General features: G+C 34.1%; 1 protein-coding gene across 1 annotated transcript; it reads left to right on the top strand.

The window, feature by feature from the left end:
* The first annotated feature begins 32,871 nt into the window (after positions 1-32,871).
* On the top strand, positions 32,872-43,877 carry LOC149798528 (uncharacterized). The gene is made up of 2 exons (XM_089956935.1): positions 32,872-33,055; positions 41,918-43,877. Exons 1-2 carry the CDS (start codon positions 33,033-33,035, stop codon positions 42,966-42,968), a joined length of 1,074 nt encoding a protein of 357 aa, XP_089813061.1. The 5' UTR covers positions 32,872-33,032; the 3' UTR covers positions 42,969-43,877.
* Positions 43,878-72,089: the final 28,212 nt, after the last annotated feature.

Consider the following 72,089-nt stretch of genomic DNA (forward strand, 5'->3'; position numbering starts at 1 on the left):
GTATTGATTTATTTGAGGTATTTTAAGTGTTTTGGCGGTGCTTTTGTCTTTCTAGTAATGAAATGGCAAGTAGAAACATGTAAGGATCACATTTTAAATGCAGCAAATGGCAGCACAGGACAATCTAAAATGGAGGAGAAGTTTACTGTGTGAGGCAGTTGTACAATGTGTCCGTTATTGACAACTACTCTAGAGCTTTGTATTAGTTTCGTACAACATGTTTTAGGTATTTTTGTGGTAAATCAGCATGTAATAATATTGTTTTAAATATCAATCAACATTGTAATAATATTGATAATTTTATTCAACTTTCTCATTGTAATTAGCTGAATTTGGGGTTAGAAGAAAGTTATCCGCACCCAAATATGTTGACCGTACTGTGTATTATTTAAGCACACAATGATTACTTTGCATGAAAGGGTATAGTTGCGTGCAACAAAAATGTTAGAACATCAAATTTTAAAATTCTACGAATTTCAGAGTAAGCTGTAAACTTTGATTAAGGTACGTAGTAATGATTGAATCAAATTACCTTTTTAAATTAGCTATTCATTCGACCGTTGGCTTTCACCAATCCTCTTCGCCCTGCTATCTTCACAGGAATCTGGTACTAATTAAATAGACAAATGGAAATCAGTCAGAAATGGGTGACAAAAGGAGTAAATATCAGTTTGGAAAGTTATGATTGGTTGATAATTAAAAGTGAAACTTTAGTAAAAAGAATCTTTTGAGAGTTTATCCTCCTTGTAACTTGACAAACAGAAACTGATTTTATACATGGAATATCAGTCCTTTTACAGTCGTGACTATGGAACACTCATTAACGAAATTAGCACCTGATTCTTTAGGTGCAAATTTGAAAACACAAATAGATCAAAACAACATACGAATATACGAGGTAAATGTGATATTAATAAATATGTTTTCTTCCATCCATATTGATCGCATAAATAAAAAAAATATACTATTTTGTCAATTCATGCTAGCATTGCAACTTTAATGAACCATTTGTTTTTTAATGTCTTTTAAAAAATTCAAATAATGAACCACCATCGTTTAAATAACTTATGTTCCCTTTGCTGCTCCTACATTAATGTTCCACCCATGTGTGAAACACAGTAGGAGGGCAGAGCACGACGAGCATGAATACTAATGGGTTATACAGGATGACACCGAGCCTGTGATTAGTTCCCTCATGGATAGAAGTAGATCGTTGAGAAAACATGTGTGAGTCTCATCAAGAATATAACTACAACCAAACGCTAAACAGCCGTCAACCAATGCCGCACTTTTTGAATGAAAATTTGTGCAATTATAAATGTTGACTCAGAGCCCTGCTGGGATTTTGAGTTTAAACTCTAATATTTGATCGGTCTTCTGCAGCAAGAGTGTATTTAACTCCCTGGGAGGGGGAAAGCCAATAAAGTTTCATTCCTTCAAATATGATTTCCAACTCAGTATTAATATCAGGAACAGCAGGTCGCCTAAGTAACCGATCGCCTCTTTGTTTGTGACAAGGAACAGGCGGCGGAAACATAGAGTTTTGGTTATTTTAATTAGCTCACAATTGTCTGCATCTGCAGCGTAGTTCTAAAAAAAAAATAAGGTTTCAGGTTCTACAGAAGGATTCTTCATTACGGTTTACGTGTTCGACTGGATGGTCTTTAAATTTGGTTATTGCTTGAAGTGATACATTTTAATCTGTTTTTTTTTTGTTTATGACCTTTTGAATGTAAATACTTTCCCCCAGTTAAAAACAATCTTTTGTTCTAGAATCACGTGTCCCACTCAGTGGACATGTCGTAGAAATTGTTGTGATGTGAGAAGAAAGCAAAATAAATAGGAATATTAACATTATACAAAATAAGTAATGAACGTGCGAAACGTATATACGATGCAGTAATGCGACTCTTTGTCTGCCAGTGAAGTACTCAGCTTTGGTAACGTACTTATACAGATTTGCCAAACCCCGAAATAAACCAAATCGTTTAATCAATGTGAACAAAATCATGTTAAGAATTCTAACTTTATTTTCTTTTATTGATAGCTCTTTTAGTTTATTTCCCCAAATGTCAGGCAATATGCGCTGAGAAAGATACGAAAGGAAATTATTCTTTCTCTTGACGTAAACACACACACACACACATACACACACATACACAAGTGTGTATTTGTAATTTGATTACAGAAAATATTTTATTTTGTTAACAATGTGATGCAAAAAAATAATGCTGCAAATCAAATTCACCAAGAATAATAGTGACCAAAGTGGTTAGAGCATCCGACTCGGATGCAGGAGGTCAGAGGTTCGAACCATGGCCGAGTCATACCAAAGGCTTATAAAAATAGTACTAGCAGCTACCTAGCTTGGCGCTCAGCATTAAGAGGCTAGTGCTAGGATAGCTTGGCTTGGTGTCAGGATAATGTGACTGGGAGGGATATAATGCTACATGTCTGCTGCATGATGCCATAGTGTTTGACTTCACTATAAGCTGCCACATTGACATTCAGTAAAACTTTGTCATTTCTCAAAATTCTGACCTTTCTGCTGGAATTTTCATATGATACCCCGATGCATATTAATGAGGTATATGTTGGCAGGATCGAGGCGTTGCCGTGCTCACGGTGGATAAATAGACTCGTCCATATGCATCGGTGTAGGATACGAAAATTTCAGCAAAAAGTCAGAATTATGCGAAATAACAAGACGTTTTGCCGAATGTCTGACACATTTTATGACCCCGAGGGCAGACATTTTCTGTTGAACATTAATATACAGTGAAGAATATTTTTCTCACAATCCCGAATGAAAAAGGAGCTTAAAATGAAAATGGCAGATTGTGAATTCTGATGTATCTTTAAAGCAGCAAAACAAATTTTCGCACCATAAGATAAATCGCACTGAGTTTGGTTGACGCTCAAAGAATCGGTGTAAATTTTAAATTATGCTAAACTCATTTCATCATTCAAAACAGTGGTCGAGATCGTCAACACACGGCGTCGGAATGAAGGTCGAGATAACGGCAACACACAACGTCAGAACGAAGGTGGAGATAACGGCAACACACGACGTCGGAATGAAGGTCGAGATAATGGCAACACACGGCGTCGGAATGAAGGTCGAGATAACTAATATAGTTCTCGATTCAACTTAGATTATGATATGCAAGCAATATTAAGATTATGAGTTGATTTTCATTTCATAAATAATAATAATAATAATAATAATAATAATATTAATAATAATAATTTTCGAAAAATGCTTTTACTACAGCTACGTTTTCGACTCGAAACCAGACTACAGGAAATATACCCGAGGATAGGTTGACCATTATAAAAGTCCTGTCTGCAGGACACTAACTTCGACCTTTGTACGTTTTGGGATTTTAATGTATAGCAATTTAATATTCACATTAAAAAGACAATAACTTCTGCCTCACGCGGTGGAATTCGATACATTCGACAAATATGTTTTCCATAGTCGTTGGAAGTTAGCAAGTTACGTACCCTGGTCGAGCTTCATGCTTCTCGAGGTAAGCATGAGTATGGTATGTGTGTCTTAAACGGCATCAGCACAATGCTACATCGTCTCTTCCTTTTCTTCCTTTGACGGGATTGATGCTTTCAGACTTGTCTGTGGCATTTTCTGAACCTATACGTATATATTTATACAACATTTGAAGTCAGTATATGGACTATTCCATTGATAAGCGGGCGACTGCCAGGAAGCTTTGGCTCCCGTATCTACCCTTTTGCTAACATTAAAACAAAGGTGCCAGAATTATGTGCAAATCATGGATTTTTTGGTGTGTTTTAATATAACATTGGTGATGTTAACAAGCTGCCAACTTTAAGCTTGTGTAGTGTTTCCACTGTAAAACAGACTTGTTTTTTTATTTTACTTATTTTGTGATCACCGTTGAATATTAATGGGCAAGACAACAGTCGGTGTGAAGGCTGCACAACCTAAACTTTATGTCACAAGTCTTTTTAATACGCCGCTTAAGACTAGTTATTTCCGGAGACTAGCAACACAATACGAGTGTGGCTTTGCATTTATTACATATACCTTCTTAAAAACTGTCTAAATATTTTATCGTGAACGAGATTATTTAGTTTGATCACGTGCATCTTACGTCATCATCGCTCGGATGTTATAGAAAATAGTTCCAATCTGTGTTATAAAGAAATACGGATTGAAAATCTGTATCGAAAGGTAATGCAGCCATGCATTAGGTAATAGGCATGTATTTTTTCAGTAAACTTTTCCTTTCAAATGATTCTATGGAAAGTATTCAAACTAATTTTTACTCTGTGTAACCATTAGAATTGAGTTGATGATATTTTTGAGATATATTTTATAAAGTAGACTAAAACGGTTAAAATAGTCTTGATATCAGGAATTTGAAGGTATTAATGATATCTCATTGTTTTAAATGTTTTACCAACTTCGCCGTCGCTGGCAAATGTCTTAACTTTAAACAGAGGCTTCACCATGAACGTTTTCAAATTTTAAATACCTAGATTCTTATCTCCTAACTTTACGTTTATAGTTAACCTCGATTTTGACTTTGTTAGTAATGAAAACCTCGATTTTGACTTTGTTAGTAATGAAAACCTCCATTTTGACTTTGTTAGTAATGAAAACCTCCATTTTGACTTTGTTAGTAATGAAAACCTCCATTTTGACTTTGATAAGACACAGTACTAATAAGTCAAGATTACAACAGTTCTCAACATCAAACGTTATGTATTTGTTTTATTCCTAGTGTATGGTTCCTCTGTACTCATTGCTTGAATGTTCCTTTTTAATCGTCTCTTCGCGATTCAACTCGATCCCAAGGTTTCAAAATGAAATCCCTTCCTTTGAATCTCTAACACTGTCACAAAAGGTTGTACTTAGAATATGTACTACCATGTCCTGAGTAAAAAAACCCATACATTCCAAAATATTAATGAATTAATTGAAAGGGACTTTAAACGGGAAATTTTGTACGGCTCTAACAGTTCAGTCCTTTACCATGGTATTGGGGTAAAATATAAAACCAAAGACTTATTAACAGCTGCCTCACTTGGCGCCCAGAATTAAGAGGTTAGTGGTAGGACTGGTCGTCCTGATATCAGGATAATGTGACTGGGTGGGAAATCATGATACATTCTGCGGCATGATGCTCCAGTGCTAGACATCACTATAAACTGCTACACTGCAGACATCATAGCGATATGACTGAAAAATTGTTAAAGTTACGTTAAAAATCCAAATCACACACAGACACACACAGACACACACACACACACACATCAAAGAAAATACTGAGTGTTGCTCTAAAACAAGTTATATTCTCCAAATATGTCATGCCTTAAAACCTAACTTTATAATTTATAATGAAAACAGAGAATCAATGTAAAACGTCAGTTCAAACATCTAAAACTTTTTAAATTGTGAATAGCTTTAAAATTGAAGTACTTGTTATAAGCTCAGCTGATTTCACGCTTAGGTGGAAGTATATTTCATGTGGTGTTCTTTCGGTGGAGTGCGGTAATACACCTGGAAGGGAGTGGGGACTCTATTGATATAAGGGAAGATTACACTATGGACCAATGGAAACTATAACTTTAGGACCACAATAGCTATTAGAGATTTAACGTTGCTGAATTTTGAAAGTCGCAAGGGACATTTTACATGGGAGACTGGACCATGATTCAGTTTTACTGACCACACCTAGTCTAACTGACCAAGACTCTTTTTTACTAACCATCATCCTTCTTTTACTGAACAGCACAAATCTTAACTAACACCTATATTTTACTGACCAACACACTTCTTTACTGACCAACACCTGGTATACTTTTCCAATACCCATTTTTCTTTACCAACATGTATATTTTATCGACCAAGAAGCTGTTTTCCGGATCAAAACAACTGAGTGATACACATTCTAAATGACGAAGATTCACTTGTATTGTTCAACATCATACGTATAAACGTGTGTGTTCTAGAGGGAGAGGGTAAAGTAGGAGATATAGAGATGAGAGCAACATCTATTTATAATCCAACACCACACCATAATTTCAATTGCATCAGTTCATAAATGTTCTACGGAAGATTTCCATTGGTCAGACCATAACCATGTGATCAAGCCCAATTGCCTTTATTTCTATGCAAACTGTACGGATAACTACTTTATAATAACTCTCTAGATATAATCACCTGCAGCGTAACTAATGTAAATACTGAATCGGAAGGCATACACATTGCATGAATTTAAAACGAAATAAAAACGGTGGAGTTATATTTTTTTTTAAAAATTTAATAAATTAATTTGACAGAATCAAATAATAAATCGTTGTTGTTTTTCTGAAGGTAAATAATTCTTTCTTTTATTAGATTTTAGAAAAAAGACAGACAAATCAAAATTCACCCAGATGAACATATTGTTACGTTGTAAGTTGGCAAATGCCGCGATAATATAGAGGTGCTTCCCTATGGTGCGCCTATCTGGGTCAGCCGCCATGAGCGGTTTTACTTACATTTAAGCGATTTCATTGACAGAGATTTCTTAAACAAGGAGTATATACAGGGAAAGACATGGAAACTTTAAAAATTGTAACAGTACAGCAATTTAATTCTATAGGTGAATTATTATAGGGAATGAGAGGTGGGGGTTCAAAGACTAACATTATAAGAATTCGACTCGCGGTCCTACAGTGTCAGACGCTGGCCATGATAGTTACCATGTGGAGTGGGTGGGAGAAAAATCCCGCTACTCCCTCATCGTAACTGTCAGGCTTGATGTCTTGCACTGTTTGATTATTGGAACATTATCACTATAACTATTTACTGATAGTCTAAATTTCATTTATCAGTAGCTCTTGTAGGCAGCTTAAACATTTAATGAGCACGAAAATAGATTTAAAGAGAAAAAATTAGTTACTCACGTGTTGGGACAATAATGTAACGATTCGGCCTAGTCACAATGAACTCACGAGAGCATCAAATCTAAGAGTCCTTCGTATGTCAAACAGAACAACACATCCTTTGCTTTGAATATTGGACATCTACTCAGATCACAAATGCAAATTTAGATAAAAGATTGAGACCATGCTGTGGAATGTTCAAAAACCTTAGATCGCCTACCATTCGTAGAATTATTTGTTTTGATGTTGACGTAGATAGACAGTCCTCTACTCTATAAATAGCCACATAGCAGATAGGAAATAACTTTGAAAAATAACACCGAATAATAAATAAAATTATAAAGAATTAAAATTATGAGCTTAATGTTGGTTTCTTCTTCTAAATTTGTCGTGGTCTCGTGATCTAAATTTATCATGGTCTAAATTTATCGTGTTGCAAATTTATCTTGGTCTAAATTTATCGTGGTCTAAATTTATCGTGGTGTAAATGTATCGTGGTCTAAATGGATCGTGTTGTAAGCTGTCAGTTGCCGACTCACTTAGCTTACATAATGCCCTTCTGGCGTTATTTGCTGTGTGATTCGGCGACTGAGAGATTATTCAACGATAAACTCAGGAAAAGCAATATTAAACTCTCAAATGACCATCCAACATCCACACATGCTAACTAAGCATAATAGGGATAATTCAGATATGTAATAATAACTCACACATTTATGGATTACTATATAAAGTAAACCTAAACTTTATCATCATGCATATATCGAGGTCTTACATGAACCACATCACAAATGAAGAAGTGCGTAACACCATCAGGCGCGAAGCTGGCCGATATGAGGACCTCCTCACCACCGTCAAAAAGAGAAAGCTGAAATGGTATGGCCATGTCACTAGAGCCAACAGTCTATCCACAACAGTCCTGCAGGGCAGCGTCCAGGGTGGCAGAAGGAGAGGTAGAGAGAGAAAAAAGTGGACTGACAACATCACAGAATCGACCAGGAAAAGTTTTGCGGAGACACAGGCATTGGCACATGATCGAAACAAGTGGAGGGAACTGGTCAGATGTTCAGCAGCTCAGTGCCTCAACGACCACACTAGGTCATGAGACTGATGATGATGATGATGATGATATATCGAGGAAGGAAAACGGAAGAGTTTTCACACACCTAGAAAAAATGCTGTATTGTACATGAACATGAGGCATTGGTCAGTCTGGATGTTTTTCTAAAGCTTTTCGTCCTCCACGAGTATTTAACTATGGTAGAACAAGGGATGGAATCTGAATACATTGTCTGAAGACTGGATAGTCCAGAATCTCTGAACTAAAACTTTGCCGTGGGAATGCGCAAAAATTTAATATCATTCAGATATATTTCTATATTTCCTATCAAATAGTACAAATAATTAACACATATATAAACAAAACTACATACGTGTTTTGTTCTGAGTGCGCAGAAATAACGAGTTTGATACGGCCTTAGGAATATGTCGAGGCCCCCAGGTAGAAACATACGTTTCTACGCCGTATCATACGATTTTTTTCGCTCGACTCGGAACAGAGCACTTATGCAGTTTTGTGTTTGTTACATATCCCTTTTTATTCACATATTTTCAATTTTTAATGAACACATTTACAAAAATGAATTAGGCGTTTTGCGTTTTGTGAAGATATTGTAAAACCCTCTGAAAAATCCCGATGTATGTAACCTAGTCTAGTTCAAGATATATACTTTGTATCTGTGTCATAGGTCTGTCTGTATTGCATGTAATCTTTATTTGCACTTAGTTTTGAATTTTAAAAAAATGTTGTATGGGACGTATGAAAGGATTTAAATGCAGTCATAGGCAGTGCATTTTTTCCTTACTTCTCAAATGGAACATAGGTTTAGCACCAGTAAGTGACCCTATTTTTACACCCGACTGAACACACACACACACACACACACACACACACACACACACAACTTCCAGGCAAATATATGGACAAAATTTTAGACTGACAGTAATTAAATGCATTCAGTTCTATGCAGAAAACTGATTCATTTAAGTGCTTTTAATCTGTCCATTTTTATTTTTCCTCTTTATACAATAAATTACTGAAGCTTTGAACTTAAAGGTTATAACTGAAGCATATATATTTTAAGATAACGAAGTTTAGGTCTCTTTCTAACAGGCGGCCTGTATTTTTTATAATTTATTTGGTTATCTTGTGACAAAAAAATTCTAAAAAATATTGTTCTGTTTTCTTCTCTTTATTTTGTGCAGTCGCAACAATTTAAGATGGTAGCCAATATACACTTCCCTTCATAGGCCCTAGTCTCAACAACATTGTAACAAAATATAATTCTTTAAAATTTGTATTTTTCTTTTCCTTCTCTCTCTATCTCCTCTAGTCTTTTTGGGTGATCAACCGTCTTATTTGCAGACCGTGCCCTTTTCCACTGTGCAGTACTGGTATGGAACTATTTTTTCCTTTGTGAATTTTCAAGACCTCGCTCGCTTATCATCAGAGAATCCCCTCTGTCTCTTCTCTGGATCCAAGTCTCAAATGTCCCAGACCTCATGTACCCTGAATAATGTATTTAATGAGAGAAATTACTTATTAATTTTCATAGGAGCTAAATTCTGCCATCCCTCAGAAATTTGACTGTCTAATTTCGCGAGGGAGATTTACTTAAATCCTTGAATTCCGTCTGGACGCGCCCCCCCCCCCCATTAGCTTACCTAATTTAGATTGCTTTCTCTGAACAGGCCATATATATACATTATCCTGTAATAATACTGTAAAGACTAAACAGCCATACAATATTTCCAATTCTAAGCATATGATGACAGCAGCAACAAAACAGAGATGATCATTAAATAAAGTTTCGACTGAAATATATAACAAAAACTATGGAGCTAGCAGGAACGACTTGATTTTTACGCATAATTTTAACCTTGTTCCTAGATGTTACCATAACAGTTCTGATGAAATGCTTCTGGATGCTGTACAGGTATACAATTCTGAACCGTATTGTATATGCTCAGTCATGAAATTTATCTGGAGTTTTTTTATGTTCCTTCTTCGTGCCATCTGATCCATCAACAATTCATACCTGATTACACTGATTCCACCTTAGATCATAACGATCTACTGCACGTTTTGAATGAACAGACCACCATGATTTACTGTCCAATCTGGTATAACCACATACCTCATAATTAAAGTGGTAACAAAGTGCAAATCAAAAGTGTCCATGCAAGGCAGTTAATTGTGTCTCATGGGTACATTGAAGATTTGTTATCACAATTAAATTGAAGCATAAACAATTCCTTATAATGTACAATATGTTACCTTTTGAAAACTGTGGATCTTAAGTAATATTTTGTCAAATAAATAGCACGTCCTTCAGTATTATCTGATTTCACGCAAGAAGGAGATGGAGTCCAGCAAAAGTCTTATGTGTAAAAATCGAGAAACACATGTTTAGTTAATAAAATAGGTACCATTGTATTCTGATCATGTCAATCGACCGCCATAGTTTACATGGAAAAATGGTTTTTCAATGAATAAAGAAATAATAACAAAAAATCCAACAAAACAAAGCAACAACAACAATATTTATATAAAAAAAACAAGAGAGACCAAAGAAAGAAAAAAAAAAAAAAACACTGGCAACACTATGTGTCTAATGAGCAATATGCGTCCAATTCCAAAACAATAATAAATGTTGTGTAGCTTTATATACAACCAGAAAACATGAGGAAAGGCGGCGGAGCGATTCGCCAGAATGAACGAGGAAAAGAGAGGGATCGGTTAGCCAGAACACACAAGAAAAGGGGATGGAACGGTTTGCCTAAATATGCGAGAAAAGGTGAGGGAACAGTTATCCGGAAAGCACGAAAAAAGGCAACGCAGCGATAAGCCTGAATAGACCACAAAAGACGAGGGAGCGACTGAAAACGTTTACAATATCGGGATATTAATGCCATGTAAAGTTTTGTATTTACTAGAATTGTTTTTTTTTTTTTATATACACTGTAGTACAGTAAGTATTGATCGTACATATAACACAAACCACGTACAAGTAGGTAGCAACAACAAAAAGCATTGATACAAATCTGCCGTAGCATAATGCGCCGGTATATCTGGATCGATGTAGCTTGCTACTAGTAATTAGTAGAAGAAACAATATAGACCCTGACCCGCTGCGGAAGATTGAGGTCTATGTTTTTTTCAGTTGGACCTGACTTATGAGCGAGCAGAGACGGTATTTGTATTTGTTTATACACAATCATCATTAGTCTTTCTATAGGCAGAATCGATATCTGGCTACACACATGACAATGTTCTTTTGCTTGATGGGTCTTTCCTCCAGAATGTTGTACTCCAACTGTCATATTTGTCAGCCTGTCTTGACCAAAGTTTATGAGGCACGAAAAGTCATTTCGCTGGCACATTTGGTGACAGGAAAACAATAGCAATAATTCTTCGACATAGAAAGTCAGTAAAATTTAAGTTATTAGAATATTTTGTTCATGTTACGAACTTGAACTGCGTTTCTTTTATCTTTCATAAGTTAAAAAAAATAAACTGTCCAGTTTCAAATTTAATTTTCCAACTAAATCATATTACAAAAAAATTAAGATGGTATTTTAAAACATATCAAACAAGTGCGAGAATATTTTCTCTGCGGAAAGATGTATGCATGAAATGTATATTTTTTCTATCGATTTAGTATATTGTTTATTTGTTTTTAAGAATAAAATTGGAAATTCTACTTTGCCTCATTTCACCTGCAAAAAAGTGATCTAATTCCATTAGATGGAAAACATGATAAAAATACATTTTAAGGTCAATGCTAAAATTAGAATCTGGTCATGCATTTCTTATTAAAGCATTGTCTCAAACGTGACTAAAATAGAAATATGACAGAAAAGAGAATATCGTCCAAAAGAGAAACAAAACAAAACAAAACAAAAAAACAAAACAAAAAACAAACAAAAAACAAACAAGAAAAACTCAACAAAATAACCAAGAGAGATACTGCGTAATGCTATTGATTACTATAGAAAAGGGATATCTGGAATTACTGCGTAATGCTATTGATTACTATAGTAAATGGATATATGGAAGATACTGCGTAATACTATTAATTATTATAGTAAATGGATATCTGGAAGATACTACGTAATGCTATTGATTACTATAGTAAACTGATATCTCGAAGATACTGTGCAATGCTATTGATTACTATAGTAAAGGGATATCTGGAAGATACTGCGTAATGCTATTGATTACTATAGTAAAGGGATATCTGGAAGATACTGCGTAATGATATTGATAAAGGCATGAAGAGGATAACAGAAACATAATATGCATTGGCATCAATGCAGATATTAAGAGGATAGCGGAAAGATATTGCGTTATGCGATTAATTAAGGCAAACGACGATAAAACAAAGATAACATAATATGTAATGCTATCAATTAATATTTTAAGAAGAAAATATAAATATTCTGCATAATTCTGTCAAGGTATTAAGAGGATAACAATTACACATCATAATGTTATCAGTTAAAGTGATAAGAGGATAAAAAAGATAACGTGCAATACTCTTAATTAATGATTAAAAAGATAACAGAAAGATACCTCGTAATGCTAGTAATTAAGGTATTACGAGGATAACAGAAAGATTCTGCGTAATTCTGTTAAATAAGATGTTAAGAGGATAGCATAAATATAACATACAATATTCACAATTAAGTTATTAAGAAGAGAACATTAAGATTCTTCATAATTCTATTAATTAAGATATTGAAATAATATCATAAAGATACTCATCAATCCAGTCAATTACAATATTAGGAGGATAACAGAAAGATACTGCGTAATTCTGCCAATTACGATATTAGGAGGATAACAGAAAGATACTGCGTAATTCTGCCAATTAAGATATTAGGAGGATAACAGAAAGATACTGCGTAATTCTGCCAATTACGATATTAAGAGGATAACAGGAAGATTATGCGTAATGCTATTGATTAAGTATAGCAAAAAGACACTGCATAATTCAGTCAATTACGGTATTAAGAGGATAATATACATAAATAAGAAACAATCACGCCTAATTATCCGAGTAGAGATTCGACACACAGTATCTTACATCTCCTTACTCAGTATAAGGTTTTGAATTTTTTACTAATATTACCATAATCTCGGATATCTCTCATTATAATCAATGTTTACAGTTTTTATTTTATTGATGTTTCCGTTATAAATCTGAATGCATTTTATAATGTATGTATGTATGTATGTATGTATGTATGTATGTATGTATGTATGTATGTATGTATGTATGCATGTATGTATGTATGTATATATGTATGTATGTATGTACGTACGTACGTACGCATGCATGCATGCATGTATGTATGTATGTAGGTAGGTAGGTAGGTACGTACGTATGTATATATGTGTGTATGTATGTATGTATGTATGCATGATTCCACCATACCTTCTATCAACCTCTCTCTCTCTCTCTCTTTATATATATACATACATACAGTGGGATACGGTCAGATATAATGTAATGAAATGTAAACGTTGTTCTCATGCGAAAATAACAATTAAGTACGTGCACATAATTTAAATGGTGGTTTTAATAGACTGACATTTTATTTTAATTCTGGAACCTCACCTCTTGGATTGTCTGAAACGAAGAGTACATTTATATTTTAATTCTGCAACCTCACCACTTGGATTGTCTGAAGTACATTTAATTTTGTCTTGTAAATAACATATTAAAAGATGTGGGGCTTTTTTAATATAAAAATTGATCGGAAGTTATTATTGATCTGCTGTAAAATGCATACACAATACACGTGGATACCAGCGTAATATCTTGTATCTATTTACTTTAATGGACTGTGCCAGTTTCTATTACTTGAACTAACTATAGGACTAGTACAGCGTAATATCTTGTATCTATTTACTTTAATGGACTGTGCCAGTTTCTATTACTTGAACTAAAATTTATGCACATGAGAGTTATAAGTTTTATTCTGCACAAAAGCTTGTTTGAGACATGCGAAATTAAAAGGACCCTAATTAATTATATTTGTCATAGTGTTTACAAGAGAGGTGAAGGTATTTTTTCAAACTGAGGTTGACTTGTTACCTTGTCGTATATTAAAGTCTCATCACCCGAATTCAAAATGATTGCGTTATTTTACATTCAGGACCAATGAACAATCCGATCACGGTCTACGTAAACTAGTCTGGCATTACCGAAAGGAAAACTGTTTATGAATATGCAAAATGACAACCAACAATATATACTCTTGATCTGCATAATGTTTTCCTGATTTTCAAAATGGTATGATCTTAACACTTTTGTTATTTATAAAATTTATATTAGGAAATACTCGTGGAAATGGGTATTATAAATAATTTGGTAAAATATCTGACCATTAATGTACGAGGTCAATTTTCAAAAGGCGGTGTCATCATTACTGTCATGCATAAAATGAAACCTTCGTGAAATGGGATTATTCGATATAAACCTTTTCCTGACAGTAGATAAATACTGCTGATTCTAAACTAGTTTGTCTAATATCATACCATTAACATAATGCCAGCATACCATTAAAAAATATCATCATACCATTAACAATGCCATCATGCCATTAAAATAATGCCATCATGCCATTAAAATATTGTCATCCTACAAAGAGAAACTTTGCCAGCATACCATTAACAATGTTATCATACCTTTAAAATAATGCTATTATTTACAGCACTAATTTTGTTTGCAATAAATGTTATTCAATAAATGTTATTTTTAATTACTCGCTGAAAAACCATACTGGTATGAGCTATAGATTTAGCTAGTACATGATTACATACACATACATCAACATAGATATTCGAAGCCTTCCTATTACAACTTTAATGGAAAGGATAAAATACCACAATAGTAGCATTTCAAAAAATCAGCAAATGAAATGAAACCGAGGAACATCGCATACCCATTCAGAAGCAGCTTGAATGCGGAAATAAATTAGCATATTTATGCCTGCTTCAAAAATTTAAAGATTGAACATTTACTTGTATATGTCGTAGAACAATGAAATACATATATTTCAATGAACATATTAGAACAAATATAGAGAAAAATACTAAATATGAAATGTAGAATATATCAAAACAGGATAGCAAGGCAATAGAGCGCAATAATATGCTGATGTTAACCAATCTCCACAAAGAAAGAAGCCAGACACGGAACAAATCCGTTACACTCTGCGATTTGAATGAGCCAAGGACGTGATCACCAGCGACGCGAGACGGTGAAAGTGGCAGAGTGACGAAGAATAATAATAGTTTAAAAGTTCTGACACATCGTAAATAATAACAACATTTTTCAAGCGGGGATAAATATATTTCACGTGATGAACAGAAAAGTAAAAATCTCGGTATTAAAATAAAATGACTATTTATTTACAAATTTATATGGATAAAATCCCATTATCAAATCAATATCAAAGCTTGTTGTGTCAAAGAAAAATAAGAGTGTAATTTGTTCATCTCAAACATATATATTGTTTCAAGTAAAAAGCAGGTTTGTTGATTGAATGCAATGATAACATTGAAATAAAAAACATCAAATCTGATAGCAAAATAAAACCATACATCTTGAAGAAGGAATAAATTGCATATTTGGTACAGGTAAATTTTCAAGATTTGCAGATAGCTAAACTTACAACACACCTTAAAGATATCGCAAATTTTGCACGGGTAATCGATAACAATTCAACAAATACAGAGATAGGATTATTTGAAAAATCTGTTCGATTTAAAACAGCAAATAGTAGATATATGTGTCATTTTTAGTTTAGAATCAACCAAAGGAACGCAAAGTTTGACTCAAATCTGTAAACATTCAAGCGTTTGAAAGAAGGAAAGGATAGTTTTAAATTGCTGAAAATAAAAGTAAACATCAATACAACCTTCTTTTTCAAAATATTTTCACAAAAGACATAAACATTCAATATATAATGACAGATATGGACACGCACGGATGAAGCAAACTCCATTTAACCTTTGAAAGGATTTATACACATAGATATTGAAGATGCACTTTTCTTAGAATTTTCAGACGTTTCGTTTAACAATAAGTGGCTGTTGATATCATATGCAACAGATAGTTGGAATATGTAATAAATACAACAGACAAGTTTGATAAAGTAATACAAATTGTGAATACAAAATACCAGGTGTGTAAATAGTGATTACAAATCGACAGGTAATACATTAACGATATACATCAGCTAAGAATTATAATGTTGAGTAAACATTATTTGCACAATAAAAACAAATTTATGATTAATGGTGATCTTAAATTTGATGCTAATCCAGATGGCAAGAAAAGAATTTTCGTAGGAAAGGCAAAACCTGTTGACAATCGAATCAAAAGCAGCCTCGGCTACTGTAGGAGCAATTATGTTTATAAACAATTATGGGCACTACATCGCATTGATACCCAGATGATTTTTTCACCTATTTTGTTATTACCTACTTCCACTACACTAAACCTTAATTTTTCACTGACAAGACATTAAGTGCAATTTAATATTTAACATGGGATTTTGGTGGATTCATGTAGACAAGACAGCAGTGATGACAATGCTGTGTTGTGGATTTTTTACTGACGTTTCATAAACAAATTATGTTTCTAATTTATTCAGATCATTTTTCGTGAGTTATGAAACGGTGACATGATGTAACAAGTCCCGTCCCATCTCTCTCCCTCCTATTAATGTGTATTTTACACGTACACATTGGAAACTAAACAGAATTAATCGATCGACATCAAAATAAAGGTAGAAACTCAGCTATGCTGCTGGGAGTGAAAATGTCTCTTTGTTACCAAATGACATAGTTATGAAAATATGTAATATATACACACACACAAATTAAAATAGATTAGTACATACTTATTTTAAACACATAATAAAAAAGTAAAAGTGGAACTTCTGATAAATGATTTAGATGAGGTGTGCACAATCTTTTCCGGCCAAGGGCCAGATTACATTTTATAAGCCCACTCGAGGGCCGCAAACACAACGCTACAGGTGCTATACAACAGAGACTTGGTCAGCGGAATTTACGCTAATAAATGTCGTAATAATCTACTGCTTGACATGAAAATTTTATACAATTTTACTTTTAGTAGCCCAGTGGATTTCTAATTTCATTAATATAATTACTCTTCACGGGCCAGATTTATGTCTTTTTTAATTTGCCCCGAGGGACGGACAGAACACGTTTGCGGGCCGGGGATTGTGCACCCCTGAAACAGACAGTATGAGAAGATATTGATAAAAAAGATAGAAGAAGAAATACATTAGTAAAAGGTCTGTGGACTGTAATGGTACTGTCCATCCAGAACACCACATCTCTGAAACGATTCGCTGTGTGTATGTCCAAACTACACTTGCCCATTTACAAAAGTAAAGGAAACATTATTCATCATGATCTATACAAGCATATGTATTGATGCTGTTGATCGCACCAGCTGCAATAGTTCTTATTTTAAGGTAGCTGCGGACAATTAGTCTTTATTCAGGCCTTTGATTATAGATGGAAATAACAATCGGTGACACAAACTAAAGGTGCATTGTTTGAAAACAACTAAATGGTCAAAGAGGTGACTACTACTAATGACAACACATACATTATTGATGATGGATAATGGAAATATATTTCCGTGACAGTTTAAGTAACTTCTAGTAACAATGACACAATATACATGACAAACTACAATGCTGAATTGGTATAGTTCTGAAGCCAGATAACTGTAGAGGAATGATCAGAATTTGATACAGTTCTGTTATATTTAATGCCTTTACATTGAGTACGTTAACTGTGATAAAATCAAGTAAGACTAACACATATTTCAATTGCAAATATATTTCAATTGCAAATATTCAACTTTGTTATTAGTCTTTGCCTATTAAAATGTTTATCACATTTACGTTATTATTATGCGGTGATAATGTCGATAACAAACAATTACAGAAGCTACGATTAAAAGATTCAATATCACTAAAATGATGGAGATTTTAGTTTAGGTGTTTAGTTGATGTCTGTACTATATGATTTATGCATGCAACGTAAACAATAATGGGTGTGATATCTTTTTAAAGTCGTGGCGAGTTTCGAAATTAGTGATAACAACAACATAAACAGTAACGACGTAAATGGGTGTTCAAAAGAGCTGATGATAGAAATAACACTAATTTAAATCTCAACAACAAATATATCAAGGTTTAAGTGATCCTTATAAGTTAACTGAAAGAGTCAATTGTTGACGTATTTATCCTCCAGTACATACGACTTTGGACGATATTAATTTTGAAAGGAATAAAGTTAGCAATAACCTACTAGATATTGAATATAATGAATAAAATTAGCAATAACCTACTAGATATTGAATATAAAGAATAAAGTTAGCAATAACCTACTAGATATTGAATATAAGGAATAAAGTTAACAATAACCTACTAGATATTGAATATAATGAATAAAATTAGCAATAACCTACTAGATATTGAATATAAAGAATAAAGTTAGCAATAACCTGCTAAATATTGAATATAATGAATAAAATTAGCAATAACCTACTAGATATTGAATATAAGGAATAAAGTATGCAATAACCTACTAGATATTGAATATAAGGAATAAAGTTAGCAATGACCTACTAGATATTGAATATAAGGAATAAAGTTAGCAATAACCTACTAGATATTGAATATAAGAAATAAAGTTAGCAATAACCTACTAGATATTGAATATAAGGAATAAAGTTTGCAATGACCTACTAGATATTGAATATAAGGAATAAAGTTAGCAATAACCTACTAGATATTGAATATAAGGAATAAAGTATGCAATAACCTGCTAGATATTGAATATAAGGAATAAAGTTTGCAATGACCTACTAGATATTGAATATAAGGAATAAAGTATGCAATAACCTACTAGATATTGAATATAAGGAATAAAGTTAGCAATAACCTACTAGATATTGAATATAAGGAATAAAGTTAACAATAACCTACTAGATATTGAATATAAGGAATAAAGTTAGCAATAACCTACTAGATATTGAATATAAAGAATAAAGTTAGCAATAACCTGCTAAATATTGAATATAATGAATAAAATTAGCAATAACCTACTATATATTGAATATAAGGAATAAAATTAGCAATAACCTACTAGATATTGAATATAAGGAATAAAGTTAGCAATAACCTACTAGATATTGAATATAAGGAACAAAGTTTGCAATGACCTACTAGATATTGAATATAAGGAATAAAATTAGCAATAACCTACTAGATATTGAATATAAGGAATAAAGTTAGCAATAACCTACTAGATATTGAATATAAGGAATAAAGTATGCAAGAACCTACTAGATATTGAATATAATGAATAAAGTTAGCAATAACCTACTAGATATTGAATATAAGGAATAAAGTTAGCAATAACCTACTGGATATTGAATATAAGGAATAAAGTTTGCAATGACCTACTAGATATTGAATATAAGGAATAAAGTATGCAATAACCTACTAGATATTGAATATAAGGAATAAAGTATGCAATAACCTGCTAAATATTGAATATAAGGAATAAAGTTTGCAATAACCTACCAGATATTGAATATAAGGAATAAAGTTAGCAATAACCTGCTAAATATGGAATATAAGGAATAAAGTATGCAATAACCTACTAGATATTGAATATAAGGAATAAAGTATGCAATAACCTACTAGATATTGAATATAAGGAATAAAGTATGCAATAACCTACTAGATATTGAATATAAGAAATAAAGTATGCAATAACCTACTAGATATTGAATATAATGGCACTTCGTGAACTTATAAAATCTCATTTGCAAGGAAGGTTAATATGAAGAGTAGACACAGTATCAGAGGGATATGATTTGGTCATAAGGTCGTATCTGCTGTTAATCGCTTAAAACAAACAGAACGGAAACGCTGAGCAATATTTTGAGGCATTTAAACAGATAATAAACATATCAATTATGGAGAAAAGGGCAAGGACAAAAAATAAATCTATTACACTTTTAGAATTACAGCTCGAACAATTACATAAAGACTTGAATAATGACGTGCAAAAATCCCAGGAGATTAAGCAATATATGAATGCTTTTCGAGAACAACAATGTAACATGCAACACTACTACTATCAGAGGAAGAAGAATAATTCAACTAAGATATATAAACAGGTCGAAAATGTTTTAACTGTACTGAAAAACTATGAAGACTATGTACAATGTACAAATCTGAGTTATGAAATCAAAACTATTAAATATGCTACATTTATTAACACTCAACAATGGAAAAAAAAGTGATAAATAAAGTATGTTCATGAAGAACCCTTTATGAATATTGGCGTGGGTCAAGGTAGTATTGACGACACCTAGAGAACATTAGTCGTATCTAACAATTATTTGGAAAAATAGTAAAATTTAGAAAGTTACATATAAAACTGAACTAGATGCAAGACTATAATTTGACCAACCGATTTAGTAAAATCTGAAATAAAACAAAATATGGCGAAACTAAATCATGTAGTAAACAAAGAAGGTATTATGAGGACATTTGCATTCGGTGTAAGAATAGATTAAATTAAAAAAGGACACAAAAAGCAACAAACACGAGTTTCACAAGAGTTCAATCTAATACCCGAGGACTGATCCGTGTTATTTTCAGTGTAACGACGTCATTACTATCCAGATTGTAATTATTACAGCTATAACACCTGAATCACGAACTACTACTCGGTACCCGACAACATTAGTGTTGTCGGACATGTTTTGTTTTGCGCATGAAAGACTTTAGTACACAGTTATGGATTTAGCTTAGTGTTCCTCAATGGTTTCGTTATTTTATTAATATAAGCGCCACATACAAGATTTGGTACAACAGCTTGTTTTCAAAAAGAAGAACAATAAAGCTGCAAAAAAAAAAAACAAATAACATTTTGAAGAGAATATACTCATAATTGATACGAGACGCAAAAACGACGCTAAAGTCATGTTGTAAAGAAAATTTTCTTTACTCTAAATGCACAAAAAATATAATGTACTTTTCATAATGTTTTTAGCAAAGGTGTTGGTTTGTTGGTTTGTAGAAGCCATCGTTTTATTAAAACATGCGAGATAACGAAGAAAGATGTCCCCGCCAGGAGTAATTGTTACAGAAGCAAATAGATAAGAGTCGGGCAACCAATCGTCTGATACATTGTTTGGCCTAAATATAACTGACAAATAATTTAAGCATACTAAAGGCATCAACGAATTATAAACTAAACTGCTTAAATAAACGATTAAGAGTACAAAGTTTGTTACTCAGTACGTGAACAATCTGAAAGAAGTTTTTGCTCCAGAAGCATCTATCCATCGCTACATATCCAATAATCAAGGAAACACAATACATAGGCAGCCAAACCTATTAATTTCTAGAAAGTTTATGTTGAAATGGTTGAATAGAGAACATATTAATTGCTCTTGTGATGTGTGTTAGGGGGCATGTTTATAACATGTTTCTCTACAAATTGTTTTAGAAGACTGCACAGGTAGTTGACAACATTTATGTTGGTTATGAATAGTTTAAAAGCAACGTATGGTAAATGCATAGCTCTTCAAAAGCAGTACGTGATACTGTAAGGAGTCAATTACCTCAGTTCTATACATTTCTCTATCACATTCACTCGCATTAACATTAAACCTAATCAAATTTTCCACATTAGCATTTCGAAAGCTAAGGCGAAATATTCGTTTGCATTAGGGAGTTTCGCTTTGATATGATGGTGAAAGTAGATGCTAACAATGCAGCGAAGAATGCAGATAAAAGACATCAAAAATTACCTATTGTAATAATCGTGTTCAATATAAATGACATCACGAACGGAATGGCTGACAACGATATGCAGTTACTTGATTCAGTTAAAATAAGGGACGTGAATGATCAGCTGAAAAAATTAAGATCAGAAGAAGTCCATGCACAAAACACTGGTACAGGGGTTATTCCTTACGGTATTTAAAATTGATGTAGTGAATGACACGTTTTGCTTTGTTTTTAACATGCGTACTAGTTTTAGTACAGTTGGTTATGTACCCTGTGTTAATTTATTAATTTCGTCAGTATCTCTGATCAACAACTGTATTCTGGATTTTTTTTCTATTGAACTCATATGTAGTTCTTGTTTGCAGTATACTGACGGTGAGCAATGCATGGAGGTTGTTATTATTTATTCCCATAAAGGATGACCTTCACCTTTCATATTCTCCAGTATTTATATCGTAGCGTCTTCATGTAACTAAAATTTGCTTCAGCATATCTGTGTTGTAGCATGATATTTTTGTCCACGTTCTACACATGGTGTCTTTACTGATGTTACTGTGCCAGCTTTGTAATAATGAGACGGATCTAGTATGTACATTTTAATACCGACATTCGTTAACACAAAATGTCACCTACATCAACGCATATTTTTCAAGTCTTTAATTACTATTATGTTGATGTTTGATTAAACCCTTCATAGCTCTCCGTTTATTCATATCGGTAAACTTCTTGTCTCAGATATATATATATATATATATATATATATATATATATATATATATATATATATATATATAACGTCTCTTAAATGTTCCGTCATTTCAAAATTTAAATGTACAGTCACCAGCTGTTATGTAGATTACCCAACAATCTACAGATTTATTCAAACCTGATTATCCTTCTTACTGCTATTGTATTCGTTCTTTTATGAAATTACCATCTATTCAATCCTTACTAAATTATATTTGTTTTGCGTTGTTCTTTTCACGTATGCATTTACCGTTCATTTGGTTCGTCTTTAGCCAATGAATAATTATCTTCACAGCTAGATAAGTTGCGATCGTACAATACTGTTTATTTGGGTTTTTGTAATTGAGACTGTATTCGTTATGTGATGGGCCTTTGTACTTGCATATTCAGCGATCATGATCATAAACTTTATTTGACGAGTCATGTCGCTACGATGTCCGCAGTGTGATAGTCATATAGTGATGGCTATCAGTGAGGCTTCATGCCGCAAAAATGTGGCATCATGTCCCACTCAGTCACATTATCCCGTAACTAGGTCGACCAGTCCTAATACTAGCCTCTTACTTGTGAGCGCCAAGCGAGGCAGCGGCTAGTACCATTTTAATAAGTATGTGGTACGACTCGGCCGTGGTTAGTACCCATAACCTCCCGCATCGGAGCAGGACGCTCTAACCATTCAGACCACTTGGAGCGGTTCGTATTTTATGCAAAAGCAGTTTGTGCACTGCAGAATCAAATGAGTTGTAAATAATTGGAATAAATTGCATGAACATGTCGCTTGCTATTAATTATATAATCCACTAAACATGCTATATGGGGCACTGTATAACCATTTGGATTAAAATATCTTGTTTGTTACATATGACTGAGTTTTGAAAAAGATAAATTTGTCTATGTACAATTTGTTTGAAAACCTTTGGATATGATTGATAACAGTGCCACAGGTCGATAATCTGAGACTAAAACTCTATGACCTTATTTAAAACCGGAAGAGAAGCGGCTTTTCTGAACACTTCAGGAAAAGTACCGGCTTTAAATACAGGCTTAACTGTTTGCAAACACGTTTACATGCTTCATCAGAAAATCTATTTAGACCAATACGAATGGCATTATAAAAAACATCATCTGTTTTACATTCAGCTGTTTTAGATCTTTTCTGGCTGACTTTAAATATTGTACCTTTTGGAGTCTTTACAATTTCCACTCTTTACCATCTCTCTCTCTGAGCATTCCTTTCTCGCACGGCAGCAATTTTATCATATGAAACAGAAAATGACTCTTTCATGACTGGCACTTGGTACATATTCAATTAGAAGCGAATTATTTTCATTAAATATGATCTAAAGCTTCATTTACATTGTCAAACAGCTCTAAAAACAAATGTATACAATTTGCAAGATAGTTCTGTCAAATTATTTCCAGTGGCCTTATAGTCTCGTATGATTACTGTTTATTTGATGCAATCCAGTGGCCTTATAGTCTCGTATGATTACTGTACATCAGATGTAATCCAGTGGCCTTATAGTCTCGTATGATTACTGTTTATTTGATGTAATCCAGTGGCCTTATAGACTCTTATAATTACTGTATATCAGATGTAATCCAGTGGCCTTACAGTCTCGTATGATTACTGTTTATTTGATGTAATTCAGTGGCCTTGTAGACTCGTGTGATTACTGTATATCAGATGTAATCCAGTGGCCTTATAGTCTCGCATGATTACTGTTTATTTGATGTAATTCAGTGGCCTTGTAGACTCGTATGATTACTGTATATCAGATGTAATCCAGTGGCCTTATAGTCTCGCATGATTACTGTTTATTTGATGTAATTCAGTGGCCTTGTAGACTCGTATGATTACTGTATATCAGATGTAATCCAGTGGCCTTATAGTCTCGTATGATTACTGTTTATTTGATGCAATCCAGTGGCCTTATAGACTCGTATGATTACTGCATATCAGATGTAATCCAGTGGCCTTATAGTGTCGTATGATTACTGTTTATTTGATGTAATCAATATTCGCAAAACAGATTTAAATCGGTGATGAATTTGATATTGTCTAAAACACAAGGGGGTAGCGAGTGGGATTGAGTGTCATCTTTTATGCCAGTTATTTCTGGCAAATGAGATCAGCAAGAGTTAAAATTGCTAAAGACCGGCGGTCCAGATTGCACACAACTAAGTCAATAGAGCGAGTACATTCTAATTTTTTGCCTACATTGACAAGTGGTTTTTGAGCTTAGTTTTAAAAAGTCATACGTTGCTATTTTCGGTCTGCAATGCAAGAATTATCAACACGAAATTGTATAATCGCTAGTCATGTTTGTTGGTTGTTGATTCTGCGATGCATGTAGAACACTGGTATAAGTAAGATTGCACGTCACATATTCGAAGCATATGAAAAAGGAAAACAAAATGTTTTTCACAGTCTGTTTGGTATTGACATTAAACCGAATGGTTTAAACACTTTGGGGCTGAAAATGTAAGTTAGAAAGGTGATATTTTCTTTATTGTTGTGTGGAAGTGAATGATGTTGTAATAATTTAAAAAGTGACATGTCTTCATTCGACAAAACTCTGAGGTATTTTGCCAAATGTTTAAAGGACTTTCGAATATATACAAGATCAGACGTAGTTTTGGAAATTCTATGTTGGACATCAGCGCAGTCCGAAACTGATAGGAGAACATTAATATTGTTACACAGATATTGTTCGATCCGTAATGATGTACGCATAAAACATGTTTGACTTTGTGTTATTTCATTGAATTTTGACCCTATGCAAATCAAGCTACGGGTTGATTTCAAATCTATAGAAATAAGATTTCCTTCAGAATGTAACTGATTGCTTGCATCATTCCGAAACTCCATTTAAAAAATTAGAAAGATATTGCAAAGTTGAATAATGCTGGTCTTAAAAATAGCCTCTGTTGAGTTTGAATGTCTATTGAATCTGATTTTCAGATTATCATATGTCACGTTATTTAACGCAGAATATGAGTGGCAGCTGAAACATCATCTAGGTCAAAGGTCACCAGCGTAATTGACAAGGAAACGTTATTTGTCCGGTTTTCAGTATACTTTATCACATAGTTTGGAGCATGTCCTATTAATAGAAGTTTTGTAACGTGCAACTTACACAGATCATGCATAATTTAATGTACATAATAAAAAATATGGGTATAATATTCTATATCATAGCATAGACAAACTGTGATATGATAGTCAATTTACTTTTTTGTATGTATGAAATTATTGCTGATTCTTCTACAACCTATAATTGACTTTCTCCACATGAGGCCAGGGACATAGTCTGCCTACATCTTTGATCAATCGTGTATCTTAGTATTTGTTTTTGCTTGTTTATTTATTTATTTGTATTAATTTATGATTGTAATCAAGTCATTTATATACTTATACTTAATTATTATATCATGTCCATTGTATATTTGGCTTAAAGGTTATTTTGTCTATAATGTGAAACATTTTAAGAGACAAAATCTCACTGGTATGTCATTTTCTTTTGGTGATAATTGGAATTAAGTTTTTATTGCTTTTTTAAAGACAATTTTTTTAGAACACCAATATAGCTGTGTGCTGTTTCCTATACACTAGGTTGATGTAAATTTTTGGGAAAGTCTGTGATGAAGTCCCATCTAACCTGTTGTAAAACATCCTGTCAGAACATTCAGAGATAATCCTGATCAATAGTGTGTTTTATTATCAACGTCAGTTTGACGTTACTTATGAAAATTAAAGTGAAGACTTGAATATATATATATATATATATATATATATATATATATATATATATATATATATATATATATATATATATATATATATATATTCTAATTCTACATTTTAATTGGAACATTTTCATACACTCTTACCAATCACATTTTATATTTCAGAACATTATTTTTTCCCAAAACTTCAGCTGGTGATGACATGATTTTACAAAAGTATGATCCTTTAATTTTTCCAGTTCTCTTCATCATCATCTTCTTTCTCATCTACCTCATACTTAAATTAAAATTTGGTAATATTCATACTTTTCTCTATCAAAACTAAATGCGCGAGGTAAAATATATGATAAGCATCGCATCAAGTATCGCGATATTAAAATCTGAATAGGTAACGTATGTCACAAAATTAACTACCTGAAAAAAACTTGTTAATATTTACCATCAGCTCTTTCACTACAGGCTGAGATTTGTCTGTAGCTTCCACTCGAATACATAACTACATCAAGATAGAGCTGGGTGTTATTATAGTGTGAAAAAAATTATTATAGGATCTTAATGAGGACTGTCTGTTATCTGTCCATGTTGTGAAACAAAGACTTAAATACTTTACGCTAGCTTTTATTGTGCTTCCGTTAATTTGTTGATGGTCGATTGGCATCTTTCACTTTCCACGAGTATCACGTTTAAAGCTTAACAAAGGGCCGCAATCTGGTAAAGTTGTCACGGTTAATGTAAAAATTGTTCTGATTATCTGAATGGAAGCTAAAGAATGTGACACGGCATGTTCATCACATAGTCCATGACATGGCTAGTGAAGGTATCCTTGCGGCACCTGTCTACGAATCGTAAAGAGACAGTCATCAAGCAGTAATACCAAAGTTTTGGATAAGATGTATTCAATGGAATTTGATGCTGACATTCTTAGGCGCTGCGTCTTTATATCAAGAAAAATAATAATGAAATTTATGATAATTTTAATCCGAAACAATTTTTAAAAATAGTTCTTGAAACAAAGTACAAATTTGGCTGAGTTTCGGCTAATAAGTTTTGTTTAATTGGAAAAACAGTAAAGTTGCTTACAGAACGCTTCAGTACGTTACACTAAAGTCGATACCTCTGTCAACAAGTGATATCGTTAAATCTGGGAGCTTGTACTATTAAATTGTCCAAAATATTAGTTTATTTGCCTGAAGCATAAAATCAAGCAAAGTGAAGGAATTAAAAAGAAACAAAAACACTTACGGTATGGCATGCATTTTTATAATGTATCCTAAATATGCTATCAATTTCAAATTATTCCGGAAATGATGCAAAGGTATTCGGAATACGGGTTCCAATATGCTTATGTGCTTGCACCACTGTGCACGTTTGAGAGCAGGTTTTATTGAGTGTTCAGTTTCGCTAGTTCTCTTTTTTTGGCGTAATAAACTACTGATGAAAATAATATTTATATATTTATATACATTTGCGAAGTAATTCTGTAATATCTTCCTGGAAAATCTTTCCGCTATAGGTCTACAGTGATTAGACGACAAAATGCTGTTTCTGTCAAAACGTAAATATGTGTGGTAAGAAAATATCTAATAGTCCAGAAAAAGAGGTGTACATCTTTCTGCACGTTCAACGAGTAGTATCAATTTTGCATTCAGAGGCAGGGTTGCAAATACTCCAGGCATATTAACCTCTATGTAATGTAATTTATACTTGCAGTATTTAGTATTTTGTCCTGGACGACACACAATCATTTCCAAATACCTTAATATCGCACAAGAACATACACACACATATTTATATTTTCCTTTGTGTTTATTATTTGTTTTATCTCTATTTTATAATCGCCTTTAGCTAAGACTCGTTGAGGATGTAGGGGGCGCTTTAACTAGTTAAAAAATAGGTTGGCACTGTTTAAAGACCGTGTTTGCAGTGTTGAAAAACTAGTTTTGCACTGTTTAAAGACCGTGTTTGCAGTGTTAAAAAACTAGTTTTGTACTGTTTAAGGACTAGTTGTTCACTGTTTAAAGACTAGTTTTTCACTGTTTAAAAACTAGTTTGCACTGTTTAAAGACCAGTTTTACATTGTTTACAGACTATGTTTACACGGTTTGTTGTCAACTTGTTGGAACAAGTGCACTTGAAAGAAATATTCTTCCCGATATTAATTAATTGCATGATATGTATTGTTATGTATATTTGATTTGGATTGCTTTTTAAATTCATTGTGTGCAATAGGCTATGTAAAAATGTATTTTACAGATGACCTTGTCCAATATTAATTTTCATTGTCTACTTGACCAGAATCATTGATTGTGTTTATTCTGAAAACAACTACTGTACATATTAATTTATCTCTAATATTGCTTATGATCTCAGCACTTGACGTGAGATAATATTGTCTTTGCAATTGTTTGCCTGTATTTATCCGCCTACACCTTGTTTTTGGCGTATCCCTTGATAGTTTATTTATGCGACCTTTCAACAGTGTTTGATTAAGAATTAATAGTTTGGGTCTGTAGCGTTCAAGTCCGTCAGTATGGATGGTGTGAGGACATATGTATTCCACAGATCATCAATATAATTCGTCTTTGTGGTAAAGACATCCATTCCAAGCATCATTAATGGATTTAGTCTTTGTAGTGAACACTTGTCTTTTCCATATATTATCATATATTCATTCCATACATCATCAATATATACTGTTTTTTGTGGTGAAGACATATCTATTCCATAGATCATCAATATATTCCGTCTTTGTGGTGAAGACATATTCATTCTATACATCATCACATATACATTCCATACATCATCACATATTCATTCCATACATCAGTATATTTAGTCTTTGTGGTGAAGACATATACATTCCATCCATCATCAATAGAATTCGTCTGTGAAGTGAAGACATATACATTCCATCCATCATCAATAGAATTCGTCTTTGAAGTGAAGATATATACATTCCATCCATCATCAACAGAATTCGTCTGTGAAGTGAAGACATATACATTCCATCCATCATCAATAGAATTCGTCTTTGAAGTGAAGACATATGCATTCCATCCATCATCAATAGAATTCGTCTTTGAAGTGAAGACATATACATTCCATCCATCATCAATAGAATTCGTCTTTTGTTGTGAAGACATATACATTCCATCCATCATCAATAGAATTCGTCTTTTGTTGTGAAGACATATACATTCCATCCATCATCAATAGAATTCGTCTTTTGTTGTGAAGACATATATATTCCATCCATCATCAATATAATTCGTCTTTTGTTGTGAAGACATATACATTCCATCCATCATCAATAGAATTCGTCTTTTGTTGTGAAGACATATACATTCCATCCATCATCAATAGAATTCGTCTTTTGTTGTGAAGACATATACATTCCATCCATCATCAATAGAATTCGTCTTTGAAGTGAAGACATATACATTCCATCCATCATCAATAGAATTCGTCTTTTGTTGTGAAGACATATGCATTCCATCCATCATCAACAGAATTCGTCTTTGTGGTCAAGACATCCATTTCATACGTCATCAATATAATTTGTATTTGTGGTGAAGACATATGTATTCTTAAGATCATCAATATAATTCGTCTTTGTGGTGAAGACATCCATTCCATACATCATCACATATCCATTTCATACACCAATATAATTTGTCTTTGTGGTGAAGACTTATCTATTTCATACGTCATCAACAGAATTTGTCTTTGTGGTGAAGATATATCCATTTCATACGTCATCAATAAAATTCGTCTTTGTGGAAAAGTGCTCATATACATGTAAACATTGGAAATTGTCAAAATATCTGGATACTCAGGTCAAAATATCTGGATACTCTGGTTAAAATATCTGGATATTCTGGTCAAAATATCTGGATACTCTGGTCAATGTCTGTTGGGAATGAACGATCAGCAGGATACCTCAGAATTCACGTCTTATCTGTCATGAAAATAATCGACTCCGTTTTGTAATTTCACAGGTGAAATCATATATTGTTTATACTGATTGATTCCGCCTATTGTGAAACAAATACAATATTTTTCCTTCTATGTTAATAATATTATGCATGTTAAAATAATAAGACATCAAATGTCATACGAATTATTATTCGCATGCAATTCCTACCGGGGGGGGGGGGGGCGGCAGTGGCCGAGTTATCTAAAGAAATCGCGGTTACAGATAATTGCCATCTCACATCAGTCTGCGTGGGTTCGAGTCTCGTGCTCGGCCACCGTGGGTACGTAAGAAAGCTTGTCAGTAGCTTCTCGTGGGTCGGTGGCTCTTTCCGGGGTTTTCCCTGGTTCTTCCTCCACCATTTATACTGGCCGCCATGTATAGCCTATCTTGTGCTGAAATATTGCGTTAAACGCTATAGCAACAACAACACCAACAATTACGATTCCTACTGACTTTTTCAAATCTGGAGCATTTAAAATGTTTACTGTTTACGTTTTTTGCATCTTCGTTCACTAATTGTTACAATCAAAGTGTGTGTGTGTGTGTGTGTGTGTGTGTGTGTGTTAGATTTTAGCGACTATTGTGGTTAATGGGTAATCTGTATTAGGAAAATATTTCTCAACCCGAGTAATTAGCCTATTGTTTTGGAACAGACGTTATAATGTACCTAGTTCAACAGACCAAGTTCAACAGACGTCATAATGTACCAAGTTCAAGAAACGTTATAACAGCATGGATCAGTTTCGTACAATGGATCCTTCCTAATTTCTTAATGTACGGAATTATCACGATATTTTAATACTACTACTAATAATAATAAATATGACTCATTAACATTTCAGTGTCCTTAATACTAGTACTACATGTATTATTATCAATATTATAGCATCTACGTCGTCGTCATCATCACAATAACTTTATTATTGCGGTGATAACTATATTATTAATCACTGTGTTGGATCCTAATTTGATGTTGGTATTATTCTTGTTTCTTCATTTTTCATTAATTACCCTCTTTGTCCCTGTCTCTGTCAAAGTACCCTACCCTTTAACTATATAGATGTCCATAGCATGTTGTAGGTATCATATAATTAAACAACGACGAAGCTGCATTGATCAGATGATGAGATACAATTTTAATTATTCTTAATGATTTTTCAAATGATTATTTAACCTAAGTAATAACGAACTGGAGGTTTAGGTGTCTATTCTATGCGTCCTGTGTTGCATAATGTTGCCTTATGATACATTACAATGCCTTCCAAGATAAATGTCAGGAGAAACAAACTCAAGCTTTTCAATAATAACTTTTTTCTCAATATGTAATTTTAGACAATTTTTCTTCATTAATAATTCTCCATGAAACGGGCATACACTGTATTTTTAAATAGTTTTATTTTTATACAATTTAATCGATTTATTTACAGCATGGAATACCACATGTGTGATGCTCACACCAGCAGAGTTGATCTGGATTTTAGGTTTGCTTTTATCCAATTAAATAAAACACAAACTTGTTAATACTCTTATTTTTGCTGATGATTTCTTAGCAGTCCCTACATGAATGACATATCTCTATGGGAAGCACGGTTGGGGTAGATTGTACGACATACATGAATAATAATAGGTTATAAAGGATGGCACCGAGCCTGTGATTAGTCCCCTCATGGATAGAATTAGACGACAGAGAAAACATATGTGAGTATAATCATGAATAAAGCATCAACTTAATTCCTCACAGCCATCAACCAATATCTCACTTTCCAAATTTTACCATTGATGGCACAAATTGTGATGCGGACCCCCACCATGTTTTCGATTTTAGACTCTACAATTTGATCAATCTTCAGCAGCAAGAGTGTGGTTAACTCCATGGGAGGGGGGACCGATAAAATTTCAACATCTCCAAAAAGGATCCCGAGCATGGAATTAATGTCAAAAAGCTGCAGATCGTCCCCAAGCTCGCGACTGCCGCTTTGTTGGTGACAAGAAGCAAGCGAGGGAATCATAGCTTTTATTTAATTTAAAAGTTTGACGATTGCCTCTTCCTGTGGAGTGGTGCACAATACAGAAGGCTCACATTTCCTCTGTTGAATCCTATATTATTGTTTATGTGTCCGTCTGGCGGGATGGTCTGCAAAATAAGTAATTGACAGAATCGTTACATGTTAAATTGCCCCCGATCGCACCTGTCAGTTTTTCTATAAGGACAGTTTCGCCACGATTAATTCGCCCAATTTAATAACAGGCCTTTCGCGCCAGAAGTCAGTGTTCAGCCTTTATATCCAATAATTGGATTTGTCATGGGGCGGGCTTTATGGAAATAACTGTAAACATTATCAATATCATTTGTATCAACCAAGTAATCGAGTCCGTAAACTCTAAATAGGTGGTGGATAATTCTTTATTGAAGCATCACGAGGCATATCGGCTGCAAATTAAATGTTCGGCTCAGGTCACGTGCTAACACAGTACCGCCCACCATGAAATAAAATGAATTTTCAGGATCAAAAGCAGGTAAAAGCAAACGTTATCTCCGACAAAATTGAAATTTAAAACTACTTTACAAACACACTATAAGTGCTCTACCTAAAAGACATCAAATGATCAGCTTGTGGGACCAGTAAGAACACGGTGTTTGTTTGTAAGGAATACGTGTGAAATAGTTTGGACTTAATTTACCTATCGCCAAATATTAACAACGAAAATGTTTCCTGCTGTTCACTTACGGTAAGTAAAATAGATAACGTGTCTTTACCGATACTTTTCTATGAAAACCAGAAGGTGTGTCTATTCATTATTGTGAGTGTTAAGTAAAACGTATGCACATAAATATATACTCTGACATATCGCAATATATTATTATCATTCTATTTTCATGAAACCACGTGTTTGCACAGAATTTTAAAGTACGATTAAAATATATTTATAAATTTTGCTTCGTCTAATGTTGGTAGCCTTCTTTCTTACGCATTTGCATGTTGGATATAACAATGCATAAAATGTACAGAAAAGTCTATACATTCATGGAACTGATATAAAAGACAACATACTTTTTTTCTTCTTAAAACAGGTGCTCTGGCAAATATGAGAAGATAAACAAGATTTAAAAAATTCTTTATACATACGTTTATACACTTTAATTACTAATCAAAAGCAGCGTCGTCTATTAAAACGATCAAGATGTCTTTTCAAAAGCAAATCACGTCACAATGAATCAATTATATTACCAATTATAAGTGTTAGAGACAAAATAAATGTATGCAATATTTTACGAATTGACAATAAAAATATGCTAGAAATTATGAATAATTATAATTCGAAATAGCTGTAATAGCTAGATAAACTTTGTCAGTTGGGTATATCATGACTAATTGTAACTCAGTATAGTAAACATATAACTAAATGTAACACAGTGAGGCATACACATGACTAAATGTAACACAGTGAGGCATGCATATGACTAAATGTAACACAGTGAGGCATACATATAACTAAATGTAACACAGTGAGGCATACATATAACTAAATGTAACACAGTGAGGCATACGTATGACTAAATTTAATTCAGTAAAGCATACACATGACTAAATGTAACATAGTGAGGAATACATATGACTACATGTAACATAGTGAGGAACACACATGACTAATGTTACTCAGGTAAGCATATACATGACTAAATATAACAGAGAAAGTAACATACATATCTAAATATAACACATCAATCTAAAATGTCTCGACATTGCAATTTTCTTTTTCTTTTCTGGAATTATATGACATACATAGGTAAACATCAGAACAAAATTTTATTAAGTTACACAATATTGAAAATCAAAGAGAGAGTGAACTTTTCATCGTTAATAAAATAACCTATCAAAGCTAGCTCATTATTATCAAAAACTAAAAGCAGTATACCGCGAAATATGTAATAGCAAAATATGCTTAAAACAAAAGCATAGCTTGAACTTAAAATCCTTATTTTGGGGGTAACGGGAGTGGGAGGATGGGAAATTTTTGTAACAAATCTGTGAAATAAATCCGCTTGTACGATATTTGCTAAGAACATTTTCCTTAAATATGAACTGTATTATGCAGTATTTGTGCAGCGATGTCCAAATGCATGTACTCAATATGTTTCATGTTCAAAACTAAGTGATTTTCAGTGAGATAGGTTAATAAAGAATAATATCACAAATCTCATTTAAATATACTTAATAAAAGTGAATCATAAGCAAAGTCTGTTTAACCTTAGTGACTTAAAATGGATGAATTCAGATTATAAAGCAACAATCGAAATCATGACCAACAGCGTCGAAGTACGTTTAACATACTTTGTAAGATCTCCTGTTCCCGTCAGTTGAACACGTTTTAAGATCTCCCGTCGTCTATCAAATGAAAATCGTAGCAAAAGAAATTCAAGTGGTATGGTACATAAATAAAATTATATCAAACGAAAAGGAATCAACAATGAAACAAATGCATGCGCTGTCAGCATTTAACCAGTGTAAACTATTTACATGAGAATGTCGTCTGAAAGCTGGCATTGTAAAAAAAATTCAACGTTAATGTTTTACATTTTAAAATGCCTATTCATATATTTAGTCATTAGCGAATTTAATACTTGTACATTTTCTTGAGAAAATATTTGATATGGCCGGATAAGCGAATATATATAAATAAACCCTATTTGAAGTCTCGAACTTTTATAGTATTATTAATATTCCAAATTCCAAGCAAGCTAGAACGTACTCTTATTTTGATTGTCATTCTCCTATCTTGAAGCCTATTATCTTATAATGATGAAACGAAACGACGTTTGACTATACTTAAACATTTTTCCCAAATATTTATGGGTGATACATCGTTCTACTTAAGGTTCGAACATGATTTGCATTTCAGTCAAATTATCATAATCATTTAACTTGCAGCATGACGAGAAAATGGAAACTGAACTTAAGTTTTCCATCGCATCAGTAAAAATGTATGCTTAAAACGATTATGTCATTAATTTACCGGATATGAAATCACTGCGACGTGTAAAGTGGTCTCCAATTGCTTTTAGGTTTGTCACTGGAACTTATAGCAACACACAGTGGCAATCATACTGTATTAAAAACGAAGAATAACTGAATAAAGCAGATAATAAACATTACGCTTTCGCATGCGTCCTTCGTGTAATAATGTCGTGACAAAGAGTCCAGATCTCCACCAATATGAATGCAAATAACACAAGGAACGTTTGACCAATATTTTGGTTCAAATTTTATTTTTGCTTTCAGTAATATGGAGTCGATAAAATAGTCCATAAATATAAAATAGAAAATAAATAACAACGACATCAGCAACCAAAACAATGACTATTAAAAAATATAAAATGAGTCACCTAATGCATTATTTGAAATATTTAACACACAAGAACAGTTTTTAGGTAGGTCAGCGTTGCAGAGGAGTACAGTTGTGAGCTAATCGATTCTCAGAACTGTCTATGGATTCTAGATAGTTCCATGCAAATCCATTTCGATGACTTCCATCAAAATTTTCACAACTTAATTATATCCTGTTTTGTAAGGAAGCTTAGCTTAGGACAATCACTAAAGTGCAATAAATAGATTGTGTCAAATATGGAATATCAATGTTGTTACAGAGGAAGGTAAATAAAGTTCATGTTTGTTTTATTTATTTAATTAATTGACACGTTCTAAGAGTCATTAGGAGAAGGGCTTTAAACACAATTAATCTTTAGTCATCGTATTCCATAAAAACAATTTAAACGATCTTCAAACTCAAAGTATCACCAAGATAAAGTCAGTTAATAGACGCTTATTATAATTCTTTCTGTTGTTGTTATATGCATCATTATTTTTATAGATGAAAGATGTAATATTTGCAGTAATAATGTATTCGATCAAATTGTTTTGGAAATATAAAGAAAGCGACAGTTAGGATCTATAGGTCTCACACAAATATTCGGATATGCATTCTTGCTTGAACACATAACGGATGCCAAGAAACAGGACCAAGTTATTGTGAAATGCTTCCATATTTTACGGAGAAATTGTCAGATGGAAACAGGTTTTATATTTTCGTAGATTCATAAATGTTTTTGAAGAGATAAATGTCAATTGAGTGTGGTTGCCCTGGTATGAATTCAACTAAAGGTGTTATTTGACACTTTTTGTGCTATTTTTCAGAGAAACAAATCTCTCTTATGTGGTACCTGTTAACATATATATTTTAATAGTTCGTGTCATTTGCCTTGGATATATATAATTAATTCGTTCTGTTATAAAAGTATTAATTGATTCAGTCACGAAATAACGAAAGCATATTTGGCTCTCAAAATTGCATAAAACACAATGAATATGTAATATCTGGCATCAAATTTACCTGACGGGTCGTTCTGTCCATCCATGAAAGACAACGCATTGAACTCTAATAAAATACGAAGTTATATGTATGCAATATAATTCATGTTTGAAATAAGAACATACAGCTTAATTATTACAAAAGTCTGTACTTATAATAAAAATAATATGATTGGACAGGTCTTCAGCAGTTAAACCCTTATTAATGCCATTCGGTTTATAGATAGCCACTGTTGCTAAATTAGGCCAGGTTTTAAAAAGTGCTGTATTCTACCGCAATAATAAATCTATTGGAATATTGAATTCATTTTAGACTAAAGATAAGGTTTGCTTGTTTTCATCGAAAGGAGAACCTTGTGATTGATAATTTATTCATGAATTTGCAATATAAAGATGTTAGAGCACACACTCACAAGTCCGCGTAAAAATAGACCTTTTTGACCTCTAGTCTAGAAGTTCATTTACATGGTCCAGTCTTTTGAAGGATGTCGAACGATTTGTACAGTCAAATGAAACTAGATATTATTTTCATCGCTACAGATTATAACATCTATACATTGATAATTTAATTATTCGCTAACCTGACTTGACGCAATGCGAGCTGTTCATTTTGCGTTATTTTAATCAGATATTTTACAATTTCGCCAAAAATTACCTCAAGATTCAAGTATTACTTTCTTTTGAGGTTTCCATAACGAGTTTCACATTGGTTGTCCTTTAGTCAAATGCGGTGACGCCTTTAATGTACCAGTTTGCAGTGTACATTTGATACGAATCAATAACTCAATAATTTACGACAGAACGCATTGCGTGGACAAGAGAGGAAGGTGAGATAGATGCAGATTCTTGCCAGATGAAACAATCATTTTTCTCATTGTTCTGGACTCATCGAGACAAATCGAATCTATTCACACGAATATTATTTTTCTGCTTGATGAATAATAAATAGGCAATACTTGTGAAAGTGTTGTGCTTCATATTCAGACTTAATTTCAATCTGTTAACCACATATATTTTTCTCGACATGAGATAAAGTTCTATATGTTTGCATTGTAATGACAATTCCCCACGCTAACCTTTCATAATATTTGTTTTACTCTCTGGCACCAAAAATGAAGTAATACTTTGTGTCTCTAAAGAAGAAGTATGATCTCAGAAATATCTTTACCATTTTCTACAGCATTAAGGCCTAACAAGAAAAGAATATCTTTAGCTTACGGTGAGTAGGTATCATTCAGTCGGTTCCTGCAAGGTCAGTTACACAAAAATTGCAGTCATTTCTTCAAAGACATACATTTCGTAACGTGACCAATGCTGACTTATATATACTCTGTCCAAGTTAAGGTGTATCTGATATCATAACTAATGCCGTGGATTTCATTTTCTGTAAATCTAGGAAAATAAAGAAAATAAGAAAGGAATTTAATTGGTGCGTTGATGACTTTTACGACTCTAAAGGCAACGTTTGTTAAATTAACTATCAAATCACAAGAGAAAGAAGAGATACATATATGATGCAAAACATAAAATAAACAAATTAATATAAAAAATAAACGCACTGACATTTATGTTCAAATATGACATTTAGTACATTGCATAAGTAGGCTGGGATTTTTCAGCACCTAATGTACATGAAAGTGTCCTGTACGAAGCAATGTATTGGCTTGTGTTCTTCTAGCTTATAAAAAAGAAATCTGAAAATAGTTCAGCTCTATTGTCATTGGGAAACTTTGAAAACTCTGAAAATGATCTTAATTTGTTTTCAACATTGTGACTAAAATAGCTAGTATACACGTTATTGTTTTTAAATCGATTCCCCGAATATCGATATTGGTTGGAAGAAGTTCAAAGGACGTTAAGTTGTCTGACAGAAGTCTTTGATAAATTAGATTTATGAACGTGTTCATTTGTTTTATGTGAAATTTACTTATTTGTCTTAATAACATGTGTATGCTTTTCTTCTTCATCTATTATTATTATTATTATTATTATTATTATTATCATTATTATTATCACTACCGACGTCCTCATTATACAGTCTGCGACAGGTAGTAAATCAAACGATTTTGGAGTTTAATGATTTTGCTTCGGATTAAATATAAAATGAACACTTTGTTATCCATAGAGCGTTAAAATAAAAAAGAAACGTATACATAAGGTATTAACTGTGGCGCTGATCCGACACTGAAGACGGCGCCTGAAAACATACGCTTTCCAAACTAAGTCCATCAACACAGCTTGATTGCTTTATTCGTTCCCCATCTTCACGACCTCGGCATGCGTACCGTAATATGAACATAGCGGGACGATTTTGTTTAATATCATAAAACCAAAATGTATTTTACCACTGACGGCTTTCTCTTTCATTGAATAATTGATTTGGAAGCTTAAGGGAGCACCTTCATTTTGTCTAAGTCATTTCACTTGAGGATTTTAGTGTATGCATTTTATTTCTCAGCTTTTAAGTTTGGTAGTTGTATAGTATTAGCCATTTACCACAATAAAAATAAAACTTTTAATGGAGAAAAAGTATAAACCAACATGACAATCAAACCATGAACCGCAGAATGCTTTCTCACTAATACAAAACTATCGTAAATTAAAGCTCTCTAGCAATTTTCGATGGTTCTGCCAAAATTGGAAACATTATTAATTTTCATTTTTAATGTAGCTATTGAAAGATCAACCTTTTAATTTTACATAACTGTTTTATTAATTGACGTATCATTTAATTGTTTGATGTACAAAACAAGATATAATTGCTTTATGTAAATGTGAACCTAATTAACATTGACACGCTTGCATATTAATTACTAATTAACATTGATACGCTTGCATATTAATTGCTAATTAACATTGACACGCTTGCATATTAATTGCTATTTTCAACCGTTGCATTGTTACTATTTATGCCTTTTATAACTTTCAAGCATAACACATTAATGGAGTTGAAATAATGAAGTTAAAAATATGTCGATATAATAGCAAAATAGCTATTTTGAGCACATTTATTGGCCTATAACAATTTAGACACATACTGTGCTAAGATTGACGATCTAAACGGAGTTTCATTCATTTTATTTCCTTTTTTATTTCAAGTTGGCATTGATAAATAGCTCAATAGCTCATTATGTACGGTTACGAATTACAAACTTAAGAACAAATATTATATCTGCAATCTGTTTCATGTCTCTCTGGATATATATATATATATATATATATATATATATATATATATATATATATATATATATATATATATATATATATATATATATATATATATATATATATATATATATATGTGTGTGTGTGTGTGTGTGTGTGTGTGTGTGTGTGTGTGTCCTTTGTTGAGTTGCTAGGACTGTTAGTGTTTATTTTGTATACAATGCTTTGTAGTGTGGATACAATGCTGTGTAGTGTGGCTATAATCCTATGGACCATAACACAATATAACATTTCAGTAGCTTTTGCTATGCTAGCATTCCAGTCGTATTTGTCTTAATTTCCTATAAAGCAGACCTAAGCAATCCAAACGAGAATTAAGGTGATTTGTATCGTAGAGAAGAAGATAGAAGACAGGTGACATTTTGTTTTCAGTAAAGTATGTGAAATGTTCAATAATGGTATATTGAAGAAGTATTTAATTAAATAACATATGTTTTTTAATTTTCACATAATAATAAATTTATTACTGGACACAACTTTACGACATTACGCGCGTATAAGCCGAATCCAAATGCAAACTGCATACACCTAGTTTTCCCGCGCAAAATAAGTTGGCAAATCTGGGTCTATGGAGCTTGTTAATAACATTGAGTAGAACAAACATCATAGACCCGGATCTGCGTGCACAACATGTGATGGCAGTTGAGGGACTATACTGTTTTGAAGTTTTGCCAGACTTGAAAGTGAGTATATATGGTAATAAAGCATTTTAGTGTTGATCATGGTGGAGTGTAATCTATACGGATATATGGGCAGTTGAATCCTTGTCAAACTGACACGCAATCAGATACATCTGTGTCGTCAACACTAATCTTTGAATGTCACTTTAGTCTTGGAATATTTGTCACACCCACAATAAACGTTTTCACATGGGTAGGACTGTTGTTGGTGAAGGGCTCCCCTCTGTGGCTCGTGAGCAAGTAGATGAACAACAGAGTCATTCGAGACGATGGCACCGGGTCAGCCATTCAGGAACTGATGATATTTCGACGTTGCTCCTGATGAGTGCTAATCTGTCTTTTTAATGTATATTTGCTACCCGATGCCCGACTTGCTTTCTTGTCTGCTGGTTAGATTATTCAGTAGCAAATACTATCAGGGATACAACTGTCATTAATTATCTAATTCCTAATGTGTTATGAATTCGAACCGCAACAATGATATATACAGGCAGATGACACGATTGAGGTAAAATGTATTAGACTAAAAATAAACTCATTGCGATGCTCATTCTCTGCTATTGCAGATTACAATCCAATCAACACCATCGAATATGCACACCCTTCCAATAACTGCTGACAGTGTCAACATGAGAGCTATGATATTTTGAGCAGTCCAATAAATGTCAATTTAAGCTAGTACTGCAATTTATAGCAGACGATAGTAGACATTTTTTGTGGATTATTTTCTGCAAGCATGATGGATATCACAGGTTCTCCATTTTAAAAAAAAATCATTGCTATATGGTTGAACTATGACACGGATAACATGGTTGAACTATGACACGGATAACATCAGTGACGATTTTCTAAAGCCATTGCAGAAAATGAGAGAAGTGATTTTTTAAACGGCCGATTTTATACACGAATTTCCGCGTCATCCGTAACCCTAAAATCTTCGCTCTATATGGGATAAAGATAACAGCTCAAAAACACCGTTTTAGATCAATCTAAACAATTTTAAACCATTCCTTTGGATTTCATTTCAAAGAATATGGTAGATTCTGTAGAATTTCCTGGCCTCTTGTTTATTATCATTACTGTTTAATGTTACTAGAACTGATTTCAAATGATAGTGTACTTGTTGCCATCGTCACGCTATCCACGTAACGCATTGCTAGGCCGAATTCAGGAATATACAAGAATATGACTGTTTACAAACTTTGTATTGTAGTACACGTGTATGTAATTGAATAGGCACCATGTCAAAGATACTACTGATGCCATGACACGTGCTCCATAAATGTGCACTACAATTTCTTATTAATATATTTCAGGGGATCTAGTATATGCGAGGGAGCAGCAGCCAGACTGGCGTCTGAGTTTCAGAAAAGTCTTAATCAACAGGGATTACGTCCGCAGCCCCAGCCCGCACATGCACATGATATGCGTACTTCCATGAGTGGTCTATCCCTTGGAACGCTAGGTACGACTGCTAGTTTACAGCCGTTTTCAGGACTCTCCTTTACACCTGTCTCAGTGCCTGCATCTGCGTCTGGGGCAAATCTAAACCCAGCATTATTTCAATATCCAGCTTCTTTATACCCCTCAGTTGCGCTGGGCGCTGGTCAAGCGAATGACTTTAGAGCATGGAGTTTGTATCAAGCCGTTAGTCCGATACCTTTTGCTGGTGACATAAGTAAGATAAAAACACCAATCATAAACAGGAACTATCTGGAACTTGCCATGCTGGTTTGTAATACCTTTCGTGGAAAATTGTTTCCGTGTCCACATTGTCGTTATGTCACCGATAGAAGAAATAATTTGAAAAGACACATTTCGACCATGCACCAGGCATGCGAGAAGGTTCTCGAGTGCTGCGGGGTAAATTTCAGTACGAAGTCATCTTTGAGAGAACACATTATGATATTCCATCACAATGGCTACTCATGCCCATATTGCGGAAGGCGTTTCTGCAGAAAAGCTTTACTCAAGCGCCATTTATCAGTGCACAGCGGACAAAAAGACTACACATGTCCTCATTGTGACTACGCCACAAGCCATAAGAGCAACCTCGAACGTCATAAAAGGATACACGAACGGTTGAAATTGGTGGACGACAGTACAGGGGTAGGATACGAGGATTTCCGCACTACACTCGATCCACAACAACTTCCGGATACAACCGACTCGCAGTCCATTATAATCGAAGATGAATCAGTTGCAACGCGTACCAAAACTTTTCCTGACAATGATGAGTCAGACTCAGACTTGGAAGTGGAAGTTGGCCATGAAATCATTCCTTACAGTGAACTTGCAGTTTCCTCAACGATGCCAACGTCAATGGTTTCTGAAACCCCAGAGAAGGATCTAATACCGTCTGGTTGAAATAATATATATGAACATGATTGATATATGTAAACCGCAAATATTATTACAAATAGTGCCACTTGCGAGATTCGGTATTCAGTGACACATTTTGGCAACCGAATTACATTAAAACTAAGAGAAAACCAGTTGTCGCTATTATTCCCCTTCTATATGTACTCTCATCCCGATATAGAGGTTATTTGTCAATTGTCAACTATCATACGTAAGCAGATGTCAGGAAATTGACTGAAATCTAAGCTTAAGTTCAATTGGCTCTTTAGGGTAAACGTCCTTGAATAACAATGAATGAAACATACTGCTTTAAATATTCTTTTTTGTGGTACGCGACGCTGTCAGTCAGTTTTAATGTCTCGTGTCGCTAAATATAGAAATGTACGAAATGATTTTAAACGAGTTCACTAGATAGAAATGTACATTGTAACAATTACCCTATTTGAAAATATGTTCAGATTTTCTGACTTTTTATTGGTAGCAATTTAAGTTGCAAATAATTTATTTAAAATGATATCTATGTAGTATCAATCGACTGAGTAAATCGTTCTTGCGGACAAAATGGGCGTATACAATGTTTTCTGTATATAGTCATAATTTATGAATGCTTTCATCGCCTTCAGTTTGTAAATAAGTCAAGAGCATTCCTATGGATGGATCATTCAAAATCGTCAGAGTGTTTTACACCGATAGAAGGTATAAAGAGATTTACACCGAATATTTTTGAGGTGATTTTGTTTTGTTGCCTCCATTCATATGTGATTGATAGGACTCCAACAGTCCAGTAGCACCAAAAGCTAGCATCTACTTTGTTGTGTAATCGTAAGACTTAATAATGCATGTTATGAAAATGTGACCTATCTTTTGTCTTCGTAAGCGAACAAGTTGATTAAATTAGAAATCCCAAATCTAAAATGTCTTTATATTTTCTTTTCCCAATTGCTAATTAATGACAAAAGCACGACATTAATGCATTAATCAACAAAACATAGGCTAGTGTACTAGAAATGGTACACGCTATTATAGAAACATCATACGCTATACTAGAATCATTACAGCTAATGTCTTTCTTTTCAGTCATACACATTGGTGCAGACATTATTCATATTTTAGTAGAATATATATATATATATATATATATATATATATATATATATATATATATATATATATATATATATATATATATATATATATATATATATATATATAGTTACGGGTCTAGGCTCTTAAAAACATAACAAGAAAAAAGTGAAGACAACAAACTTTATAAAATTTAACAATTAATATTTCCCTAGAATATCAAGTGAAAAATGAGAATAAAACGACTTACAGTTTTACGAATCAAATCCAAAAGTAATCCAAGAATTAAAAAATAGAAGTCATAGTAATAAAAACCTGAATGAAACTGAGTTCGAATCCCGATGAAATCCAAAAGGGAAGACAATGACGTCTGTTGTAACCTGCGAAATGCTGCAGTGTCAATAGTCTCTTGTATAATCACAGAAAATATTCCAGTTTTCGAATTCTGTATAAATTTCGATAAATGTCCCTGTCCAAGAACTAATTTAGAGCACTAGTATTTCCAGGGAAAAGAATCACTTGAATTCAAAACAATTTGAAGAATACAAAATAATTATCGTAAACTGGATACAACATAAACAACTTGACGTCTCAAGTGTTAAGGCAAGACTGACAATTCTTTATCAATACGTCAGTAATAAGTATAAGACGCAAAACAGATTCCCGGATGGGAGTCAACCTTCTAGAAATTGTTACATGATAAATATCACGTCGTCCAGGTATGGCCTTTACTTAACTTAATATTCTTACTCTGAGAAAGAATTATATTAAAAAAAGTTGTTTACAAAAACTGTCACTGGTTCTAAATCAAGGTCAGAAACTAGATACAGTGTTTCTGTTATTAGGTGTTTACCAATGAATAGTAAAACAAAGTCAGGTCAAACAGAACTGAACTTAATTCTAAAACAAATCATGTCCAATAAAATAATATTGCATTACAATAGCATGTAATGGAATAAAAAAATTAAAACATCAGACAAACAGTTAAATTAAATCAAATATACATTACAGTATATGTATGTATGTATGTTTACATATATATATATATATATATATATATATATATATATATATATATATATATATATATATATATATATATATATATATATATATATATGTGTGTGTGTGTGTGTGTGTGTGTGTATATATATATATGTATGTATATATATATGAGATTTTAATCCTATAATCTGTATGTATTTCTTATTGCTGTTTTTCTATATAACTAAATAAACTTCATATTTATTCGTCAAATCAATGACTTCAGATAATGGTCTCATATTTAAATCTCATCGACAAAAAAAAATCCATAAAAATACATGATGAAAAGAAGCAATGAAAGGATCTTTTTGTGTCGCTACTATAATGACTGTCTGACAGTCAATTTCAATGATTATTTATAGACCAATTCATTAATTTCTATAAGCGACACTGATTTTAAAAAGTATGCAATGAAAGATGAAACTTAGCATTGATATGATGAATATATTACATAAAGAACAAAGAATCTTTCTAGAAACCGTTTAAGAAACCAGAAGGCTTCCATGTCAATGTAATGACTAATAAACACTATCATAAATCTCTCTTTGGACCTAAGTATTGCGGTTTATGCTGCTAGAATTAGATTCTGCGAAGAGAATTAATTGGACAAGAACATGTTTGAGAGTGGGGACTGGGTGACCCAATGGTCTAATACGCTCGACTTGCCGATCACTAACATTTCACTTCAGTCAGCGTGGGTTCGAGTCTAAGGCTCGGACAACGTGAGCATGTGAAAAACCTTGCCAATATCTTCCTTTAGGTCGAAGGTTCTTCCCGGGGTTTTCCCGAGTTTTTCCTCCACCAGATATTGCTGTATAACTTATCATTTGCTGAAAAGTGTGATTAAACCCACAACAACTACAGAATGAATTGAAACACACGCACACACGCACACGCACACATGCACACGCACACACACATTCTGTACATTTCTAAATCACTGGCCGGACTATTGATTGATATTACCTTCTATGGAATAGCCCTCAAGCACCACACTTGTCCAGAAACTGGGTAAGAAAAGAAACCAAGAAAATTCGAAGATAAACTATACTCAAACCAAGCGCTTCTAATCCGCAAGAATGAAAACGGACACACACATAAATTATTATTATTATTTTTATTATTATTATTATTATTATTATTATTATTATTATCAGTAGTAGTAGTAGTAGTAGTAGTAGTAGTAGTATTAATAGTAGTAGTAATACTAGTTGTAGTATATGTAAAAATATGATATTTAAATAAATTTGTATTTTCACAATAACGTATAATAGATTAAAGCTAAAAATAATAATTACTGGTTCTCATAGACGACGCTCTTTGGAATTCTCTCTTTTTCTTGGTCACTAGTTGCAATTAGATCAAAAACTCATCACGCATTTCACAGAAAACAAGCAAACAAATTTTAAAAAATAAACATTGGATTTTTTAATTTTTGTTTTCATAATTGATAAAACAAGTAGGAATATGGACCCCACAGGCCTGGAAAGAATTTAACAAAAGGGACTCATCATTTAGTCTGAAAAATACGAACGCCAATGCTAGTTTACACTAGTTTTGAAATTTAGATTATAAGGAATAAAATGCTGTGATCTCTAGACTATATTTTATCCGGGCAGACTGTTATATAATTCGCATTTAATTACCAGAACACGAAGAAAGTATGCGTGTAATGATTATCTGGTTTAAATATGTATTTTTCTATATATACATTAACAAACTCAGTCGAACTGCACGTTCTCTTAAATTAATCCTGTTAGTGAAAGTACAAATATAATAAAGATGGTTTTATTTCAGAGTTAAATTTATCGATAGTTTCGGACTTCGCTGAATAAAATGAGAGCATGAAAGTAGTTGATAACAAGTACTCTCTTTCTCTCTCTCTCTCTCTCTCTCTCTCTCTCTCTCTCTCTCTCTCTCTCTATATATATATATATATATAAGAGAGAGAGAGAGAGAGAGAGAGAGAGAGAGGGAGAAAGTCACAGAGAGAGGGAGAGAGAGACAGACAGAACAGACAGACGGACATACATGCAAAGGGAGAGAATTTCAGTGAGCATATGTTTCCTATTACAGGAGTTAAACAAACTTCTTCGAAATTTGTAATGTGCCCCATAATATACCTATGTTTAAAGAGGTCCAATGAGCCACTGTTTTCTAACTTGGGCAAGCCAAACTTTTTGTCATCAAAGCATATTTGTTGAAAACTTTACGCAAAGAATGCACCCATGTCACATTACGAAAATTATTCTCACAGACGTTCATACTAAGTACGGAAGTACATACTAAATACGGATAATACGTAGATAGCAGTGCATTTGTCTGAAAATGTGCAGACACAGTACCGACATGACACATTATTTGATGTATGCATATATGTATGTCGACACTCATAGTTCTTAAACACAATGGTCTTTTGGAAAGCAACTGAAAATATACAATGAACTTTCAATGACATTATGACATCAAAATTGACGTTAAAAGTTTTAGCAGACAGAGTCTTTAATAATGTAAATCGTTATTTTTAAGAAAGAATATTTTACAGCATTTAATTTCGTTAGACTAGATATTTGTACTCCGTACTGTGTCCATACAACCGTGTAATCACCACCTTTTTCTTTATTAATTATGCCTTTAATGTCCTTTTAAGTTTTCAATAGATTAATTTCGTGTTCAATTACTCTTGACGTATTGAATTTTATCAAAATGTGGAGTTTTCATTGTTAAAAGAAACAATGCCCCAAAACCCGACTATACGTTTGCTAATTAGTGCAGATTAAATTCAATCGTAATAGCCTATTGGTAAATATAGATATTCACAATATTAAAATAAACTAGTATTATACTCATACGTTAATCTCATATATACTGATAAAAGCATACCCACCTTTCTAAGTATCTATCTGACTACAAACGGAGGCATCGACATGAACACGATTTACAGAGCTGAATATGCGCTTCTGAGATTTGTTTTGTTTGTCTACATTTTCAACAAAGATGAATCTTCGAGGTAGCAATTAAAACAATTCACTGTTAACCCGTGTATGTTTCATTCATGTACTTAAAACATATGGTTCATTATAGAGTTTCATTTTTCGGGCATAAACTAATTGAAGGTCATCTAAGCATCTAAACACGACTGGGATGCACAATAACCATCAAGGGCTGTATTTCAACTGATTGGGAATCGATGAAGCAAATGAACTATAAAGACGTTTTCCATGTAGTCCGGTAGTGCCCACACCCTTCCTTTCCTCTACAGTCGATGACGCGCAATAAAGTATTCAATTTTAAATGTAATCAAAGGACTCTAAAAGCGGGTGCCATCTTCTAGTTTTGATGGACAACAAATTGAAATAGTAGGCATTCAAAACTGACTTCAAGCTATACGTACGTCCGACAATACGGATATAAATAACATGAACCATCCGTTAGCGAAGCTTTCAACTCCTCCTGCGATGCTTGTAATATCGCATTGAACAACAGTTTCCCGACAATACCTGTCCTTAATGTCATTAAGACAATTTCATCGCCAGAGATGAGGTGGAAAATTACACATTCTGTATAATTATCCTCGTAGGGATTCCACCTTTTTTTAAACTGCCTGGAAATGACAGTGAGAGCGTTCAATTTGACGTAATTATATTCAGAAATTTCAAACCATCCGGATTTCCTCGCTATTTTCTACACAAAAATAATTACCTATAACGCTGGGGATCTCAACAGGGTTTCCAATGACACTTACTGTATCAGTTACAATGGAGCATGACATATCGATAATGCCAGTCGTCATAAATGATAGAAACATTAGTAAACCAGCGTTTTAATTCCTCTATATCTATGGCTTCATATCCTTTGACTGGATATGATAATACAAATGGTTATACTTCATAATTTTAAGTTATAAGACAATTGTTTTACTTATGCTGGCATTTTTCTATATTAGCATCGTGAGTGTATATGCCAAGCACGGCGTGATTTGCCTCTCACTAAAGGTCTTTTCTGTTGGATCGGAATAAATTGAATATTTTGTTCTTGTTCGTTTATGTATATGTGGTGTGTGTGTGTGTGTGTGTCCGATTCTTTGATATCAGTTGATTTAATTGAAACAAAAAATAAGATTCAATTATTTATGATGGTGACATTTTATTTCTAATCACTATCCATAATGAAAATGGTGCCTTTTCATGGGAAAATATTCGATTATGCTTTCTAAGACAGAGCGGAAAACCCCAAAACACCTGGGAAGAATACAATGAAACTGTTATATACAAAGCAATTTAAAATTTAAAATAGTTAATTTTAAATATGTTTGCTTGATGACAACGAATGAATGAATGAATAAATGAATGAATGAATGAATCGGTGCCTTCAGATATATAACAAACAAGAAAGAAAACGATCGATTTAGCAGATTTCTTAGATGCAAAGATAAAACTGCATCGTTTTCGTCACTTAAAAACTATGGATTAAGCTGTTGGACAGACAAGGCGAGAGACGGAATCATTCTTTTCAGATATAAATAAAGTTACCGATCCCTTTCAAAACTACATTGATATTCGTCTATAGAATAATCTGAGGCGATCGATCAAAGCAGTTGCCTCAGAGGAGAAATAACGCATTGCTATCCATGTTCCGGAGGTAAGGCATCGCTTTGGTCTTTGGTACTCTCTACATGCCCCAAAGATAGGTCATTGCTTTCGTAATAACGTCATGTCCACATGCCCCAAAGATAGGTCATTGCTTTCGTAATATCGTCATGTCCACATGCCCCAAAGATAGCGCATATTATCTGGAGACGCTCATATATTTTGACTCATCTTCAAATACATAACTACCCGCAGTATATGTTGTCTGCCGAACATTTATTTCACATGACATGTTGACAGAGTGTCATTTCATTGTAATTCATGTCAAAGGTATTCTAGCGCAGAGATGATACTGTGGATATACTATTTAAAGCAACATTTTGACTAATAAGAAATAAATAGTTATATTATTTACTCATTAGTTGTAATTTATTATCAGTAGTTGTAAGTGTACGGGGTCGGCCAACATTCACCCCCTAAGCTTAATACTGGCTGATTGTGTGCTCGAAATGTTCCAAGATGTTGCTTAAGGAGAAATCGGTTTCTAAACGATTGTCTTGATACAAACTGCTTATTTCAAGCTGATTAGACGATAAAGATTAATATTATAACTGGAATGATCTCAAAGACAGGTGTGTTTGGAAATAAAATGTAATCGTCGTCTAACACCCACAAACGGTGTTCATCAACAACTGTTTAAATGATTATTTCGGAAGATGGATGAATACTTACTGTTTGGCAGATAATTAAATGGAACCAAAACTGTTTTCTCAGATCATTCTGCAAAGTGGGAATGTCAAAGATTGTTTAGCTGAATTAACGTAAAGCGCTATCCCTACATGAGAATACTTAATAATACTAACATAATTTATTGTACAAATCCGAGTAAATAATATTAACATACATGTTAATAAAGTATTAATTCAGACCTGGGTACGAATTAAATTTTACATTCTATCGATATATATATATATATATATATATATATATATATATATATATATATATATATATATATATATATATATATATATATATATATATATATATATATATATATATATATATATATATATATATATATGTGTGTGTGTGTGTGTGTGTGTGTGTGACAGTTTTGTCATATTTTGGTGCAAGCACAAAAAATCCCTCAAGTGATAAGTCCAGGATATGCTGACTTTTATAAAAGTTTGTCAAGCGCAATTTATCACAAATATAATAAATATATACACATAACTGGTGATGCATTTTGCCATATTCAGTAAAAAAATTTAGTAAAGATGAAATCAAAACGAATTTGTTAAAGGTGCCGTTGAAAACGTCTAAAACAAGATAAAAAAACACACCATACACATTAATAAAACATATGTTATAAAACTTATTATATGAAACGATGTTCTGCGTAACTACTACTTTACTAAAATGTTTACTTCTTTACAACAACAAAAAAAACAACAACATTTGTCATGATTGCATTTATCCCATTCATCCACGGGACGGTAAATATCTGAAACGTATGCAATGGCTGCATAGTTCGCTTCGTCCACGGAAATGTAAACGTTTTAAATATATACAATGACTGCATCCCTTCATCAACAGGAACGTAAATATTTGTAACATAGGTAATGTCTGCATCTTCCCTTAATTCGCTGGAACATAAAAATTTGAAATCTATGCAATGACAGTGTTTCGCTTCATATGTAGTGACTGCAGTTTTCCCCTCCATCCACAGTAATGGAAACATTTTAAATATATGCAGTGACTGCAGTTTTCCCCTCCATCCACTGTAATGGAAACATTTTAAATATATGCAGTGACTGAAGTTTTCCCCTCCATCCACAATAATGGAAACATTTTAAATATATGTAGTGACTGCAATTTTCCCCTCCATCCACAGTAATGGAAACATTTTAAATATATGCAGTGACGGCAGTTTTCCCCTCCATCCACAGTAATGGAAACATTTTAAATATATGTAGTGACTGCAGCTTTCCCCTCCATCCACAGTAATGGAAACATTTTAAATAATGTAATGACTGCATTTTCGCCTCTATCCACAGTAATGGAAACATTTTAAATATATGCAGTGACTGCACTTTTCCCCTCCATCCACAGTAATGGAAACATTTTAAATATATGTAATGACTGCATTTTCCCCTCCATCCACAGTAATGGAAACATTTTAAATATATGCAGTGACTGCAGTTTACCTTCATCCACGTGTTTTATAAAAATTTTAAATATATTGTAGTAAATTTAGAGTATGTGCATTTGGTTGTAGTGCCCCGTTTTAAGCAGTTCTTAGATTTCTGTGATTACTTGTTTGATTATTGGAATTCGGCGCCATGGAAATATTCCTGGCCCGAACTAATGAGCTAATTAACAGGAGCAAACGTCACGGAGTGAAGTGTTAGTGTGTTTCCATGATATCCTGGTTTACTAGTAGTGAATTCCGACCAAAACCGAATGAATGTCCTTGTCGTAAAATAGTACATATTAAAATCTAGTGGTATACATTGGTAGCGTGACTGCAAGGACAGTACTTACGGTATTAAACCGGTAAATTACACAAGGGCATAAATAAAAAGGGACTTGACAGACACCGTTCATGTCGCCATGTGGGCGAATATGGTGCAGTTATATCGGCGAAATGTGCCTGGAAAGCATCATTGACTGGCCTAAGGTGGCGGAGTTAAAATAGTTCCCATTGTTAGGGAGTACTCACATATGTTCTAAGGCGTGAACGGTTGGTGGTACGGAAACGTAATGAAGCCAAAACACGCAGATGTACGGTTGATAGATAGTTGGCAGTTTGGTTTATCTGTGGTCTTGCATTAATTAGAGGAAAATTTAGGCATGGAATGGACACGTCGGGCTTTCTGATTTACAACTGAGGTTGTATGGAAGTCTTTGGAAAGTCGGGGAAACTTATGACTTCTAGCGAGAATCGCGCCAGGGTTTGACAACCGCTCGGTCAAGTAAATACCCGTGTGCGTGTAACAATATGCAATGACTGCATCGTTAGCTCCATCAGCGGGATTGTAAACAATTTAAATATATGTAATGACTGCATTTTCCCTTCATCCACAGGAATGTAAATATTTTTAATAATGCATGTTACCTCATAAGCCAATAGTTAATGACTTGATTGAGATAAAACTATATATAGAAAATAAATTAATTATCTGGCTACCATTGATTCAGGCGGCAACTACGTTCTCAAAAATGTTAAAACTCTGTTTTATGATTTTAACCAATCAGTTACGGGGATATGGAGGTGGGGGTGGGTCGGTAAATGGGTGGATCAACACAGTAACGCGGGTGGGACAGTGGATACTATGAAACACTTGTTTTCTAAAGTTATTTACAGTACAATGCACCAAAGTGTATAGAAGCAACGATGCTGTGCATTGCGCAATAAATGGGTATGGGAGATAATTGCATTTCCCAAGGACACACAGACGACCCGGGCTGGCATGGGAGGGTGTAGAATTCCCGACACTTCGGCTAGAAGTCTAACACTTTACCAACTGAGCTACCGTGACTCCCTGCACCATACACATATACACATACAGACAGACGTACATACATACAGACAGACAAACAAACGGATAGCTTCATAGATATATAGATAGACAGCCAGACATACAAACAGACAGACATACAGACAGACAGATAACAGAAAGATAGTTGGAGTACAAATCAACCAATATTTTGTTCTTCAGAATACAAAGAGAAAATTTTAAAAGACATTATTGTTATTTAATTCTCAAACAATCAAAATGTCATATCACAAGCACAAAAGTATAGAATGCACCTAATGAATTTTAAATGCCTTGAATGTCCTGATGTGTTCTGATGTACCACAATGATGATATTCAGTTCTCACTAAACCAAAAATAGTGTTTTAATCCGAAAAGTCAATGAGCACTTTGTAATTTCAATAAATAATTTAAACAAATAATTCGTCTCAAATGATAGCAGAACACAACTAGAAGTGATTTCACAGACTGAATATAAAACACGATTGAAAAATTGATTGCCGAACTTTTTAATGCAAAAACTATCACCTGACATATGATCCAAAAGAATGTTCTGGAAAACTAATAAAACAAATGGAAACATTAACAGAATCCTAAATATGGTAAGATCTTGTACTTTAATTTTAGCAAACGTGTTATTTACTTCATAGAATCATGACAAGAATCAGAAAGGTACAATCCTAAATCATAACAAAAGTCATGTACACAATATAAATTAATTTTACGTAACAAAAGTGATGTACACAATATAAATTAATTTTACGTAACAAAAGTCATGTACATGATATAAATTAATTTTACTAACAAAACTCATATTTCGAAATGCAAGATATACACGTTTTATGATGTCATTCTGTATATTTAAAGTCACGTGCCAAAATTCAATCCATACACATTTAATTATCTCCTTATCTACTTTTTAAGTTACAGTCCAAAATGCGTGCTATACGCGTTTCATTATGTCGTTTTCTGTATTTCCAACTACTAAAAGCATTGCCAGAATTAGGACCTTGTTTTCAGCTCAAACATAGTCTTAGCGATAACAACATGTATCATACCTTTCTTTTAAAATTTGTGATTGATGTTCACAAAATGTTTCCGTTTGTTGGCTCTCTTTAATTCAGAATACATACTGAACTGTAATGACTCCATCATGTATTCAAAAAGAAATTTAGATCTTGGCTTGATAATGAATGGGACTTCTTTATCAGTTTTCGAAATCCGAGACTCCTGTGTTTTTCGGAGAAGATTTACGATGAAAATGCAAGCAGGGAGCCACGTTATATTTGTGCCATGTTTTTATAGCCCTGATCGTGACGGCGACTAACACATAGAGATCTGTATACAAATCTGGTAAAGTAAAATCCAGTCTATGACTACATGCGGATTTGTCGTTCATCTCTGATCCAGTCTTGTTATAAATCATCTGAAAAACGTTTTATGTCTGCATAAGCTGTTGAAATGACTGCAAGGTGATGGCGCCGGAAAGGTAGAGATTGTCATATCATTTTCTTGGGCGTCGAGGTGGGTCTACACTGGGTAGGAGTGATGCAACGGCTGGAGATATTACATGCGTCGTAGGTGGGTATAGAACGCTTGAAATGAACGATGCTACCTTTGCTGCACACAAAAGGGGCCTTGCTCCTGTACTAAGACCATAAACGTTTTGCTGTACAGGGGAGATAACCAATGCAATTGACGAACAAGACTTGAATTTCAGAAAAGATTTTTTTGCATATATGCATTCTGTGTTTGCGTTGAAACGAAGTGAGATCTACTGTTTGCAATCTACTTGGTTTTTTCCCCTCTAAATATTCACAAGCATTAAAATAGTTGCAAAGTTTGACAATCCGGAACGAAGTCAAATCTTTTAGGCTTGTGTAGACAAATGTGTCAAATGGATATCGTGCGTTATAGGAATCAATATTTCGAATTAAGGAACTTATGTGTAATTTGTTTAAAAAATCATTGAAATCAAATGATTCCTTCATCAATGCTTCTTTCCTATAGAGGGCTATATGCAAATTTACAGGTTTAACATTTTTCACGCAACTTAAATACTATATCAGATAGTAATTTATAGTTAGCAAGATAAAGGCTCCAAAGTGTATCTTTACCAATAAATATGATATGCATTTTTCGGTCATAACCAAGCCATGGAAGTAGATTTATGCTAAATATCGGTCATAACCAAGCCATGGAAGTAGATTTATGCTAAATATCGGTCATAACCAAGCCATGGAAGTAGATTTATGCTAAATATCGGTCATAACCAAGCCATGGAAGTAGATTTATGATAAATATCGGTCATAACCAAGCCATGGAAGTATATTTATGCTAAATATCGGTCATAACCAAGCCATGAGAGTAGACTTATGCTAAATAGCGGTCATAACCATGCCATGGAAGTAGATTTAGGCTAAATATCGTCGCTTTTGAAGCGCGGAATTATTGAACTGTTGTACACAGCTAAGGGTCAAAGCAACCCGGATCAATTACAAATATAAAAGATGTGTGCGTTATTGCGTTTTTCTAAGCTGAATAGCAATCCGTAAATAAGGGTCATGGAATAGAAAGGCATGGAATACAAACTGCCATGTCACTAATTCATCCCCAAAACTAATATCTGAAAGAATATTTAATTCTTTTTTTTTTCTTCTTTGCACTGTTGAGATAGTTAATTCTTCTTATAAAATGCACTAAATATGGCATGCTGGTGAGCGATTTGCTTTCAATATAACACGATTACTGAGATCACCTCGGTTTTACCGCAACATAAACCCTGCACGACAAAGATTTCCCAATATCTTATTCGATTGTTTGACTTTATCATTTTCTTTAAGAGGACTGTCATTATTATTATTAACATTGCAACATCAGTTTCTATACAAGTATTAAACAAGTGACATAAATCGTAATTACGTCACTTTACACCCGCTCTCTCTGATAGCGCTACAACACACCTCAGCCGGTAACAGCGTCAGACTTTCAGTGTCCGTGAAACCATAGATACTGCTATCCCAATCGTAGCATCTTCGCAAGCCACGGGTCGATCCTGTGATGCACTACTTGATAACGTATGGCTACTTATGCTGAGATTTCCTCATTTTCCTCCGAGTACGGAAATGCGCCTTGAACAATAAAATGCAACAATCTCCTTCACGTCAATGAAAATGCCCGTTTTATCGATTGATATGTGATGGTGTTTAGAAGAGACACTTTGATTGGCTCATTCCAACAGCGTGAAAGGCCACGTTACGTCAAAATGACGAGAAACATTTACCCAGGGTAGCAGTAATTGGGTAAGCTGGTGTATGCATATTCACGAGAAAATAAAAATAAAATGAGTACCATCGGTTATGAAATCCGAGAACCGAAGTCTAAATAGAAATAAAAGTGTAATTCTCCTTTCGTCTCATTTTTATAGTTACTCAAGTATTTCATCATTAGTCTTCAGTTTACATGTAATTATCTGACAGTTGCATTCAATGGGCTTTATTGCTTTATCTGTATAATAGGTTTCATACATTTATTTCTCTCCTTTACAGGATGGTACTATGTTAATGTTTACGAAATAGGTGTTGCTGAATTGTTTGCGGTAAGTTAAACAAATGTATCTGTTATATTGCTACTTTGTTATTTTCTCTTACTGATGTTTCAGTAATTCATTATGAACTATATAATGAATCGGCATTGCTCAGTAATACATGAGCACGTTGATTGGATAGTACTCTATATATACTCATAGTACTCACAGAATAAAGTCAGGATAAAAATAAGTGGTAAAGAACCAGACTGCGTTTGGAGACTCAGGAGGACTTCATTGTGATGTCATCTAGATATTGTGACGTAAGCCTCGTAAAACCTTTAACATCGTCAGCGTTCCACCCTTTTTAATAAGTAAATGATGTAATTTTCCTCCAAATACTTTGAAAATCATTACAGTCGGCGCTAAAATCCTGTAGAGAAAATTTATCACTCATTGCAGTCTAAGAAAACTACAGAGATAATATATCACAAAATGCAATCCAAATTTACTGAAGAGGAAACAAATCACCAAATGCAATCTAAAAAACTGAGTGTGATGCGACTACCAAATCATAGTTTTCTCCAGGTGCCATTTTTTATATACCAAAGTTACATTTTGCTGCAATGGTATAAGCCTTCGAAAGGGAGGTAACCAACTGTGAGGAGTATTAATAAACTTAAGTAAACACAATGTAATATTAATGACGTTTTTATTTAAAGATTACGTCATTTCGAACCGGGCAGAAAGCGTCGATTTTACAAATAAAGACCACCCCATTTTGTATTGCTTTTTTTCGTGATTTTCTTACAAGCGGTTAATCGTGTTCACTTTTGCAAAAATACGAATTAGAATATGACAAGACACATTTTTTAATGATATATTTTCAATATTAGTAATAAACTAGTTTTCATATTTGAAACTAATGGTCTTCGAACTTCTAAAACATGTCATTTTATGATAGTGGCTTGAAAAAATGTTGCTCAAGTTTTCGATGGATCGGGACAAAACGAAAAGCTGATAATTTCGTAATATTTCGGATCGAACTCATAATTTTTCGTTGTGGGAAACGACAGGAAAACTGGTCGCTGTGCAGAAAAAAGATTTATTGATCATATTTACCATTTTCGTCATTTTCGTTATGGTAAAATACAAGGTTTACTCTCAGAAAAATGAATTTTCATTTTCGTTATGGTAAAATACAAGGTTTACTCTCAGAAAAATGAATTTTCATTTTCGTTATGGCAAAATACAAGGTTTACTCTCAGAAAAATGAATTTTCATTTTCGTTATGGTAAAATACAAGGTTTACTCTCAGAAAAATGAATTTTCATTTTCGTTATGGCAAAAACGAAAGTTTCCCTCAGGAACATAATTGACATTTGGTGATGGAAATAAGGGATGTTTTCCATCGGGAACATTATTCATTTTCACTAAGATAAAATATAAGGTACTACCTCATGAACAGTATTAATTTTCATTATGGCAAGGGAACATTTTTAATTTTTATTATGGTAAAATAGAAGGTTTCCCTCATTAACACTATTCCATTTCATTATTATAAAAATACAAGGTTCTCGCTCCACAACATTGTTCATTTTCATTATGCTAAAATTCAACATTTTCCATGAGAAACATTTTCTTTCCATGCAAAACTATTGTCCCTCTGGAATAAACGGTTTAGTAATATGGTCCGTTTACTCCAAGTAAACTTTACTTAACATGGGAGGTGGCCCCGAATGGGATAGTGGTCAAAAGCGCTTACCGTTACGAATCGCTGCCATCGCACCTCGGTCTGCGTGGGTTCGAGTTTCGGGTTCGGCCGATGTGGGTATGTGAGAAAGTTTGCCAGTAGGTTCTCGTGTGTCGGTGTTTCTTTCAATGGTTTTCCCTTTTAATTTCTCCACCATTTATACTTGCCGCCATGTATAGCATATCTTGTGCTGAAACATGGCGTTTAACCCCACAACAGTAACAACAGCAACTTAACATGTGTCATGAAATAGATTTCCTTTATTACAAAAAGCTTCCAAAACAGAACAAAATGTTAAAAAATGGTTCTGTTAAGGATAAGCACCTTATAATCTATAAACGTTGTTCATTCTATGCCATCAAGTCAGGATTATACTCGCCATTAATCGGACATTTTATTAGTTACTTCATTATTGCTACACATGGATAAGACTCTAACATCACAGATCTCTCTTCCTGACTGTCTTTCTCTTAGATTCCTAGCTAATAGTAGTGAGTCCTAATTATAGTATGTAAGAGTCCAACCAGTTTTTTTCATTCAATTGCTCACCTGCAATGCAATTATAGAAAATATTTTCCATTCGAATATATTTTTATCAAGCAATTTTTTGCGTGTTTTCACGTTTACCTAGAGCTACAAAGATTACGCCCGTGCTTGGGGTATTTAATGATCGCGCTCGTTTTTCTCCAAAATGTTTTACACTGACAAAAGGGTCCTGGTGAATATAAGTCGAGGTCTTTCTTTAGCAGTTCGACATATTATTGTTGGTTCAATATAGCTGACGAGACATTTTATCGCAGTGGATTTGTAGAGGAATTCTACTTCGTCGTTGTAGAAATAATCCATATATATTTTCCCTCAAGACATGAACAGCAACCGGACATTTGCGATGATTCCAAGTTGGCGTCGAGTTGGTGCTGGTTATATCAGGGTGATTCCAACTATCTGATTCAATCTGACTATCATCGAAATTATAATTAATCGTATCCTAGTTTTTTCAATGTATATCTGGCACTGATATTCATCTACAAGCGGCACATATCATCATTATTGTTGGCAATTTTCCTCAGTTGATCCAACACACAGTCTTCAGTAGCTACATCATCAACCAGAACAAATTCTGCAAGCGTCTCGTCTGCAATGTATAATGCTAGCTGTCTTCAGATACCAAAGCCAAAGACGGTTAATGATATTTCATCTTCAATTTTATGCATAACGTCTGTATCCTTTCAAACTTATTTATCTTAATCAAGTCTACAATTGAAGGAGTTATAATTGACTAGTCATCGGGATCTGACCTAAATAAGGAATCCTTAATATCAACTAGTTCAGCTTTAGGATCTTCCAACGATTGTACTTGTGTTACTGGTTGATTGAAAGACCCCCCTCCCCCCAATGTGTTAGTGGACGTGCACGTGATAAGGAATTAATATCCAGATATATGAGCAACAAGTTTAAAGTTGCCTCTTGGGTGAAATCCATAACATTTATACGGGATGCACAAAATATTCAAGAGTTTACTAAACTTTTGATGTTTGATACGTGCACTCAAACGTATTCCATTTTCTGCACAAACAGGTCTGGCTAACCTCGGGCATTATATCAAGTAATCATTCGCTGACATTGACATTTGCATACTGTTTCGTTGTAGTATCAGCATAGTTGATTGGTTCTTGAATCCGTCGAATTCGATTTCTATTCTTTTCATCTCCATATGTTTTATCTTCAACCAGGCTTTTTACAGTAATAACAAAATTGATGTCTATGCTGGACGTTAGCATTGTTTGATCTTGAAAAATCAGGCGCTTGTTTGGTTGGACGTCAGCAACAACCCTTTTGCTTAACTTTGATAAATCAAATGTAATTCTCTGAATTCATTATAATTCATTATAATTACAAATGAATGTCTTAGTCCAAGAATATTATAAAGTTCTTTGTAATTTCAGTGAATAATGATTTGAATAAATAAATCCACTCGAATTAAAAACTGAACACAACAATATGACTGATTTTGCTTCAGATGTTAAGGTAAGAATTAATTATTTTTCAAGTAAACAACATTGATATGACAAGCTATGACACAAAGATAGAGCCAGGATGTGAGTCAGTCATCCCGTTAAAATATACAAATTTGTCCAAAAATATTAAGGAATGTCCAAATGAAAAAATGATGTCCTGAAATCATACCCAGATAAACAGGGGTACCTCCATTAATAATGATCTGAATTATTAATTGAGAAATGCTGGCTATGCATTTGTCTAAAAAAAATGTCACTGGTCAGGTACACCATTTACTTGATTTTAGACAAAGGTACATATGAACAACATTCCATTACATATTTATGTCAGTTCTCTTTGGAGAAAAAGAGACAAATATTACAACGGCATCATCATTTGCTGGCGTCCTAGCTCGTTAATATTTCGTGATGTTTTTCCGACTTTGATTGGGGTGGTTGTTTGATTCCCGGTATCCCATTTGATAAGGGTCAAATCGCACCAGGATCTGCTTATATTCCCATCATCTCGTCGGTGGAGAACCATGCTTGGGGTCTCAGCGATTCAGCTAAGTCAATGACGGGAAAAAATGAGATTTTTCTCAAAGTGTGGATTTTCATAAAGGTTTTACAATTTCGCTCGCCTGAGATCTTGTTTATCCCACATTATTAAGTATACATCTACAAATGTGCACTAAACAAGTGTTGAAAGCAAGCTGCTACAAGGAAGCCTAGTCGTTGACATCCAGAGATTGAACAAGTGTCTCTGACACCTTCAAACGTATTCACGCACATGTATCGCTAATATGTCTGCGGATTCTGCATGTGGATTCCGGTAAAGAATTTTTACGAGGCGTTGCTGCGTTGCTAACGAAGCACTATATAAGGATTCGTCGGGGACATGTCGAGATTCATCGCGATGAAGCCATTGTGGAACAGTTAAACCGTATATTAGCTGAAAAATTTATTCGGGCAGGATTTCTAGTATTCATGATCGTGACTTACGACTTAGCCCGGTGATTGGAGCGTTGAATAATAAAATTACTCAAGCGATCGAGTTGAGACCCGATCCCGAGATTCGGCAGAAAACGGTAGTCTACAAAACAGCTTTACTGCTGCAGCCAACCCTGTTAGACTCAGACAGAAATACTTATCTGTAGACCCCGGGGAAGTTAGACTGCGGATATCGACTGACTCGATATAGTATGTTGATATCATACTGAATCGACATTCTGGTGTCAACGTCGATAAAGCCATACTTTGAGTGGCAAATCCTCCAAGAAAGATACTTGTGCAAGAGGAATTACAAACCGTTGCCGTGAGTACACAATTATAGCCAAGATTTTCATTTTGGGATCCGAACGTGACCGTACGTGCAAGTAGTAATTCCATAAGGGAAAACCATTAATTGGTATCGAGCACGTATAAACTTACTTTTGTGCAACGATACACACCCATGTGATATTTCTCTTACCGATTAAAATTTTCCGCGTGCTTGAGATTTTTCACGACCTCAATCATAGGAACTCGTTTGGCATTCTTGGTGTTTTTGCAGGATTTAAAGATGAAAATGGAAATTACTACTATAATCAAATACATTTTATACCACAGTTCAATGTATTCCTCGATGTGCTAACCGGAACACCCGTCTTGGAATTTGCACACGACATCCTTTTGGCGTTGTTGAACAGAGGATGGTCGTTTGGGTATTCGCTGGTGTTGAATTTGTCCTCGTGCGATGTTACACTCGCCTCTGTGTAGACGTCATTGACGGTAATACCCTTCAGCAACGAGTCGTTATCCATGAAAATCATTTTAGTGTTGTCATCGTACCACGGCTTCGCTAAGTCTTGGTAAAACTCATATATAAGCAGCTTTGACAGATCCAAAACTGATGCAGCAACTTGAGCCTGGACTTATTACCGTGTACGACAACGAGTTCACCACTGAATATTTTACGTGACTCTAATGCCGGGTAAGGTGAACACCTGAAACATTTTTTTAATCTCAGTCCTGAAAACGGCATTGTTCATCACCTAAAAGAAGTCCTTTGATCCATATCCATCTGGATGTAAAGGCTATCCTTAAACGTCGGTGATTTCGTAACATTGGATGGATTTAAGAGACACCAATTAACAACCGCAGACAGGGCCGGCGCTACCATATAGGCAAACTAGGCAGCCTCCTAGGGCGCTGATTTCAGATGGCGCATTTTTTAAAAAATTTTTTTTTATTGTTTATAAATTTTGAAATTGATATTTTCCGGGGGGGGGGGGGCGCCAGAATCTAACCTTGCTTAGGACGCCAGATAGTCTGGTCGGGTCTGGCGCCGGACCTGGCCGCAGATACAGCAGCAGGGTTTGTACGTGAACGACATAGTTGAGCTTTCGACACATTCGGTGAACTTGTCCACGATTGCAAACTGGTTCGGCGACAACGACTATGTATGTATGTATGTAAGCATGTATGTATGTATGTATGTATGTATGAACCGACATCTCCGGGGCTAGTGGATAATCATTGTGGGTATTGTGAAGCTCATCAATGTATTACAGGTCGACTTCAAAGATGTATCCATGGTCGACGTTGTTAACATACTCGCGTATGTGTTTGTAATGTCATTATGCGCAGGATCAATCCAATGAAACTCACATACTCATGTTTGTTGCATCATTGCCGATTCATATAGACTGTTGTGTCCAATAACATCATGCATCTGTTTTGGGGTCGGGGTGGGGGTGGGGGCTGTGTCATATCCGTCCAGATACGACCCAGCCTAGTTGTTAACGCGAGCGTAGCTGTGAGTCACCTTGGAAATTCCGCCGAAGACACAACGTTTGATAATCATATTTTGATCGATGCCAGTGAACAGATCTAACTCAACATTGGTTTTCGATAGTAACGCATCCCAGACCATCATCTCAGACCATTCTATGAGCTGAGAGTAGTGTACGAGATCGACTTTGAATACGAGCATAGCCGCTATCGCAAAAAGCCTCAAAAACATCCGCTAGCAATAACACATCAAGACGCAAATACAGATCGGGGTAGTCACTGAGTTTTCTACAAGAAAACTATGACCAGACGTTGTTAGCGTGCCGGTAGTAATCGGCGGAAATACCTTCGCGGGTCAGCAATAAATGAACGGTTTTAATCGATGGTAATTGAGGTTCGTAAACGTTTTCCCAAACGCTCGTGTATTTTTAAGTGGAAATGTTTTTTGTAAAGCTGTTTTTGACATGGAGTATAAACAATTTGGGAATTTACCAAGCCCGAGCATGTTGCATTTTAGAGTTCTTTCCTTATCTATCTTCTTAGCATTTTCATTTTCCTCTTCCAACTGTATGCATAAAAGAACACTGCCTCCAAGTGTATGCATAAATAACACTGCCTCCAACTGTATGCATGAAAGAACACTGCCTCCAAGTGTATGCATAAATAACAATGCCCCCAAGTGCATGCATAAAAGAATACTGCCTCCAAGTGTATGCATGAAAGAATACTGCCTCCAAGTGTATGCATGAAAGAACACTGCCTCCAAGTGTATGCATAAAAGAACACTGCCTCCAAGTGTATGCATAAAAGAACACTGCCTCCAAGTGTATGCATGAAAGAACACTGCCTCCAAGTGTATGCATGAAAGAACAATGTCTCCAAGTGTATGCATGAAAAAACAATGTCTCCAAGTGTATGCACGAAACATATAGACATAATAATCCTTAGTCATATTTGTTTTGAGGTTCATTCTTAAAGAATTGTGACTTGTACAGTTGAAAATTAGTTATAAATAAATTGCCGAGCATTATACGTTGATAGGCGTGAGTTTTGTTTAAGTGTCATGATAGATCGAGTTGGATCCTAACATCTTCAATACCTCTTAATTTATTGCTCGCTATGGACGAATCAGTAGTATTAAGCTTACCCCTCATGTATTCATTTACTATATGTGGTTCAAGACTAGGGATACGTGGACCCCTCACGTATCCATTTACTATATGTGGTTAAAGACTAGGGATACGTGGACCCCTCATGTATCCATTTACTATATGTTGTTAAAGACTATGGATACGTGGACCCCTGACGTATCCATATACTATGTGTGGTTAAAGACTAGGGATACGTCGGTATATGGATTTAGATCTTACGTTGAATGATACATTTCCATCTAAGCTGTTCGCGAATTTCCTACGCAGAAATTTGTACGATTCAAAACGTCTCCAAACTTTATTTTGATTTTATAAACTTTTAGGTGTATGAATTCATATTTTCAGTGTAGGAATGGACATAATCATTTTAGGAATTTATGTTATCAGTTTGGGAATTTATATTATCCGTCGAGGAATGGACAATATCAGTTATGACCTGAATTTCAGTCATCTAATTAGTTATGACAAATACAAAGGTTGCTTTTGTATATTCCTAGTCAGTGTCTGCTCTGCATCGTGTTAACTGTCTTCCTACATTAATTAATTTGGGACTAAAGCTGTTTTATTCATTAATTATATTGGGACTAGAGCTGTTTTATTCATTAATTCTATTGGGACAAGAGCTGTTTTATCCATTAATTATATTGGGACTAGATCTGTTTTATTCATTAATTATATTGGGACTAGAGCTGTTTTATTCATTAATTATACTGGGACTAGAGCTGTTTTATTCATTAATTCTATTGGGACAAGAACTGTTTATCCATTAATTATATTGGGACTAGATCTGTTTTATTCATTAATTATATTGGGACAAGAGCTGTTTTATCCATTAAATATATTGGGACTAGAGCTGTTTTATTCATTAATTATATTGGGACTAGAGCTGTTTTGTTCATTTTAAAGGATCTCAACATTTAAAGCAAACGCGTTGCTTTATTGAGGAACTTTTAAGTTGAATCATACCCCTCTTTATAGGTGTTTTAACACGATTTGAATGCAACCTAAATGAATCGGCCTGCCACGTTCTTTACGATCCTCAGCTACACACACAACACCATTATTTAGAAAGAAAGAAATTCATACAGTTCCTTCTTGTTATAGCTGTGTATGAAAACGCGTTTCTCAAATCTTAGCATAATTATTGGCCGAATGTGCATGTAGTTTACGAGAGTCGTCGAATGGAACATGGGTATATGCATCTGTATCAACGTATCATTTGATGAATATAGTTGTATGAACGTATTAGTCGGTACTTATATATCTATAGGAACTTATCATTTGGTAGTTATATATCTGTATGAATGTATCACTTGGTATACACATGTGTATCAATTAATATCTGTATGAGCGTATCAATTGGTACTTAAATATCTATATGTACGTATCAATTGACACTTGCACATCTGTATAAACGTATGAGTTCAGTCCTGAAGCAATTTAATCTGAGCACAGTTCTTCTGAATAAAGTGCATACAATATCGGATTCACTGAACAAAGAAAGTCAAATATCAAAACCTTATTCCAACAATGTTTTTATGTACGCTTGAAGTAAACACGGATAAATTTAAGACTCAAAATCTTTGCCGTCTTTATGGTGAGTAAAAACAATTCCTTATTTTAGAAACAGTTTTGTTCTCAAATGGAACGTCGTTGTCTTCTGCTAATTACACTTGCAATTTAAATTATCAGAAAAATGAAAGTTCAGTTATCATCTATTCTCCTAGCACTTCATTGGTTTTCTTCAGTTTCAGCCATTTAATTTTTCAGATCAATCTGCTATGATCAAACCTGACTATTTGGGATCAAACCTAGCTGTCTGAATCTAACTTGACTCTGGGTTCAAACCTGACTCTCTGGGCTTTTACAATACCGATAAAGTTATTTACAACACTAGCGAAAATTAAATATTCAAGAGCGATAACTTTGTTGAAAATAATTCCCGTAATAACATTTGCTTACCTCCCTCATTGCTCCTCGTCGAGATTAAGGATTATTTGTATTCCAGATGTTCTTTTGACTTGAGCTCACGAATAGACCCTTTTCATAGCATTGTCCCCCTTTGCAGCTACTCACCACTTCAAGCGTGATTGTACGTGTTTTCATAGCGAGGGTCATTTTCAAAGCGAATCCCATCGATTTAACTAACGAACGGACGACTGAATGAATGAGTGAAAATATGAATGAATCAATGACGAGTTATCTAATAAGTACATGAGTCGACAAAAGTAATTATATGGTTGATTGAAAATAAATTTGCTAACGAATAGAGAAAGGTGGAAAATAAATTTAACTGATCGCTTTCTTTAAGTCTTATTTTCTGCTTCAATTATGTTGTTGCAATGAAAACGTTAGTTAAATCTTTAATAAAGTGTCATGGAGAACGTTTGCATAATCTTCGACCGTTCACAGTATCGAACGATATTTTAAGGTATGAATTCATACTTTTAGTGGGATTCGGTTTGAACAGGTGTGGTTACTTTTGGTAAAATTACCCCTTTTCTATGTTGTTCAGTAAAAGGTTACTACTACTACTACTACTAATCATAACAATAATTACAACAACAATGATAACACCAATTCAACATATAATAAATGAATTTATCGATCAAACCGTTATCCTACAAGTTATTTCAAGAATCACGAAATTGAATTAAATGTCAACAAATCCAACCAAAAAAACAAAAAACAAAAAATAAAATTAAAAAGAAAAATTAACTATTTCAATAATACTACTACCAACAAGAACTTCCATAAAATAATAACTATAGGCAAATGATTGAATAATGAACTCAATGATGAACCAATTATTAACAGAAAAAATGGACTTTAAATAGATAATGATTTTGTTTTATTTGCGTGTAGCTGGATTTAAGCAGCTTGGCTCCTTGGCAACTTAACAAGTAAGATTCCTTTTCATTATTGGTTTCGGAACTCCTTTTCAATTGTGGGCAACTGTAATTAGTATAATGTCACTATATTGAGATATTAGTTGAATTTTGAGCCTAATTAGTTGAAACTATATACATATTGTGAATTGCATACCATACCTTTTGTAATGTCAGTGAGGACAATTCATAAATTAGTTAAAACTATATACATACTGTGAATTGCATACCATACCTTTTGTAATGTCAGTGAGGACAATTCATACAGGTAATGATATCCTTTTCAACAGGATCTTTTCATTCATGTGCGTTACGCCATCTTTCCACAGTGGGCTCTGTCGAAATTTTATTTCTGGAGCAGCAGTGGCGTCACTCGAGTTGGTGTCACCCAGTGCGGTAGCTCATGGTGTCACCCCCATGGCCCTCCTTCCGTAACAGACCATACAGAATCCTTAGTAATGTCATTTTGGTGTCACCCCCTCTGATAGTGTCACCCGGTGCAGTCCGCACCCCCCGCATCCCCTTAGCGACGCCACTGCTGCGCCTGCTAGTCATGTATTTAACTATGATCGGTTATCCGCTTATGAAATCCGACTAGACCGAGCAGTGTGTGCTCTGTAAAATTTGCAATTTTTCGTTTTGGTGTCACCCCTCTGAGATGGTGTCACCCGGTGCGGTCCGCACCCCCCACGCCCCACTAGCGACGCCACTGTGGAGCAGATTTATGTACCATTTATGCAAATGTGTAAACATGAAAATCTGTCCTCTTTTTTTAGAGCATACCGAAACAAGTAGCTGACACTTCATGTTAACTCTGTATCACAGGGTCTTAAATTGACAGTTGGGGTTGATGAAGTCCTCGCAGTAATAGTAGACGTCAGTTTTACACTATCGTTAGTTTGCAAATTTGTTTAAAATAGCTGAATCTAAACAATAAAACAGTATTAAAAAAATCAACTTGTTATTCCTAGCGTGCGTGAATTGTTTTTAACATAAATAAAAGCAATTTAAAAAAACATGAGCCGCTACTTGTCTTCTTTTAGTGATGGTGTAATTTTATCTTATTACTATTTAGTCTTTTATAGCTGTTTCTCAAAAGCTAAGGAACGTCAATACATCCATGAGTCATAGGGCTTGAACATTCTGATGATTTCTTTAATGAAAATAAAAACCAAATTATTAAACATGAACAGCATGATGTACCCTTTCATTTTTCTTGGTTATATATATATATATATATATATATATAGATCTTGACCTATTCGACCGCGAAAGTTCAATGTTTGGAATAAGAAGAAGGGAAGAATTAGCGATGAAGAAAAGAGAGACAAATGAGGAAAGAGAAGAGGAAGAGAATGGAGAAGAGTAAGACGTTTCAAAGATGTTAGTACTGACTATATAGATTTCAATCTCTGTAGGAATAATAAGGATTACATAATAATTTAACCTTTAGATTTCCATATAAACACAAGAATTTCCTTCAGTTGTAAAAGCTGAATGGAGAAAGTTTAGTTTTCCCAGCTGGCAGTAAGGGTCCCCAAAATGACACGCGATGAATCGTTTACTGTCATGGTAATTTAGTCGTAAGTGGCAAGTCATTACCTGATTTATGTTTGTCAAGCGGGCTTGGTGCAAAGAATGATGGGTCTTATGACACCGAGAACCAGTGGGAAATCTTAAGATGCACACCCCATTCCATCTGTTTCGTAAACTGACTGATAACGTTAGAAGGCAAATGGAATCAGGTTCAACACATAAATGAATTTGGCTTCTAATATTTATGTGTTCTCATGGTTCCAGCCCCGATTTGTGTTGCATGCTAATATATATCTAATCTCATGCTTCCAGACCAGATTTGTGGTGCATGGTCAAACGTTTTTGAATTTTATTTGGTGTTTTTTAAAGTCATATCCAGAATAAAATAAAAATCGTCTGCATGCAGATAACATAATGCACAGCAACTTTTTTGTGTGATTTAGCCTCGTTCCCAATAATTTTCTCACTTTATTTTCACATGTTTCTTGTTCTCTCGCTCAGGGTAAAGAATTTCAAAACGTTGACATATTTGATAAAATACTAATACATTATGCTTTATAAGACTGCATCACTTGCATTCCTTACAATGCGTTGTAGACTTACCAGTGAACTGCATATATTTAAAAATATATGCCTGACAAATACATGTAATTCACCTGTTATTTTAGATCAAAGATAGCTTTAAGAACTTGAAATAACAGGTATATACAAACGGGAGATAGTGAATATTCTCAGGGATTCATAAGATCTTGCAATTATCCTTCCAATTGACATAATACTTCAGCTCTTTGGAAGCAATATCGGACCCTACCCACAAGCAAAACAGCAATATCGGATCTACTCACAGCCAAAACAGCAATATCGGACCCTACCCACAAGCAAAACAGCCATATCGGACCCGACCCACGAGCAAAACAGCATTATAGGACCCTACCCACAACCAAAACAGCAATATCGGACCCTACCCACAACCAAAACAGCAATATCGGACCCTACCTACAAGCAAAACAATCACCAAAGCAAACATTATAGCTAGAGAATACTAAATGTCAAACAATCTCCAGTTATTATTTAAGCAATATGTCTGTGGCCAAAATTCGAAAATAAATTTGCATCTTACAATTGCAACATTGGTCTGATTGAAATAAAGTTTAGTTTAAAAAAATCTTACATTGCAGATTAGCTTAGGCAATAAAAAATCAGATATTGTTTTTTAAAAGGTCAATCCATGCCTCCAGTAAAAGTTTCTCTGATAGAATTTCCGAAATTTACCTTTAAAATTGATGAACATTTAGATTATCTGGAATTCTACTACACTCCATTGAATAGGGTTCGGTTTGCCATATTGCATGAATTCATTCTAAAACAAGCTTACCAGCCACTAATGCAGAAGTGTACAGATTGCACAGTTAGGCTCATTAAAATCACTGACAATGAACAGAATTTGAACAGAAATGTGATCAAATACAAATTTCTAACTGGAGCAAGACGAGAAAATATGGACGTACCAATTATATATAATCAAACTGGAAAGTAAGAGGAAAAACTTTACAAGTCCCGTTTACTCGAGCCTGTGAGTTTCAATAGGAGCTTTATAAGTCCGCTTACTCGAACTGGGAAGAATCGGAAAGAGCTTTGCAAGTAGGCTTTTCTCGAACTGGAAAGTTTTATGAAGATCTTTACAAGCAAGTTCTACAAAATTGGGAAGTATTACGAAGCTCTGTGATTGACTCGAACAGGGAAGTACACGGAAGAGCTTTAGTGGTAGACTTCACTGGAACTGTGAAGTATTACGAGGAGCTTTACAGGCAGGATTTACTCGAACTGGGACGTATCAGGAAGAGCTTTATAGGTAAGTTTTACTCGAACTGGGACGTATCAGGAAGAGCTTTGTAGGTAAGTTTTACTCGAATTGGGACGTATCAAGAAGAGCTTTATAGGTAAGTTTTACTCGAACTGGGACGTATCAGGAAGAGCTTTTTATGTAATTTTACTCGAACTGGGACGTACCAGGAAGAGCTTTAAAGGTAAGTTTTACTGGAACTGGGAGGTATCAGGAAGAGCTTTATATGTAAGTTTTACTCGAACTGGGAGGTATCAGGAAGAGCTTTTTATGTAAGTATTACTCGAACTGGGACGTATCAGGAAGAGCTTTATAGGTAAGTTTTACTGGAACTGGGAGGTATTATGAAGAACTAGGCTTTCTTAAAACTGGGAAGTATCATTTAAGAAGTAGGCTCTACTCGAACTGGGAAGTATTATGAAGAACTAGGCTTTCTTAAATACTGGGAAGTATTATTTAAGAAATAGGCTCTACTCGAACTGGGAAGTATTATGAAGAAGTGGGCTTTCCTCAAACTGGGAAGTAGATAAAGATCTTTGGAGGCTTTACTGGAACTGGGAAGGATTATGAAGAGATAGGCTTTATTCGAGCTTGGAAGTGAGTTTTTCCAGGTAATCTTTACTCGAACTTGGAAGCATTATAAAGCTCATTACAAGACAGCTTTACTTACAGGAATCTGGATGTATCGGAAAGAACTTTGCAAGTAGATTTGCTACGCATGATTTGTTGTTCTCGCTCACACTGCAAGCGATCAGATCATCATAAATCCCTCTAAACATTTTTTAGAATTGATAAAAAGTACATCGTCAAGGCAAATATTTAACAGAAAAGAGGGAGATATAGCATACTGAAACTAAAGTCTCATCATTTTTTTTGCCAAAATAATTTTATGTGCATTTGAATTTACAGTGATTTCAGAATTCTATGCAATGGTTATCTTCAATTGTTTTCCTTTTATTCTCTCCAGCTATCTATGACCATGCGGACTTCAACTGAAGCATTTGCAAAGAAATAATCCGCACACCAAAGTCTTTACCTAGTGTTACGATGGAAATTTTGAGGAAGTTTTAGGAAGTGCAATTTTTGGAAATACATACACGAGACAACGATTTACGCCTACAAAATTTTCAGCCACTGACGTAAATAAGGCATAATGATTGAAATTAGTTCACGCAGAATCTAAGTTTTGCACTGAGGCAGTTTTGGAAGAGGCAAATTATTATTGGAAGACGAATGCAAAAATGAAGGTCTTTCGGAAGAAGGAGCAGCCAACCGCGCTCTAATTACACGTAAGTTGAAGCTGAATGTTGTAAGCCATGGTCCATTAATGACAAAGCAAATGTCTGTAAGTATTGGAAAAGCTTTGTAGACACTCATCTCTCAACAGCCTAGTCATAATTGCT

The sequence above is a fragment of the Sinohyriopsis cumingii genome, chromosome 5 (genome assembly GCF_028554795.1).
Source record: "Sinohyriopsis cumingii isolate HCF-2022 chromosome 5, ASM2855479v2, whole genome shotgun sequence".
Taxonomy (NCBI): domain Eukaryota; kingdom Metazoa; phylum Mollusca; class Bivalvia; order Unionida; family Unionidae; genus Sinohyriopsis; species Sinohyriopsis cumingii.

Excerpts from the sequence above, each read along its gene's own strand:
- LOC149798528 (XM_089956935.1), top strand. The coding sequence starts at position 33,033 with ATGTTTCCTGCTGTTCACTTACG. Across the intron at positions 33,056-41,917 it reads TTTCCTGCTGTTCACTTACG|GGGATCTAGTATATGCGAGG; the intron begins GTAAGTAAAATA and ends AATATATTTCAG.